Genomic DNA, 72,089 nt, shown 5'->3' with positions numbered 1-72,089 from the left:
CACCATCACAGACCCTATCTTAGTGAAAACTGAGGTCAAACGAGACTGTGCCTTTGCACCAACTCTCATGCCCATTTTCCTCACTGCAATACTGCAACTCACCTCCAGAAAATTACCTAAAGGCACGAAGATATCAACAGAACAGATGAGAAAGTTTTCAACCTACCCCACCTTTAATCCAAAACCAAAACCACTCCAACCCTAGTCTAGAGCTTCAATCTGCAGATGGCCTTTGTATGCGTCCATTCAGAAACTGAGCTCCAGGTCAGTGTCAGCTCCTTCTCTGAGGCATATGAGAAAATGGACCTTTCACTAAACACTCGGAAACTTCCAACCAGCTCCCACAACACAACACTTCCTCTGTCAATTAAGATCAATCACTTTCTATTCTCTGTAACCTTTTATGCATACTGTTCAAATGTCCTCAGGTAGGAAATAATGACTGCCATTGGGAGGTGCCGAAAGTGAAACACTAAATTAGCACATGAAGGAAATAAGGGGCAGAAAACATTCCAACAGAGTTATTCCAAGATTCTTGGAAAATCAACAGCCTGAATTCAGTTTCCACATGGGGACCGGGGTGCGTTTTGCTGTGAAATTGAGAAATCTGAAAGAACAGGCTTTTTAAATGTCTAGCGGCTTTTAAATTCAGGGCTCCTTTAAATTCTTTTGTGTGGAGTTTCTGTTTGCAGGGAGCCTGATTGACAGGCGTCTTGAGCATGAAGACTGCTTCACAAAGCCCAAGCCTACAACAGCAAGTAGCCTTCGAGGGGAAGTCAGAAAGATTGTGGGAGGGGTGGTGGGTACCTACAAATTGTATGAAGGGTCTCAGTTGTGGTTAAGGAGCAGATGGTGGTCAGGTAGGGAGCCCAATAATGTTGAGAATGGTATGATGTTGGTTGAGGGGGAGCAGAGAGAATGTTGAGGGAGGGTTACAGTCTAGTTTCTTGGACCTGGAGGAAAGAGCTCTGCTCCTTTTGGCCCACAAGCAGTGCTGTAAAGATCTTCACCTCATGCTTTCTGCCCTTCTCACCTCCTTCGTGCGGCCAGGTTTCCCAAAGTCCAGAAAACCCAGTCACCTGTGGTTAACAAAAGGGATATTAATGTGAAGACAGGCAGCTTCATTGCAAATTTAAAATGATTAACCCTCTTCCCATGGTTAAACCAGAAGTGGCCAATTCAAGGCAAGTTCAGTTCTTGTTACAGTGGTTCTGCATTTTAACTTCTGGCATGACTTCGACCCACCCGTTTTTGCAGGTTAACATACAGCCTAATGTTTCAGCAGGAACAAAACATTTATCCAAGGCTATTTCAAAATGAAGGGATTCCCAGATGCTATCATATCAAAACAGCTTTCCTGGGACTTTTTCTGCATTCCTGACCTCCTACTTCAGCCTTCCAGGTTACAGGTCAAGAAAAGAAGCAGAACTCAAACCAATAACAAACCGATGCGGTTGGCTGCACTCTCAGCTCTGGATTAGCGTGCATTTAGATCCCATGTCAGAATTTGAGCTCTTACACTTGATACTACAGTCCAGGGCCAATGATTCATGTCTTGGCTATGTGAATATGTTGCTGACTGTGGTGTTTATTTACATAAACAAAAGTCACTGCACTCTAAATAAGCAACTCATTTTGTGACGTGTTGGTACAGTAAGATCCAAACATTACTTCATTTCAAATGCTTATGGCTTTCCTCCCCATGTGCTATCAGCCTTAACCCTGCCCTACCTCTTCTTGCGTGAATGGAGATGCCAAATATGTTAACCAATCTCAGTTCATCTCAAAACCCTATTCACGTAGCAACTAGATGTTTACACTAACAAATTACACGACAGTACCAACAACATTTCATTGCAGATTAGTATCACTGATAATCTAGTCACAAACATTTTATTGCAGTTTCACTAGTGATGATTAGATAAAATGGGTTGGTATTTACTTTTAATTAAGAGATCTCTCTTCTTAATATCTGACTAGAGACTCCATAAACAAAGAACCCAATGATAAATCTTGTATCACAAGCACAAGCAGCTTTCCCAACAAATACTCTGATATTCTGCATGCCTCAGACGAAAACGAGAACAAGGTTGTACAAAATGATGGTCCTGGGTACAGTTCCCTCTCAAGGACATGAATGTTAAAGCCTGGTTTTATTTTGGGCAGTTATTCCCTTAGTTCAGAGTTTCTTTGGCAGCACTTCCAAAGCCTGCAATTTCTACCACCTTGAAGGGAGCTGTGACAAAAGGGAACATCCCCAAGTTCCCCTCTAACTCCCGTACCATCCTGACTTAGAAATATTGTCTGCTACTTATAAAGATATATTCCAGTTGACTTATACAGGTGATATTAAGGGTTTCCCCCCTTATCCCCATGGGCTTTGATTTTACTAAGGATCCTTGGTGCCACATTCAGTCAGATGCTGCCTTGATGTCAGGAGCAGTCACTCTCGCCTCACCTCTGGAATTCAGTTTTGGCCATGTTTGAACTGAGGCTGTAAAGAGGTCTAGAGCCCATTGGTCCTGGTGGAACACAAACTAAGAATCAGCAAGTGGTTATGGGTGAGCAAGTGCCTTTTGATAACATGGTCAACGATATCTTCTATCACTTGGCTGATGATTGAGTAATGGTGACCATGAAATTAATATCGATTGTTGTAAAAATCTATCTGGTTCACTTATCTCCTTTAGTGAATGAAAACTTAGCTTATCTGGTCTAGCCTACACGTGACTCCAGGCCTGCAGAAATGTGGTTGACTCTTAACTGTCCTCTGAAATGACCTAGCAAGCCACTCAGCTCAAGGGCAATTAGAGATGGGCAACAAATGCTGACCTTGCCAGCGATGCCCACATTCCATGAGAAAAAGGAAAAACAAATGGCAGATGTATCCTTCAGGAATCAGCCAGCTCTGACAGTAGTGGTGAAGTGGAGGTCAGTAATGTTCAGACTGGTGCAATAGCGATCGAGGGGAAGCAGACAGGTCATAGGGTTGTAGGGAAGGAGGGCTACTGAGCCACGTCTGGTGATGGATATTGAAGTCTCACACATAGAATACATTCTGTACCCTTGCTACCCTCAGTATTACTTCCAAGTGATGTTCAACATGGAGGAGTACTGCTTCATCCGCTGAGGAGGGCAGTCAGTAGCAATCAGCAATCTAGCCTATATTTGACCTGATGCCATGAAACTTCATGGGCCCTGGAGTCAATATTGAGAACTTCTAGATCCACTCCTAATGTTCTGCCTCCTCTGCTGGGTAAGTTTTGCCGGTGGGATAGAACATATCCAGGAATGGGAATGGGGGATTCTGGGATATTGGCTGTAGGCTGTGATGTGGTGTGGTGAGGCTGTTGGTGACATGCTCATCAGTTCTTCAAATTCTGGTACAAGCGCCAGAAGTTATAAGGAGGGCCTTGCAGAATTATCTAAATTGGGACTTTTTAATCTTTCTTGGGATGTGGGCATTGCTGGCAAGGCCAACATTTGTTGCCCAACCCTAACTGACCCCTGAGAAGATGGTGGCGAGACAACCGAGTGGCTTGTTAGGCCATTTCAGAAGGCTTTTAGGAGTCAACAATATTGCTATGGATCTGGAGTCAGGCCGGTAAGGGTGGCAGATTTCCTTCTCTCAAGGGCATTAGTGAACCAGATGGGATTTTACAACAATTGATGATAGTTGTCATGGTCACCATTACTAAGACTAGCTTTATCCAGATTTATCAATTGATTTTAAATTCCACAAGCCGTCATTGAATTTGAATTCATGTCCCCAGAACATTAGCGTGGGCCTCTAGATTAATAGTCTAGTGACATTACCACTACACCACTGTCTCCCTCTCCACTGCACACGGTGTGCATTTTCTGGGCCCAAATCGGATGCCTAGTTCTTGCCAAACGGTCCATCCAGTTTTATTCCTATTGTACTTTTATGCAGCAGTGATTTGCTAGGCCATTTCAGAGGGCAGTTAAGAATTAACCACATTGTTGTGGGTCAGACTGAGTAAAAATTGAAGGTTTCCTTCCCTAAAGGACATTCATGAATCCTGTTTATATGGCTCAGCTACTCCTTGAATAAACAAGTTTACTCAGCAGATGAACCCTACCCTTATTAAAATATTGACATTTTGCTTAATGTTGGTTACTTCACCACTTTTCTGTTCCTGGGCCTAAAAACAACCCAGCGAGGAACAAATCTTTCCAATGCTGCTCTGCAACTAACTTTGAGAGGTTACATAATTCTGACCTGCCCATTAACTTTCACTTTTCTCCCTGTTGGAAAGCATATTTTCTCCATTCTTCAACTTTATGGCATAATCTTTTTTTAAAATTCTTGGAAAGTCAACTATCTTAGCTGTACTTATTGCTCAACCCGAATTGACCTGACATTATTTGAAGTCGTCACGTAATATAGGGTAGAATATTCCCGCCCCTTGTCAGGGTGTTTGTGTATGGGTGGGCGTGGACCCGATTGGCACCCCCGATCGGGTCTGTGCCGCCATTTTACATAGGCTGGCCAATTAAGGCACATAAGAGTGCAGAAATCTCCCTGAGGCACATGGGAGCCTCAGGGAGATTAGTTTTAAGCTTTAACAGTTCAATAAAGTGTTAAAAAAATTTTTGTGACATGTCCCCTCATATGAAACCGTCACATGAGCTGGGACATGTGCATTAATTTCAAGAAAAATTTTGGGGAAAATTTAAAATCATTCATGAAACCTCATCCTGCCCGTGGATGAGGTACCATGAAAAATGCGAAGTCCGCCTGGGCTCCTCACCTGCCGAGTTGGCTGCCCGCCTGCCGAACTGAAAATCTAAATAATGCGCGGTGAAGTCAGGATGCCTACCTGACGTCACCCCGCGTCACTTTACGCCTTGGCGAGCGGACCCCATCCCTGCTCACCGAGCCAAAGATTCTCCCCATGGATCTAGAGTCACATGTTAGCTACTCCTGGCAGGGCTGGCACCTTCCCTTCACTGAAGGGCATTTGTGAACTGTTGGATTTTTACAACAACTTGAGCTGATTTCCCAGCTATTTTTCTGGTAACATTCCAAAAAGTACCAGCATTTATAACTTTCACAACTTGACAAATTTGAACTCATGACCTCTGGATTGAGAATCCAATGCCATTACCAATAAAACTTAATATTAGTGTCCAACTAATCACAGAAAATGGATAATATAATAAACTCAAAGCCTGTAATCAAATCTCAAAAAACTTATAGAAGTCCGAGATTTTCTCTCATAGATTGTTTGCACCTGAATCCTTCGAACCAATCAGGCATACCCTCAAGTTTTTTCAGTGGAGTTTATCTTCAGGGTAATGTCAGTTTCCCAACCAGTGCGAAAGGTTAAAATTGCTTCAAGTATCTACAAAGTCAAAGGGAACTGACTAATACTTAGCAGAGAAAATGAATAAGGAGTTGAAAGCTAGAGTTGTTTCTTTTTGGTTTCCAGTCCATCTAACCAAAGTTGTGTGTTCATGGGGAAATTGGCAAAGCCAAATTTATTAACCATCCCTAGTTACACAAAGAGTCAACCATTTAGTATGGGGCTGGAATCATACATAGGCCAAGCTAGTTGGGGTTGTAGATTCACATTAGTGAACCATTTGGGTTTTTAATAGCAATCTAGCCACAGCTTTCATGGTTTTTTTTTCCCTGGTACCACCCAACAATTACTAGATTCATTGAACACAATTTAACTTCAATTTGCACTGTGACAAGTTGTGAACTCATGACCTTTGGATTGCTATCTCAGTACTATTGCCCCTTGGTAACCATTTCCTATACAGCAATGGCCCCTTCCAGCATGGTTTATTTCTCTATTCTTGAAGGAAAGGTGTGATAAGGAGAGAGATTTTCTGGAGAAACATTTGCCAGGATCCCAGGATTACAGTAAAATATTCATCTAAACAACAACAACTCAGTGTAATGGCCCTGCTCAAGGACAACAAAATCAGCCATGAGATGTTGTATAACTAGGCTGTCAGCTGCAGTGTGGGCACAAGGCAACTAGTTTTTGACCTTGCAATGCAGAGGTGCCAATCTTGAAAAACTGAACTAAATGTTAAACTACAATATGACATGAAATTTCAGAGGTTGGCAGCATATAATTTCACAACTCCATATTCCTGTCTGTTTACAATACCTAATTACATATAAGTAATACCTAAAACTTTAAAACATGCTGAGGTCAGAGAAACAAAATATGCCTTTTATTTAAGACGATGCTATAATTAATACATTTTCAACATAGCTGTGGTTACATTTGAAAACTGTAGAGAAGCTGCTTTCAACGGGACCCTCCAAGGTAAAGGGTGAACTTTTAAAATGTCAGCATTAGAAATACAATACTATAACCACATTTCAGTGCAAAGTTTCCTTACTTACATCCTTAAATCTTTTAGTCAAGTACGACATGCCTGAGAATGTGCCAGTCATTGAATTACTGATTGCACCTAAGTTAAATATCTCCCCCATTTGGTATTAATCATCATCTCTTTAATTAAAATTGCACTTGTAAACATATATGCATAGCTACATGTACGTGGTTGGATGATGTAATCCTATAATGAGAATGTAAAGCCCAAGATTTTTTTTGTTATTCGTTCTTGGGACTGGAGTGCCATTCGCAAGACCAGCATTTATTGCCCTTGAATTACTACAGCCCATGTGGTGTATATACATCCATAGGGATTTTATTTCTTTAGCTGTTGATAGAACTGAATGATTTCCTACATCATTTCAGAGGGGAGTTAAGAGTCAACCATCTTGTGGTGGATCTGGAGTCACATGTAGACCAGACTGGGTTAGGATGGCAGATTTCCTCTACTAAAGGATATTAGTGAACCAGACAGGCTTTTTTCATGACAATCCAGTAATTTCTTGATCATTATTAATGTGGTTAGCATTTTATTTCAGATTTTATTACATTTAAATTACCCGAGCTGCCGTGGTGGGGTTCGAACTCATGTCTCCAGGCTGTAGGTTGCTAATCCAGCAACAGTACACTATGTTACCATCCCCATATGAAATGATGCTTGCAAGGATGCATCAATCCAAATTAAAACTAAACCTGTATCAATAGCCACTTGCAACAACTGATAGGTTGTGTAACCAAATTATCTCATCTTCCAATCTTCAGTAAAGCTCTCTCTATTAACAATAAAGCTGCTTACAATATCTGGATTATTAAAGGTTAAAAGGAAATTGAATGCTCAGATTTAAATGCACACTTGGAAAACATTCCATAGAGTGAAAAAGGTTAAGCTTATAAAACAAATGCCAATAAACACATCGTCAAGATGAGTGTTAAATCCATTTTAACACCGAGGTGTGAAAATGTCTGGGCAAGGGCTGATATTGTAAAATTATAACACATCTCAGCATGTCCTCCCACTGATGAACAACAGAAGAGGCAGAAAGAAGCCTCACCGTCTTTCAGACAGGATTGTACTCACATTATGGTTCTGTTAGTGAGGAAAGAGAAAAAACACAAACCACTTGCTCACCATAATCACCCAAGAGGCAGGAGAATTTTTGCCAAAATATACAGAATAAGCAAAAAATTCACTAATTATTTGTCTGCACAAAATAGGTGTAACACGAACATTTTTATTTCTACATCTCATAGAACAGCTATACTGTAAATCCTACCACATTAAAAAGTAGCGTTCATGAAAATTCAATAACATAACTTAGAACTGTCCGTTCACACCAATCTTAATCAAAGCCCAAATTACTGAGATTTGTAAATGGCAATATGCTTCACTCTATTTAAATATTGAAACCAATGAAGATATGGGCTGTGTATATGCAATACATTTTGATCCATCATTATTTAACATTATTGTGAATACCCAGTAAATACTGTAACTGTACAAGATCAAAAAGAAAAAAAAGCCAGTCAACTAACTGACAAGTTAACCTGACAACAGTTCTGGACAGTCCTGGAGTGACAAGGACAGCAGACAACTGATGGGATTCTGTTTCAACTGAAGAATGGCCAATTGGGAAGGGTCATTTTTATGCCACAACTGTCAATGAGGGCAGCCCTACAGAGAGTAGTAGAAGCCTTGTCTCACTAACTATTCATATTAACCACTAAGCGATACCTCTTATGAGCTAATTATTCATAACTTAATGGATTTGTCAAAAGTTTACACTTCGCTGTACTGCTTCACTGACTTAAAATAGCCACAGCATGCAGCCTGTCACAGCAACATAAATTTTAACACACAAAAGTCTCACACTGGCCACCTACCCCTACCCAAAGTTTGCTATCTACATAAAAAACTAAAGAAAAAAAAGCTTTTGATCCTAATCAAATCATATTGTTATATCTTTAAAGGCATTCTTTAACATCCAGCTATATCTCCAAGGCACTACAATGCCTAAGTTTATCAAATACTCATTAGAGGTCAACTCCTGAAGATTAAACTTATAAGTATAGTTAACAAAAACCCAAAAAGGCAAATCTATAATCAAATCCATTTATTTCTTCTCCAGCCCTGTTCATTTCCACCTGGATCTAACGGCTCTCTATTGCATACAAAAGACCATGAGTTATACCAAGAAAGAAAGAAGACTTGCATTTATCCAGTGCCTTTCATGCCTTCAATGTCCTAAAGTGCTTCATAGTTAACAACGCTTTCAAAGTGCAGTTACTGTTGTAATGTAGGGAAATGTGGCAGTCAACTTGCACACAGCAATATCCCACAGTCATGAAATAAATGACCAGGTAATCTGTTTTAGGTTGGTTGAGGGATTACTATTGGCCAGTTGGACAGTGGGAAAGCTCCACTCTTCTTTGAAAGGTGCCAAGGGATCTTTTACATTGATTTGAGGAGGAAAACTGAGAAATGCACTGAATTATTAGCCTAGATTTTGTGCTCCACTCCCTGGAGCAGGTCTTCAACCCACAGCTTGCTAACACAGAGACAAGACTGACACCACCGAGCCAAGTTTGACAAATCAAAGTCCTAATAATAACCATGTACAATAGACAATTAAAAACAGTTTTACCAGAATGGGAGAACATCATTTCCCCAAACCCTCCTACATCCTCCCCACCCACCCACAACACAAACACACACACACAGTCACAAAATAGTTGAAAAAGCAATGCACCATTCAGTAACTTCATAGTTTTTTTTTAGTTAATTTGAAATCTAATTCCAAGTAACTTCATTCCCATGTAAATCTGCCATTATCATGTGTGGATATGGTAATGAAATCTGTGCCAATAAAGAACCACCTTCAAATGCAGATTCCCAGAGAATGGCTTGTTTAACCAAATAGGATAATGACCATCCAGTTGTGTGTCCAAGAACCCAGTTTTTGAATAGAACTGCTGAAAATTGAAGAAATAGCATAGACTCTCAAGGTGCACTCTGGTAGAATAGCCCCATTGTAACTTAGTGAGGGTCTGACTCTGCCCTTCACATTGAAAACTTGAAGGTCAGTTTTATTTAAGTAACTTGGGCAAATTTCTGACTGAATGGATTCCTGCCCAAGTCAGGCAGCATGGCTATGAGAGGATGATTGAAGAATCAATGGGTCCAGGAGCAGAAGGTCGGGTTATTGCCTCTGGGACAGCTGACGCCATTGGACTGCAATTGATTGGATTCCTGGGGAGGGGCAGGGGGTTAAATTTTAAATCCCCCTTCACAGCCCATCTACATGATGGGATCACATGGAAATGCATTGCATTTCACATCATTAATGTGTCATTTGAATAGGCTCATTCATATTTGGGCAAACACATTCAACTCCTGCCATTACATCGCACAGAAATCTCCCACAGGCATTTGGAATTTTCCATGGTTGCTCCCTGGAGGTCGTGCCAAGGAAGGAATAGAACTCCTGTGGAAAGTTAGCCCTCTAGAGAGTTGTATTCTCTTCCAAGGCCATCAGCAGGAACATTTGCATTGGCGGTAATCTAAAAAGATGCAAGATGGGTCCATGAACAGATGCAACGTAATAAGAGGAGAATCTCATCAGTCGTGATGTGATGTCCTTGTAAAAAAGGGTGAACCAGGCTTAGACCATTAAATGAGGAGATGTGGAAAAGATTGTGGAATTAAAATGTGCAAAGATTAGCCATCAGGAGGTAGATTTGCTCGAAAAGAGACATGTTTCGCTATGAATTCCACAAGAAGATAACATACATATATTGAACATTCTCAATGGGATTGAAGTACTCAGTGCCAAGAATGGTCATGCTACTTTTCATTTTTGTTTGCTGATTGGAGTAAAGTGAGGTGCGCTGATGTATGATTGCAATATTATCCTATGTTATAAACAGCTCTATGTTTGTATCCTAGGCATTGTGAATTTGACTCACATGGTTCCCCACAAGGAAGTGCTCTTTCTAGTCTGTCTTGGGCTGTGATAAAGTATCTGACACCTTCTGAAGGACCGTACACATTTTGTTTCCATATCCCATATCTGCCAATAAATTGAGGCTGACATCTCATTATAACTGAAACTGAATCCCTGTGTAAGATGATCATGGGATCCTGTGACTGGTTCCAATAACCCGTTCCTTTACAAATATAATTAATTTAACATGTTAGACTGCTCCATAAATAAGAACATTAATCTGCTAAGCAAACATTTGTTCTGCAGTTCATTCAGTTGACCGTCAAATAAATGCATATTAAAAGAATTAGACAATTGGAAATGATGAAATGAACACTTAACCTATCTGTTAGCTTTCAACTGCCACACATCTATGTTACTGCCCAGAAACTGTACCATTAGATATACCAGAAATGAAGAATGCATGAATTTTAAAACAATGTGCATTGTTGGATTGTACATTAAACAACAATAGCATAATGGGAACTCCTATCCCCATTGTAAATGCATCCAATATTAGTACAGAAAAATTAAAGTCTTTAAAACTCTACCACCCAACAAACCAAATTATGGATTTTTGAGACCATTGGGAACATGTTTTCAAGCCAATCTATATTCATCTGAAATGTAGAAATAATGTAACAGTAACAGAAATGAGATACTTGTCTAGTTTTGACTTAGCAGTCATACCCCTATGCTAAGTTTATTTCAATAGCATGTTACAACCTTCCATTAGTTGCAGGCTGGAGGGAGGGATGATTTAAACTTGAACAATGCAGCATCAATAGCTCAGTATGCATGTGTCTGGGAGTACCTTTCTCAGTGAGTGATTTGATATTCCAAATGCAAGTGTTCTGGTAATGATTTCTGTGGCATGAAGTAGTGCTTTGGCCTGAATTGTTTGGGGAGAGGAAGTGTCAGATTCTGTCAACTATCTCTGAGAAGGAAGCATCAGTTTGAAAATCCAAGAAGAAAAAAATTGGTAACTTTTTGCTTGCTGCCTACAAAGAACATTTGAACATAATATGTACAATGTGGCCAGGCTACTATAACATTAACACAAACATGCAACCTAATGCTCTTTCTTAGTCACGTTGGTGAACAGCCGTACATTCAGATTGGCTGTCATCCATCTTTTTAATCTCAGTAGAGGATACCTTGACTCAGCTGGGGAGCCAGGCAGCTGCCATGCATTACATGGCACTGGGGCTGAAATACATGAATGTTAACTAGAAAAAAAGCTTCTCTCTTATGCCAAAAGAATCAGTTTTGTCTAATATTGGGAATGCCTGATTGAATAACAATAATGCCACTAGCCTGCAGATTATAGTGGGAAATTGAAGAAGGCTTATAGGATTTATTCTTAGCCCACGGTCTCTTTCAACCAACCACACTACAATCCATTGTCTGGTACACTTAAAGCTTATATCACCTGCACACTCTCTCAACTCAGTTTGCTGCCTGGCTGGGGAGGCACAGAATGAGGAGGAATAAAAGGATACCTGACATTCGTTGCTACCCACATTAATGGCAGTAACTGTATTTCCAAAGTGATTCATGAGTTAGTGAGCACTGAGCAATGTCCTGATGGTGTCATAAGGCACAATATTAATGCAAGCATTTTCTTTCTTCAATTCAATAGGTATCTTCTGACTCAAGGTATTATCAATTTAGCAGCAGTGACTGCGCTCCACTCCAAATATAATTCATAGTGTGAAATTCATAGTGTGATGTCCTGACAATGTGATAAGGCATGGTTGCCTTTTTCATTCATAGCAATCCTTTAGATTTGACGTCATACCCTTGAAAACCTATCACTTGTTATTTGGTTATTTGTTGATCTTATTTGCTTTTGCTCTGCCTCCATAGCGTTTATGTTAGGAAAGATGTCACCAAAATATTTTCATGTTTTATGAGCTCAAAAACATTAACACATCTGAGTTTTGCAAAGAAGTGATGAAACTACTAACAAGTAGAAAGTAATGAAAGTTTTTCAGAACAAGCATAGTCCCACCTTTGTGAAACTTTTGAGTAATAAATGTAAATTAAGTGATGCACTACTCTTAGCTCAGGGTCTTATGAGTCACAGAATCAGATCCATGATGTTGATGGACTCATCATTACACCCAAGGCTCTGTGTCAGGAATACATCATTCTGCATTTATCCATTAGGCTCAATAGTTTTCCCAAATGCAAAATAATGGCCCAGATTTTAAGTTGATATAATGGCAAAGCTCAGTAATCACTATTATTATGGAGTAAATTGGACAGCAAATCCTGGCATCCACACTTGCACTTAAATGTGCAAATCTGAAGTTGCTATCTGAGATACCCTGCTTCACCATAGGGTGCACTGCAACAGTCATCACTCAGGCCTGGATTTGATGGAGGTGAAGGATGTCTTTCCCATCGCCTGGTGAGCCATGCATCACCTCTTGTAGGGAAGGCCCACCATGTTAAGTGCTGCTTAGGCACTTGATAGGACAGTGGCAGCTTCCCCCTGTAGGTCCAGGGCCCCAGGGTGGATGGTGTGGGGGGTGGAAGGGTGGCAACATACGTGCCAGGCGCTGCTAGCCTCAATTGAATGGCACTATCACCAAAGAGGCGGTGGCTGCTGCCAGTATGACACTGACACAAGGCCTAGGATCATCGCGGTATCCCAGGCGAAAGGTGAGTAATAACCGAAAGGAGGTCGCAGTGCTGTGAAAGGAGTGGGGTAGTAAGGCAAGAGTAAGCTGTCAGCAGATGCTGGGACCTTCAATCAGGCACTGAATGCCTTTCAACAAGGGAACTCCCTGGGAACCCACAAGCAACCCCACACAGGTTTTCTCTTCATGCTCCCCGCATGGCAAGCTCCCCCCCCGGCCGCTGAGTTAATACCAGCAACAAGGGCATGAGACCCATAAGTGGGCATTAATTCAATAATATCATGGCTAATCTGCCCCAGGCCTCAACTCTTCTTTCATGCCAGCTCCTCATAGCCTTCAACTCCCCGATGTTTCAAAAATCTATCTACCTTTTCTTTAAATACTTTCAGTGATCTAGCCTCCACAACTCTCTGGGGTAGAGAATTCCAGACTTTCACTACCCTGTGAGAGAAGCAATTCCTTCGCATTTCAGTTTTAAATGAGTGTCCTCTTATCCTGTAACTATGACCCCTAGTTGGAGATTCTCCCAGTAGTAGAAATATCTTCTCAACGTCTACCCTGTCAAGCCCCTTCAGAATCTTAAACAAAAACAGAAAATGCTGGAAAAACTCAGGAGGTCTAGCAGCAACTGTGGAGAGAGAAACAGAGTTAATATTTCGCATCTGTATGACCCTTCTTCAGAGTGGACTCGTGTCACACCAGCTCAAAATGTTAACTCTGTTTCTCTCTTCACAGATGCTGCTAGACCTGCAGAATTTTTCCAGCATTTTCTGTTTTGGTTTCAGATTTACAGTATCCACAGTATTTTGCTTTTATCCCCTCAGAATTTTGTACGTTTCAATATCATCCCTCAATCTTCTAAACTCTAATGAATAAAGGCCCAACCTGTTTAGCCTTTCTTGATAAGTCAACTGCTTCATCCCAGGAATCAGCCTAGTGAATCTCTTTTGAACTGCCTCCAATGCCAGTATATCCTTTCTTAAATAGGGGGACCAAAACTGTACACAGTACTCCATGTGTGGCCTCATCTGCAGTCACAGTTGTAACAAGACTTTCCTATTTTTAACCTCCAACCCCCTAGCAATACAGGCCAAAATTCCATTTGCCTTCTTAATTACTTGCCGCACCTGCATGTTAACCTTTTGTGTTTCATGCACAAGAACACCCAGATCCCACTGTGCTGTACTTTTTTGGAGTCTCTCTCCGCTTAAATAATAGTCTACCTTTTGATTCTTCCAACCAAAGTGCATGACCACACACTTTGCTACATTAAACTCCATCTGCCAAGTTTTTGCCCACACACTCAACCTATCTATATCCCCTTGCAGATTCCTTATGTCCTCATCAGAACATGCCCTCCCACCTATTTTTGTATTGCCAGCAAATCTGGATACATTACACTCTGCCCCCTCCTCCAAGTCATGAAAAGATAGTAAATAATTGAGGCCCTAGGACTGATCTTTGTAGCACTCCACTAGTTACGTCTTTCCAACCTGAGAAAGATCCATTAATCCCGACTGTCTTCTGTGTGTTAACCAATCCTCAATCCATGCTTATACATTACCCCCATTACCATGAGTTCCTATCTTGTGCAATAACCTTTTATTTGGCAGGTTATCGTATGCCTTCTGGAAATCCAAATACACTATATCTACCGGTTCCCCTTTATCAACTCTGCTTGTTATATACCCAATGAACTCTAGCAAATTTGTCAAACATGATTTCCCGTTCACAAAACCATGTTGACTCTGTTTGATTGTGTTAAACTTTTCTAAATGTCCTGCTATTTCTTCCTTAATAATGGACTCTAGCCATTTCCCAATGGCCTATAGTTTCCTGCTTTTTGTCTCCCTCTCTTCTTGAACAGGGGCGTCACATTAATGGTTTTCCAATCCGTTGGGACCCTCCCAGAATCCAGTGAGTTCTGGGACATTTTGGCCAATGCCTCCACTACCTCTGTAGCCACTTCCTTTTTCCACTTCTACTTTCTCCCCCACCCCCACCCCCCTCCCCCCCACGTTTAAATGCCTCTGCCACCAAACTCTCTCCATGGCTTTGCAAGGATTCTTCAATTTGTTTGATTGAACAGTTTAGCTTTTTCTTGTCCTGCTCATGGAGGCCACAAATGCTGTTTAGGAGGTGGTGTGCTGGATCCGATGCCAAATTAGAGTAAACCTCCACTTTCAATCCTGAGAGAGCGTTGAGCAGCTGTCAGTGAGTTGAGCAATGAGTACTGTTTCTTTGCTGCCGACTGCAAAACCCAAGCCAAAATATATTAATGGGAACACATTATGGAATTATGTTCATTAATGCCATTATATTTGCAAGTGACAAAACAGGTATTTTTCTCTATACTGTAGCATGGGAGGTGAAGGAGTGAGTGGAATTTTTGCATTAAATTCTTGTCTTCATTTTAGTAATGCAGACATTAACCTATTTAAACTGATAAAAGGTGCACCAAGCAAATTGAAGCTGTTTGAGAGTTAAGATAATTTGATATGCAAGATAATATTGATGAATTGAGCTAATTTATACAAGCAGAATCTGTTAAATTACAAAACAGACTTGCTCCCTCATTCACTCATTCAAAATTGTAATTACATTTATCACACTTGGATGCTATAGGTAAGGCTACCACTAATCAAGCTTTATAGAATAGTTTATTGTTATATTTTTCAAAAGCAGATTGTTAGTGCTCAATAAATCCATTTTACCAAATTAAGAAACAAATTTCAAATATTGCTTTATGCACCGTTGGGAGCTGCTTCAAATTCAGCATAGATTGAAGGGATGAAAGGCTCCCTTGTCTATTGACTATGAAGGTCCCCTTTCAAATGAGTTTGAACAGTCTCAATCCAGCTCCACAGTAAGCTTAGGCCAACAGCAGAAAACTGTCCCTAATTTGCTTTCATTGACAATAAATCAGCAATCTCATTCACATGGCTAGTGTACAAAATGCAATGTGCAATAGAGGGTGCTGTTTTGAAGTTGGAGCTAGAACAAGTTACTTAGTCTTGTGCCAAGCCGAGATATCTAGGCAGATTGCCATCACTGGGTGTCCAAAATAGGGGGGGCGGCGGGGGGTAATTTTTTGAGCACTGCTGTCTCCTGCAGAAGTAAGAACAAAAGATCACCAAGTTCCAATATTATTGTCTATATAATCCCACTGGTACTTTGTCTTCAAAAGGTACCCAAACTGGAGCCTGAATATGGCCAATATTCCAGCTGATTTAAATTGCAGGTTAGTTCTGATTGAAGCCATTTAAAAAGATAATAAAGTATTGTCAATGAAGAATTTATTTACTAAATAATATGAAGCAGAGAAACTAAAAACCTTTTCGAAAAATTATGTTGCAGTTAATGCACAATTCCAAACTTAACTCATTATTACTCAGTGAAAAATTATAACATTAGCAGAAAATCATTTTAGCTGTAATTTTGACTAATGATGACTTTGAACAATGCAGGTTGTCCTGGCGCAAATCCCTGAAGATATTTTTCAGAATTTACAATTTCTGACTTAAGCATTCAGGATGTAAAAATTCCAAATTGAGAATGACTGTGAAGTACAGATTTCATAGCTCATTCTTAAAGATCAACTCTTTGGGAGGTGCCATTGACTTGGCTGGTTGGCAGTGAGTTTGAGGCACGTTGCTGGAACCTATACTGGAAAATCACTGTGACAGAGGGATTAATATTGCTGCACATATCCCCATTTTGAAGGTAACTTGTACCTGACAGCATGAATGCATAGTTGGGGTCAAATACTCAGGATTTGAACAAAAGACTTTCATGATCTCAGCATGTCCCAACATGTGTGCAGTAGAATAGTATCAAGATGATTCAGAGATATAGGCCAGAATTTTAAGCTTCCCCTGGCAAGTCCTGAGACAGTAGGGGGGTGACAGGAGTGGAGTGTGAAATTGCATGGAGGGGATTCCCTCCAGATTCCTGCCCACCCCGACCAGGTAGCAATTTAAAAGGCAGGGCAGGGAGGGCCTCGGACAGAAGCTCGCCCTTGCCCCAATTAAGACAATCAAGTGGCCACTTATTGACCTTTTCCTGCCCAACTTCAAATTTCAGGCTGGTGGGCAAATGACAGCTCGGTGGGGAGAAAGGCCAGAAATACAGTGAGTTCCATCTTGGGTGAGGGGGAAGGGGCGCCTCCATCAGAAGGCCCCTTCTGACTGGGGGCACCCTTCCCTTAGTGCCCGCTGACCTCCGGCCCTCTCCGCTCCCTGGCTTATCCCCCAAGGTGCCAATGGCCCCATCGGGACCCCTCAAACGTTGCCCGTTACCCTCCCCGCCCTCGGACACCTGCCACTTACCTGCCCTCCAGGTCCTGGGGCTTAGTTCCAGGCAGCTCCCTGCAATGTCTCTTTCAGCCACAGCAGCGCTATGCCTGGAGGGACTGGAGAGCTGCCTGCCAATCAGATTGGCTGGCAGCTCTACAAGGTGGGAATTCCTCTCAGGTAGGGTGGAAGTCCCACCTTATGCCAATCAATGCTTGTTAGGGCGTAAAATGGCATCAGGGTTGCTGGAGTCGGCGGGGATGTGAGCCCCGCTATCCTGAAAACTCAAATCCCACCTCAAAAGCTGGGGAACTCAGTTAATAAAAGTAATTTGTAATAAAAAAGTTAGTAACAGTGACCATAAAACTACCAGATTGCAGTGGGAACCCAGCTGGTTCACTAATGCCCTTTAGAGAAGGAAATCTGTCACCTTTACCTGGTCTGGCCCAGTTGTGACACTGAACCCACTGCAATGGGGAAGGGTTGCTGTCTAAGACCTTTCTGCCATAGGGCACCAAGGGGCTGGAAATTGTATAGACCCCTCAGGCTGTATGGCTCACAATGAATGTATGCTTTGAATACTAATTGTATTATAATTGTATTAAAGCACCTCAGAGTGCAATTTGATATATGTTGATAACTCCAATACCATTGCACTGTCTGACTGTCTGTAATGACCATATTGAAATGATTGTAATATTTATTGATTGCATCGAAGCACCTCATGATCCATGTGTAAAAGTTGAATCTGATTGCACTTTTTGTGGTGGTGATTTAAAAATGTTTTGTAATGTTCTTCCAGATATTTTATGATTAAAGTATTTTTTCAAAAAAAAATTTGTAACACTGAACCCACTGCAATATAACTGACCCTTAACTGCCCTTTTAAATGGCCATGCAAGCCACTCAGTTATACTCAATGAGCTAACTGACAGCCACATTCTCAAAGGCAATTAGGGATGGGCAATAAATGTATGCCTTTGCTAGTGATGCCCACATTCCATAAACAAATACAAAAATAAACAAAAAGTGGTTTACAGCCATTGAAGTACTTTGGAAGTGTAGTAACTGTTGCAACACAGGAAATATTTTGAAGGAAAAGGAAACACAATCTAGATGGTCAGCAGCCCTCCTTTACCCTAACATTCAAAACCAACTTTGTGAAAGTGACAGCTCTGTTTGGTACCTCCCTTTTATTGAGCTACTCGGATTCACTCAGTTTCATCTTCATTAAGCATCAATTATTACCAAAATAAGAATCTTGCAACAGCCTGTGACAAGACACATTTATGCTTAAAGAGATGGGATGATATAACATCTCTGAGGTGAGGAGAATCTTTTTTCACACAGTGAGTTAATATGATCTGCAATGTGCTTCCAGAAAGGATGGTGGAAGCAGATTCAATAAGGTAATTGGATAAATACTTGAAAGAAAGAGAGAAAGTTTCAAGATTAGCAAGCGTTAAGCATTTCCACTCTGGGGTCAGGGACAGGACCATAAAACATTATTTCTGTTGTCATAGAATCATAGAATTATGCAGCATAAGAGAAGGCCAAATGGTCCATCATGTCCATGCTGGATCCTTTGAAAGAACTATCCAATTAATCCAATTCCTCTGCTCCTTTTCCATAGCCTCTGCAATTTTTTCAACTTTTAAGTGTTTAAAGAATACCTTTCAAATGGGAGTTTGATAATCAGCTTCTACCATTCTTTCAGATAATAAATAACAACTCACTGAGCAATTTTTCCTTTTCCTCATGTTGCCTTTGATTCTTTTGCCAATTAACTTCAACCTGTGTTCTTGGTTACTGACACTTCTGCCACTGAAAACAGTTTCCTCTTATTTACCCTCTAACTAAACTCTGTATCTTTTCACATTTTTATCAACCCCCCTGCTTAAACCTTTTTCCTCGAAGGAGACCAACCCCAGTTTCTCCAGTCTCTCTATGTAACTGAAGTCTTTAATCTCTAGTACCATTCCAGGAAATCTGCTCGGAACCCCACTCCAAAGTCCTTGACCTTTTTCCTAGTGTGATGCCCAAACTTGGTCACAATATTCCATCTGGGGTGTAACCAGTGTTTCATACATATTGAGCAAAGCTTTACCAAGGGTGACAAAAGCAAGAAAGTTAAGACATATGCCTTTTTAATAACCTTGGCAATTTGTCCTTCCACCAAAGATTTGTAAATGTTTACCTCCAAGCCTCTCTGCTCTCACAACCTTTTCAAAATTATACCATTTGTATGTTTTAAGGTTTGTGAAGTGCAGATTACCCAAAATAGGCAGTGGAGAACTTAAGTGGTTTTTAAATAGATTATTAAGAAGTGACAACTCAGATAAGAGGAAAAGGCAGGTAGCATAGTGGTATTGTCACTAGACCAGGAACCCCCAAGTAATTCTCTGGGGAACCTGGGTTCAAATCCCACCACAGCAAATGGTGATATTTGAATTCAATAAAAGCCTGGAATTAAAAGTCTAATGAAAACCAATGCCAATTGTGGCTTTTTAAAAACCCAAGTGGCTCACTAATGCCCTTTAGGGAAGGAAATCTGCTGTCCTTACCTGATTCCAGACCCACAGCAATGTTGACTTTAAAAAAAACATACGACCCGTGACAGTTTACTGATCCCTGGAGGACAAACGGATGGATGCCACAGAGTATGTTGATCTTTGTAGCTTGTGGCAGCAGCATTCTGCTCAGTGGTTGATGTGTTAGAAAACTCTGTCCCCAGTTCTTATTCCATCTTGCTTGGTCTTCCTCCATCTAATGAAGACAGCTGCCTGACAAGGACTGCCCTCCTGCCACTCAGCACCCACTAATATACTGCATTCCCAGGGCCTGGTGGTTTAGCCTATGCCAATGACATGTTCAAACCTTTCTAACCAATTCATACAGGACAGGTAACCAAGATATCAGGGCGGACACCTCCCCCCTTGTCCATCACTTCAGCTCTACGTCACTTTTTTAGTTTACATCATACTGAGAGTCATTTGTTAGCTCTTACCAGACACTTGTTTAGATAAGAGAGTACAGGACGCCTTCCTATCGACTTTAGGAATGATAACATGGAAGCCTCCAAGAGACTTCAACATTTCTATGTTTATGTATTTTTCCAGAGAAAGAAAATACTTTCTCTGCCAAGGTGGCGTTACGCTATGCCTACCAATTCCCTAAGAATTCTATACTTATTCTGAGAAGTACTTATTAAAGGTCCCATTTCTTACACATTCAGTTTATATTGCCTCTCTGCATTCCTCCTACTGAAATGAATCACTTCATACTTCACTGCACTACATTAAATTGCATCCATCATGTGTCTGCTCACTTCACTAATCTGTCTGTGTCCTCCTGAACACTTAATATCCTCCTCATTGGTTGCTGGCACTTTTCAGAGTTTATGTCACTATTTGAAATTATAAAAAAAAGACTTTTCCATTTATATAACACCTGTCAGAGCCTCAGGATCTCGCAAAAAACTTTACAGTTAATGGACAGAGCTTTTGTCTTTTCTTATTGTCTGTGATCAGTGTTTTTGCACGTGAAGTTAAGTGTGTGTTCTTACCCTCAGGGTGGTTTGTGCCAATTTAAATAATTTCCAGCAGCAAGGTTTTATTAATTTTAAAAAGATTTATTAGCACACACTTGCTGCAGAGATGTAAACGTAACATCTTACACACTATCACACACAAAAAGATTAGATACGGATAAAGAAAAACAATAAAATTACAATCTGGATTTTTTTCACAGTCTCTTTCACAGCAGGTCTGTAGTTTCTTAGATAAATTAATGCATCAGCTAGACTGGAGGTCTTATAAAGCAGGAGATTCTCAATACATTTTGAGGCTTTTTGCAGTTGAATTGCCAGGAGGCCAGCTTTCGGGTGATCTTGAAGATGGAGCATGGTGGGGGAGAATCTTTCTCCTACTTTCAAGTTATATTTGTTTTGCCTTGGCTGCAAGGTTGTCTTGCTGTTGTTCTGAGGGCATCTGGTCATGGTGCTCCTGATCAGAACAGCTTGTGCTGTTATTTTTAAAATGGACAGATAACAAACATGGCTGTCTTCATCGTGTGACAAGTCTACAGTCCTTCTCCCAAAAAAGGTGGTGGGTTGGGCTGATATACATCCTGTGTTGTAGTCTTTCACACTAAGAGTTTTGAGACAGTCAGGCTTTTTCTAATTGAATGGCCTATTCCATTTAAATTACAAAATTTGAATACCACACAAAATGGCTATTGAGTTTTGATGTCTCTACGGCCAGGGTGAAGTAGAAAGGTGAGTCAACTAATGTGATGGCCTTCTACATCGGAGTGACCAAACGCAGACTGGGTGACTGCTTTGCGGAACACCTTCAGTCAGTCTACAAGCACGACCCAGACCTCCCTGTCGCTTGCAATTTCAACACACCACCCGATTCTCATGCCCACATATCTATCCTTGGCCTGCTGCATTGCTCCAGTGAAGCTCAATGCAAACTGAAGGTACAGCACCTCATCTTCCGATTAGGCACTTTACAGCCTTCCAGACTTAACATTGAGTTCAAGAACTTCATATCATGAACTCTCTTCTTCATCCCCACCCCCTTTCCGATCCTCTTTTTTCTAATAATTATTATATAGTTTTAAATATATTTTTCTTTTCCCATCTACTTCTATTATTATTTTTAAATGTATTTCCATCCATTGTTTTATCTCCACCTTCTAGTCCATTTCGATCCCTTCTCCCCACCCCACCTCCACTCGGGCCATCTGTCACTTGCTCATCCTGCTTCCTACCCTTAATGTCACTATTAGCATATCCTTTAGCTAATATCACCACCTTCAACACCCCTTTGTCCTTTTGTCTATGACATCTTTGCCAATCTCTCCTTTGCCACCATCTATCACTGGTCCTCTATCCAGCTCCACCTGAACCACCCCCCTTAAACAGCTTATTTTTCACCTCATTTCTATTTCTCTTCAGTTCTGATAAAGAGTCATACGGACTCGAAATGTTAACTGTCTTCATCTCCACAGATGCTGTCAAACCTGCTAAGTTTTTCTAGCTATTTTTGTTTTTGAATGCAATAGTCTTGTTCTGTTGACAGTTCAGCCTTAACAAAGAAACTTGTGAATTTCACAAGTGGCTGTAATCAGGTATTTGCTCAGGTTTCAGATGTGTCTGGAGTCAATATTGCCAAAGCCATATGATATGTTGCCAGCCATCTTAAAAGCTGCTGTGTCCATTTTAAAATACAGTTTTCAAATTTGTAATATCTTCAAAAGTACTTTGCCATGTCCAATAAAGGCATGAAGTGTTTTTACTCCTTTATTCCCTCATGGGTTATGGGCATCGCTGGCAAGGCTGGCATCTGTTGCCCATTCCTAATTGCCCTTGAACTGAGTGGTTTGGTAGGCCATTCCAGAGGGCAATTAAGAGTCAACCACATTTCTGTGGCTCTAGAGTCACATATAGGCCAACGTAAGGATGGCAAAGGATGGTAAAGAGTTAAGCAAAATACTGCGGATGCTGGAAATCTGAAACAAAAACAGAAAATGCTCAGCAGATCTAGCAGCATCTAGGAGATAGAAATAGAGTTAACGTTTCAAGTCCATATGACCCTTCTTCAGGGCGGTAAAGATTTACTTCCCTAAAAGGACATTAGTGAACCAGATGAGTTTTTACAACAATCAATGATAGTTGTCAAGGTCACCATTACTAAGACTAGCTTTACACTCCACACTTATTAATTGAATTCAAATTTCACCAACTGCCATGATGGGGTTTGAACCCATGTCCCCAGGCCATTAACTTGGGCTTCTAGATTACCGGCCCAATGACATTACAGCAAAAAAAAGTAGCCACTGTTGTAATGTAGTAAACAATTTGCGCAAAGTCCCACCAACAGCAAAGTGATATTGACCATTTTCATGATGTTGACTGAGGGATAAACATTGGATAGGGCACCAGGGTTAACTCCTTAGGAGTCATAACTACCTTCGTTCCTCCAGTCTGGTGTGAAAAACAACGCTTCACCACAACAGTGCTTCCTGTCTCTTAGTCAATTTGCATCCTTGAAGCCAACTGCCCTTTAAATCCCATTGCTTTCAATTTTATAACCAAGTCTATTGGTTGAAACTTTTACCAAAAGCCTTCTGAAAGTTCATATTCACAGAGTCAACCATAATAACCTCATCAACCTCTCTGATGTTTCATCAAGGAGTTCATCAAGTTAGTCCAACTCTATTTGCCTTCAACAGATTCATGCTGGCTTTTATTTATTAACCAATATTTTTCAAAATGCCAATTAATTTTGTCCTGGATTGTTGTTCCAAAAATTTCATTACCACTAACATTATATTAAATCAGTTATAGTTGCCTGGTTTATCCCTCTCCCATATTTTAAACAGGTTTGTAATATTATTGATTATTGCATACCAATAATTCTGCAACAAACAAGCTACAATTTACAGTTGACAGCCTTTACATATTTACACTTTCAAACGTGCAAGACAGCCTAGCTATATTATGTATCGTCACCTACTGCTGACTGATCCGTTTGTGGGTTAGATGCATGTCTATCACTCTGTATGCACTTTTCCAGCCTACAACATATGAAGAATATTTCTATACTTGCATGGTAAGATGCCACAGAATACATGAGAATGTACCTGAACTGGAGGGGAAGGGAGGGGGGGGGGGCTGGAAAATACAAGCCCAGGATTCCCTTGGAGGAGGCCACCATGGATATTCTTCTGTACAAGGTGGGGGTTAAAGAGATGAAGCGACTTTTGCCGTACAGCTCCTATGTCAGGTCCCCCTTTCACTCTCACCTCATACAAGCATTTGTTTCCTTTTCTGTTATTGTGGATCTGAGCTATGGCACACCAACACAATCACACAGCCAGGATAACGTTGCCAGTCGGCTTGAGGAGAGACCACTGGGTGAATCAGAGTGCAAAGGTTGAAACAAATAAATAGCAACAGCAGGGGAGAAATAACCAACTGTTCAAGGTGGACACATAGATGCTATCAATGACTCCCAATGTCTTGCTGGGGAAAGACACAACTGAGGGACTTTGAAAGCAAACCCTAACTCCTGCCATTGATAAGTCACCAGGACCAGATAAGGTGCATCCAAGCATACTGAGAGAAGGAAGGATATAAATTGTGGAGGCACAGGCCGCAATCAGCCAATCTGCCTTTGATACAGGAGTGGTGCAAGATCATTGCCAATGTTACAACATTGTTCAAAAAAGGTATGAGCTACTACATGCCAGTCAGTTTCATCTTGGTGGTGGGAAAACATTTAGAAGCAATAGTCCTGGCCAAATTTAGCAGTCGCTTGGACAAATGTGGATTAATTAAGGATTTATTAAGGACAAATAGTGTTTAACTAATTTGATTGAGATTTTTGATGAAAGACAAATGCGATTGATGTGGATTGATTCAAAAAACAAGATCCTGGAGGCCATCAGCAATGATGGTCAATATAACTGGACCGTTTTAAGAAGTGCCACATAACAGGCTTGTGGGTAATGTTGAACTCCATGAAATAGAAGAGACATTAGCAGCATGGATTTGAAATTGATCAATTGGCAGGAAACAGAGAAAAGGGGTGGACACTCGTTTCTTGAACTGGAGGAAGGTACATAGTGGGGTCCCCCAGTTTTGAGGTTAGGACACCTGCTTTTCTTGATCTATATTAATAGCCTAGACTTGAGTGTGCACGGCAGAATTCCAAAAATTGCAGATGCCACAAAGTTTGGAACTATTGTGAAATGTGAGGAGAAAAGTGATAGACATCAAAAGGACATAGACAAGCTAGTGGAATGGATGGACACATGGCAGATGAAATTTAATACAGAGAAGTGTGCGGTGATTCATTTTAGTAGGAAGAATGAGTAGAGGCAATACAAAATAAATAATACAATTCTAAAGAGGATGCAGGAGCAGAGATACCTGGGAGTATATGTGTACAAATAGCTTGAAGCGCCAGGGCAGATTGAGAAAGCAGCTAATAAGGCTTACTGGATCCTGGGCTTTATACAAAAGACATAGAATACAAAAGCAAGAATGGTGAACCTTTATAAAACACTGGTTCAGCCTCAGCTAGAGTGCTGTGTCCAATTCTAGGCACCAAACCTTAGGAATGATGTGAAGGCATAAAGCGGGTGCAGAAAAGATTTATGAGAATGGGACTTCAGTTACGGAGGTCGATTGGCAAAGCGGGTACTGCTCTGATGGAGATGCTCAAAATCATGACAGGTCTGGACAGAGTAGAGAGGGAGAAACTGATCCCATTGGTGGAAGGGTCAAGAACCAAAAAGACACCAAGTTTCAGTGATTCGCAAAAGAACCCAGAGGCAACATGTGGAAAAATGTTTTTACACAGTGAGCGCCCAGGCTCTGGAATACACTGCCCGAGACTGTGGAGGAGACAGGTTCAATCTTGACTTTCAAAAGGGAATTGGATAATTATCTGAAGAAAAAAAAATTGCAGGGCTCTGGAGAAACGACAGGGAGTGGGGCTAGCTGGGTTGGGCTTAGAGAAAGCCAGCATCGACATGACAGGCCGAATAGCCTCCTCTATGCTGCAACCATTCTACGATTCTATATGATTTGTTAGCTTGTCAAGTGGCACGCAGTATGCTGTTAAATGATGTCTAACTCTCTAAACTGGGTTAAATGCTTGTATTATATTTCCCCTTTTTGCATTCATTCTTTTTATTACTTTCCTGTTCTGCTGAACTTTTGGCAATAGAGATTTTTCAGAAAATATTTCTGTTTTTAATTCTACATAAATATTTCCACTTGTTCTGATGCCAAATCAGAAAATAAAAGCAAGAAAAAAACCAAGAAAAATAACGTTTCAGAAATCATTGAAAAATAGTAGTATAAAACACCATTGGCTAGTTTTCTTAGAATTCACTTTGACTCTTTACTCATGGAGCTTGCCCTTTGACCAACTCCAAGAAGACAGGCTGAACACAGTGTCATCCCACCACAAACTAGAAATCACATACAGTCTGCTGTCCGCCCATTAAGTCTTTATTTAGGTATTGAAACATTGTTGGTGCCATTAATCTCAGGCTACATAAAATTACACACAATGGGATTCCAAAGGAAATGGACTAGTATTGCACAGCACCAAGTTTTCGGTTCCCCACCTGCCTCAATGATGACAGCAGCAATTATCACCCTGCTGCAAAATCTTGCCTACTGTATGATGAATGGGTTGAACGCTGGCACACCATTCCTCAAAGTGGGGGTTCCCTGTCTTAGCCAATCTCCAGCAATCAAGGTGCTGAACACCATATTCGCATTTGTAATTTTCATAGTTTATCTGGTTCATGGAAATAAATCTGACCATAATCAGGCAGTGTCTTCAGGCAGAGAACAGAAACATCATAACCCCAAGGATTCCAATGGGACGTGCCAGGATAAAATACACAAGAGGTAGTAAATATGCTGTAATCTGCTTAGAAAGGGAAGTTGGCAATGCTACAGCTCCTGTCACATCATCCAACATACCTACAGATCACACAACAGAGGAATGGTAATGTTCTTTGTCATATGTCACATGACATTACTTTCAAATTTAACAACATCCGAAAATCCACAAATCAAAGAAATGGATCTCAGTAGCGCAAAAATATATTTTATAAGAAAATATGAAAATACACAACCTGGCATAGATAATAACTAATAACAGATGTAAGGGAATTTACAGCAACATAAACTCAGTGATCATATAATGAACATGCACTGCTTGAACTTCACTCTCATGGCTTATGTTCTTCCTGTAAATCCTTTGATTAAATTATTTCTTTACTACTAACTTCCAGGGATTCATAGCTATTCGTTGTATATTTCCTAGTGCTGTTGAACAACAGCTAGATTTTCCCTTGTAATCTCATTGTAACATCCCTGATCTCAAGGCAATTTTCAGAAATATATCTTAATGGAATGTAACTGCCATCGTTGTACATAATGGATGTCTACTTCCACAGATTGCAATTGGCTTAAATGATGCAGTGTGTCAGAATTAGAGTATGTTTGCTGGGAAATTTTCCTTAAGTAATAAATGTAATATGTATTTTTCAAAATGTTCGTCAACAAAATTAAAAAGAGTATGAAAAAGCTTTACATGTAAATAGCTTCTTGCACAATCACAGGACATCCCAAAGTGAGCAAATCGGCAGCTAGAAGCGTCGTCACTGTTGTGATGCAGGGAAATGCAGCAGCCAACTTGTGAACAAACAACAATGAATAGTCTGTTTGAGTGACTCTGTGGTTGAGGGATAAATATCGTCAGGACACTGGGATGAACTCCGCTGCTCTTCAAAGTCGAGTGCTGTGGATCAAAGAGCTACAATAGTATCTGAAGCATGAGGAAGGCCTTCATGACCATAAATGACAAATATGTGATATAGATACAATCCGAATAGAATTTAACAGTTCATTTCCAATGCCTGCAGCAGTGTTAAGGTTAAATGTAGATCCTGCTGCAGAGTCGGTTTGAAAGTATGTCTATTTTTTATCTATGATGGATTTTATTTGGCCACTTTTTTCAGATAATGAGCAAACACTATTGTTGCTAGCACCTAATTTATAGCAGTGACTCTTGACTTTCTTTTTTAAATTAAAGAGCATTGAAAGGAAGACATGTGGTTTTCATGAATAACAAAGTCAGTCCACCAAAATTCCAGTACGTAAACAGTGACTAGTCCAAAAACCACAGATGCTGACAGAGATGCAGGTCTGCTGCCATTGTTCTATTAAAATATATCCTTTTATAGGAAGATTACACCCTTGAAACCGGACTGCAGAGGAGACCTTTGAAAATGATTATGGTGAACTTACATTTCCACCAACACCTTTGAGCTGTGCAGCTGTGTATTTAGGAATTTCTAGCTTACAAGCCAGCAGAAAAGCACCTTTAAGTCATTACAGTTAGCAGGAGCTGTTCAGTATATATTTGTAGGTTCTGTTTGAGGTGCTCCTGCTGGTTCCAATCAGTTGTCACTAAAGCACACAAGCCACAATCCTTCTATTCGTACAGTCAAAAGAAAGATTTTCTTTCCTTAAAGCTGTATCACTCCCTAAGCTTTCATTTTAGTTTCATATTCTCCCCCATCTTTTAGTTGTCTAACATTCCAGAGCTGACAGGGTTGCAAGTGTCCCTTTATTATTGGTGTGCAAGAGCATGCTGGAGTCTGAAATTATTCCAATCTGAGAGGAAAACCTTGCCACATGGACCATTGCAGATACAAACTGGTCAACCAGAGAATCTAAACACAATGCCCCTTGAAACCAGCAGCAACTTATTGAACATTCTTCCCTAGTGACCTGTAGGGTCACCTTCATTTTATTTCAGATAGCAGACGTGCTTGTTTTGATGCAATGATCTAGTTCTCGAACCGGATGAATTCATATAGAGTATACATTCTACGCATGAATAAAGGAGATAGATTAGTGTCCATCACCTTAACACATCTTAACATTTTCTCCTCTGTTCAAATCCAACTGAGAGTCTTGACTTTTCACCTTAGACAACGCAGCTTCATGTAGTCTTCTGAAAAGGAAATAACATCACATCTTATATTTCCAATGACACCATTTTTAAAATATATAGAATACATACATTATGGGAGAAAAGGAGCAAAGTTAACATGCTCCAAAAAAATGGAAGCTTCAGCTGACAAGCCACCCACTCACATCTGCCCCCTGCTTCCCCTGCCAAAATCAGCCCAGGCGTGCTCAGATATCAGGCTGCCATTAAACTCTAAGCCTTAAGAAAGTACAATGGATACCATCTGGTACTCCACCAGTAGGGTCAAATAATGTTCTCACCATTTAATGTAATTAACTCCAACAGTCTGTCTACAGTTAGTCAGAACTGAGCCAACACAAGCAAAATCCCTCCAAGTCGAACTTCTGGTCATTATTATACTCAATATAAGCACATGGCTGTCTGTACAAACACAGCAAGGAGAAAAACTGAAACCAATATACAAAGTATGAAATTTCAATAAATCTCACTGAACTTCCAAACTATTATGATTATAAAATTGTTCTGGCCAACATCAGTCTAATACTTTGCAATATAGTGATTGCTCATCTGGGCAACCAGTGCTGCAGTGTTCTTCCAGGGAGAAGTAAAGTGCCACAGTGGTACAATATCTAAAGCTGATCTTCCACTGCCTACTTGCCATTTGTAATTGATGATAGTATGGCTACTTAAAATCAGGAGCAAACCAATACCAAATACATGGTGTTTGATGTCTGCTAACTTAGGAGGGTATAAGATATTGTAGCAAATATGGCAGATACTGCACCTATCCTAACTGCTAAAATTAACAATTCTGATTGGGTGCATTTGGATTGTTCAAATAAAGCTTCAGAAACCCAGTTCAAAATCAAAAACGTGGGAACAAATACCATGGCGAGCATAGTACTTTTGAGAGTTGGAGAAACAATCAGCACTGCATCAGCAGTTCCAGCACCATAACAATACTGGAACCTGTAGCTACTGTACTTTACCGGAGTTAAGCTACTGGTGAATCTCACTTTCTGAAATATCAACTCATATCACTGGAGCGTCCACAATGATTGGGTGAAATCAAAACCTTCCTCATCAGATGTTCTGTTGTTGGACTGACATTCACTAGAATCAGTTTACAAAACCTCCCTAATGTCCTAGATCATTAGTTTTCTATAATTTGCAAAGCATTTACTTAGATTGGAGAACACCCATCAGTGAGAATGTACTTATTTTTATTGCATGTTCAGTCTTTTGCTTGCTTTAGGTCTAGAATTGAGATATTCAGAACTGCATTAAGCTGAACGCCTAACCCTATGTGAATTTTAAAATCACTGAATAAATAATGATTTTTTTATGAAGGCAAAACACTGCAGATGCTGAATATCTGAGATAAAAATGTTGAAAATGCTCAGCAGGTCTGGCAGCATCTGTGAAGAAACAAAGTTCATGTTTCAGATCAATGATTTTTCAGCAGAACTGTATTTCCATTTATGTTTAATTTTGCAGATGGGGGGAGATGGCAACATTGTGGTAATGTCACGGGAGTAGTAATCCAGAGCACCAGGGCTAATGCTCTGGGTACATGGATTCAAATCCCACCACAGCAGCTGGTGGAATTTAAAATTCACTAAAAAAATCTGGAATATAAAAGCTAATCTCAATAACGGTGACCATGAAACTATCATCTTGTCAGCAAAACCCATCTGGTTCACTAATGTCCATTAAGGAAGGAAATCTGCCATCCTTATCTGGTCTGGCCTACTTGTGACTCCAGATCCCCAGTAATGTGCCTTGCTCTTAACTGCCCTCTGAAATGGCCTAACAAGCCACTCAGTTCAAGGGCAATTAGGGATGGGCAAAAAATGATAGCCATGCCAGCTTCATTGCATGAAACAACAAAAAAGAGACTGGTTTCATAAATACCCAAGTAATTTGCTCTCCTCTTTTTATACCTCTCTTACTTTTGTTTTCTTTCCATCTACTTTACTCTTGGTTTTGATTTCTCATTGTGTTGTGGTATTTATTTTCTTTCCTTAAATCCCTTTGTTCTTTCTCTGTTGCTTGTTCTTGCCTTAACTTTTGCTGCTGCTTTGACCCTATCTCTCATACTTCTTTTCTTCAGAATGTAGATAGTAATAACCAACACAGCCATCAGAATCCCAGAGATTTTGGGAGGATCTTTGCAATCATCTCCAAAATAAAACAGCAAATCAAAGGCTTATTGTTTGGCAGCAGTTTGTTGCTGCCTACATCTGAGGAGACTTGGAATCCTTTCAAATGTAGGTATGAGGAATCCTAGAAGTGTGTAAACTATTCAATCAGATATACTGGTCCTGCCAACTATCAACTACTCTTTATTAAGTAGACATGAGTTGATACAGGAATTAATTACCATAATATCAATCAGGTTTGATAATATTGCATTTTCCGAATCCCTATTCTTTTGGAAGGATAATGCCATGAGACATAAAACACAGGGCTAGCTTTGTAAACCTACCAATATGCAAGGCATTACAAACTATTGTCTCAAAAATAAGTTAGAATCTTGACTGTATCAAATTCTAGTGTCGGATAGAAGCAAGGTGACTTGAAATAAAATGACATTTTCAAGGTTTAAAATGTGAAATTAGGTAAAACCCTTTAGGCTCTTTTGTAAAGCAACTAACTGAGCACACTCCAAAGTGGCAGAACAAGAATCCTTCAGTACAGTACTGCAAAACACTCTTAAATATCATCCACACTCTAGGGAATACACAGCTACACTACAATATTTTATGACAGCCATGAATAATCTTGCATTATTGTAATTAGTGTTAGGTGTTCAGTTCAATGAAAAAAAAACCTTCCATTTTTTTATTCAGGAAAAATGTGAAGTCCAAATAAAGCAGAATACTAAAAAAAAAGAACTTGTTTTCTTTTAAAGAAATTTCATACAAAAATGTCTGGTATATTCTGGGCAGAAATAATGTACATGACATGTTTAGAGTCACTACCATTAAGCATTTAATTTCTCTGAAGGTCACTTTTTGTTCCAAAAATCTATATGGTGGAGATCTTACAGGACCTTGAAATGGATAACCTGGGTAGTATATTATTTCAGTAAGGGAAGATCAATAAATTCTATAGTATCACCTTACTGCATTTCAATATATTCTCTTCTACCTTTGGGCCTAACAATTTTATGCTTAATGATGATTGACAATGCCTGGGTTATTGCTTTACGAAAACAATATCCAGTATTTACTCAAATCTATTACTGTGCTACCATAACCACTAAGATGCTGAAATACTAGGGATGGGTTTTCCTGGCATTCCTCTCTTCAACATGTTAAAACAGGCGAATCCCTCCACAAAGTTAGGAATAAGTGGAGTCACCAAGCATGTTCAACATTCACCCACTACCAACACTCAGATCGTTGTGTCTATTGCTGAGCTGGTATGATAATGATTTTTAAAAAAATACTTCCATCATCTTGCCCTCAAAAATTACCACCCCTACTACTGTGGTGCCACACTACACCATTTTCCTTGGCAAAAATAAATCCTACCCTTGCACAGAGTGCCATCAATCCATGAGGAAATGTGTTCCAGTGAAGTGGAAGATTGTATACCCTTTCACAATGATGAAGTTAATGCTCAGATTTGCTGGCATTTTAGTGTTCCCCGTTATCAATGGTCTGCCGCACAGCAGCTGTCAGAGAGAGACAAGTGGAGGTTATAAAGGTGAAGACACTTTGCAATTCACTATCAGTCCTGGTCATCAACCTACCCCAAAGAATGGGTTTGAAAATGTCATAGGCAGAAAATAGCAATGGGAGAGCACTGACCCTTTTCCATGAATGGAGAATGATACAGGCCATGGAGAAGCTAAAAGACTGAGGGCAAAATTTTACAAATGGCTTACATTTTTCTTGTGATCCTATAATGTTGAATTCTGCTTCCGCCAAAATTAAAAGATGTCAAGTACATTTAAATCCTGACTTTATTAGCTAGATACCACTGTTATCCATAGGTAGTTTGTACTCCCATGCAACCACTGCCATCTGTACATGTTCTCCATTTTTAGTTAGCCAGGCAGCAATTCGCAGTAATGGACAATAAAAGCTGTAATGTTTAAAAGCAGTTTCATAACAAAAAACTTGCATTCATATCGTGCCTTTGCCATAATAAAGCATCCAAAGCACCTCATACAAAGACATTGTAAAGCAAAAATGACACAGATCCACAAAAGGAGATATTTAGCGCAGATGACCATAAACTTGGTCAAAGGGGTAGGTTTTAAACAGTGTCTTGAAGGAAGAGAGGGGTAAGGTGGTTTCGAGTGGTAATTCTAGAGCTTAGTTCAAGGTCCAGCTGCCAATGATAGAGTGATTAAGAATCAGGGATGCTCAAGGAGGTCAGAAATGGAGGAGCGTAGATATCTTGGAGGGTTGTGGAGCTACAGAGATAGGGAAAGTTGAGGCGATGGAAGAATTTGAACCAACTTTCCGATCTCAGAAAAAAACGGCATCAAGTTCAAATAGTTGTAAAAGACAAAAAGCATCAATAGTCTTAACAATAATTTAGCTCACCAGGAACATGCCAATTTTCAAGATGCTTTAAAAACAAATACCAAGCATGTGACTCAGCAGATTCTTCAGTCTTAAAGCGACTGAAAATCGAACAGTTCATTCACACCTTTCTTCAGTGTGTTAAAACAAGCTACTCCCTCCACAAAGATAGATGAAAGCGGAGCATGTTAAACATTCACCCTCAGACTATGTCTACTGCTGAGTTGAATCATGTTCAAAGTGTCCAACAATTGTTAATTTTTAACATTTCAATAAAACCATACAAAGGAATGCGGTTTTAATATGTTCCTAACAGCCCACTACATTACCTAATTCTTTTCTATTGCTCTTGTCTATGGAACGTTTGAAATGTTTTGTGATAGCAGGAGCTTAATATATTGTGTGGCACAAGGGAAAACACAGATGTCTGATTATTATTGTAATGTCTGTCTGGATGACAGCAAGAATGTAAAAAAGACTAATGGCACTTCCGAGAAACCTGTGACAAACTTACTAAATGCACTCCGTGGCATAGTGACCTTAGAAAGATGGAGGTCACTGACTGCGTCCCAGACTTCATGCCAGTGTCCTGTGGCTGAAGTTACAGGTCAGTTGTGCTGTACCTATCACTCCCTAATGATCCCAATAATGGTCTTGGACCAGCCAGTCATGGATGGGAAAGGAAACATTTGGGAGGTGCAAGGGAGTGACTTTTTGGGTTGCTGTTCTACATGTGACAGAGAGTTGAAAGTTCCTGGGTCCCGGGTCTCAAAAGCCAAAGCTGACAAATTCACCCCATTGTAGCCTGCTCCATTTCCTGCTTGAATCCAAACTCACTAAACAAATGTTTACTGTATGTCAGCAGGTCACAGCCAAAGCAAGGACTGTCTTGTGCAAACTAAACACTCTAGAACTCCTAACTGTAAAAGCTGTATGACCCCATCATATTGTCATTTGGTGCCCATAACTCTTCCCCAAGGCCCGAGAATGAAAAACAAATTGTTGAATTGGAGCCAAATCACAACAAAGCCCATCTCAGTGGATCCCAATACTCCTCGCTTTCACTCCAATTTTATCTCTCAGTTACTTCACTTAAAACTAAAGGTCTTAGGGTTAATTCAACAACGCAGGCATGGGTACAATGGTGCTTCAACAGCTGCTAATGCCGCCACTTTTGCCACTGCGTTATTTTTAGAGATTTTAAACCTTACTCTTTATTTTAGTTATTTACGAATAACTTAGAGCTGCCAAGATCAATACCAAAATTGTTCTTTGTATTATTCTGGCTGAATAATGGTCCAAGGACACAGATGAACAAGGCGATGTCATGCTGAGCCCAATCCAAGTGGGCATGGAAAATTCAGTCCAATGTAAACAGGCTTGTTTCCCTGAAATCATCCCCTGAAGCTGTGGCCCAGTTAAGTGGGGGGAAGCGGGGGTGAATGAGAAGTCTCAGATGCGAGTTTGAGTTTTAACACATTCTCACTTATTTCAGTTCTGCCTGGCTTACGATTGGTAAACCTAAAATATTCTGTGAAAAGAAATGTTAGTCATATCGACGCAAAGTCAATTTTTTGATTCGTTCGTGTGATGTAAGCATCGCTGGCGAGGCCAGAATTTATTACTCGTCCCTAATTGTCCTTGATCAGGTGGTAGCAAGTTTCAATCATGAACCCAAGTCTGTATGATGTAGGTATTCCCACAGTGCTGTTAGTTAAGCAAACCTGCTGCTTAAAATGTGTCAAAAGGTTTCGTTTTAATGCAGGCAATAGGTCAAAGAAAGTGAAAGCGACAACTTGGTAAGAAAATGCAGCAAAAGGTACACTCATCACAGATCATTCAAATGAAAATACAAGCCTACGAATTATCATTGATTATACCAGCAGGTGAAGTTTACCTGCTCATATTCTGTCCTTTTAACAGAGAGATTAACAGTTTACTTCAACAAGCATTGCAAACAAGTTAAGCAGTCATTCACTAAAATCCCCAACGCTGATTTCAAGCTCTAATGTAGTTCTGGAAAAAAATGCTTTGGGTGCTATTTTACCAGCTTTCAATCAAGTGTGATAGAGATTCTATGGGCAAGACAGGCTTACTAAGTGTCTTATGCCACCTTGAGCAGCTTGTCTGTATTGAAGTAGGGACAGTAATGTGATTTACAACAGGCAATGGGTGCGCTTGCTTAAGGAGAACATGAAGCCAAGGCTGCAAAACAGTGATTTCTTTCACTGATAATTTGGGCAGATGGGAGTGTTAATACCTACATCTTTAGCTGTAAAACAAAGTAGCTTAATAAAGCTAGAAAAAGCAACATGATCCGTGCGTTGCTAACAGGTCTTGAACTACACCACATGTGCCAGTCCATCAGCAATTGACTCAGGTTTACTTGCTCAAGCAGCTGGTTTAAATTTTTCTTCTGTAATCTGGCTGCCACTCAGGGCATACTTTCTACCAAAGGTCTAAGTACTTCTAATGCCTCAGTGATGTACATGGTAGGACATGAAGGGGGACTCTGACACGCTTCCATTATGGCCTATTTATTTGAAGCCAGCACTTGTGTTAACTGCAAAATATTTCTATGCTGCCACAAACATTGTTCACATTTTTACCCAGACAGCTGTGGACCAGTTTATCGTGCTGTAGCTCAGCAGGCGAGCTGCTCCTCTAAACGTTCCATTTATACAAGCGGCTTCAAAACAAGATTGCTCATCTGGTGTCTGTTCACCAAGAGGCCTGTGCACTTGTTAACTCGCTGGATTCGGCTCTTTACTGATGCTTGGTGCTACGGCAGAACAATTAGTAATGTGAGCAATTATTCCATGTTACTCAATGTGAATTTATTTTCTAGTCCAATGTATTAAGAAAAAACAACTTGTATTTCATGACCTCAGGATTCACAAAGCATTTTACAACCTTCAAACTTTAGAAGTGTTGCCAACGTTGTAACGCAGGGAGTTGCAGCAGTCAATTGCCGTGCAGCAAGGTCCCACAAACAGCAATAAGATAAATAACCCAGATCACTTGTTTTAGTGGGGCTGGTTGAGCAACATATAGTTGGTTAGGATCCTTGCTCTACTTGTCATAGGATCTTTTCCATGCACCCAAGAGGGAGCAGGCAGAGCCTTGGCATGAGTCTAATCTAAAAGGCTAATTAAAGTAAACGTGCAGTCTGCGGCAGTTCAATCAAGTGGTTTACCACCACCTTCTACAGGCAAATAGAGATAGGCAACAGAGGCCGCACTCTGTGAACAAATGAAAAGAAAAGCCCAGAGATCTGCCGCCATTATGGTGATTTCTACTGGACGGGCTCTGCAAAATGGTGGCAGTGTGCTTCTCGAAGGAAAGTTTTTAGCAATGACTGCAAGATTTTAGCAATGCAATGTCTCTGCTCAACACCACACTAACCTTAAGTCTGGGTCATGTGCCTTCTTACATCACTGTGTAAGCGGTACAGTACTCAGCCCCATATTCATCCTGTATGTGCCAGACCCTTATACTACAATTTCCACTGTAATTTCAATGGGATTTCATAAGAACCGTCTTTGACCTGTCCAGTTCCTAGTTTTGTACTAGAGTACCAGCACAAGTGGCATCATGCGAGGGAATGGTTGGGTAGTGGGAACTCCCTTGATTAGGATTTTCTATCCCCCATTTCTTAGTCAATGCTTGGTATGGTGTCACTGAAAAATGTTGGAAATGTTGCTTAACTGGGGGTCCAAGGGAGAACTAAATGTTGGTGGAATGCAGTTATTAGTGTGTTATGCTGATGCAACTAAAGCAGAAGCAGATCAGGGCCAAGGCCCTGGTAAATGCAGAGTGAAACATAAATATTGCAACCAGCCCTTTAACATATATCAGTGTGTTAAAACCACTGTTAATAGACAGAATGACAGGTATTCTTTATAGCTATGCCACATACTGATCGGTGTTCTGATTTTGTGTGTGTTATTGTTGCTATCTCTTCAATTGTTTGACTTGATTTTGTGGATGGAGGGGGTGCGGGGGGAAAAGAGGTGAGGGTCAAACTCCCCCTTATGTCAGCAACGTAAGGCTCAAGTGATTTTAACCTCCGGGCCTCAGATGCAGCTGACCAGCAAGTAGGAGCATGATTTTGAGTAGCAGGGGCCCACCAGCTGGGACTGAAGGAACGGCACTTGGGAAAATCGAGAGAGAGGTCGTCGAGAGGGTCTTACATTTTGGAAAGGGATGGAGCCTAGGGAAAGAAAGGCCTAAATTGTTGTGATACGATGACATGCACCTTTAAGGACAGAGGGGTATAATGTTTAAACATTTATTCTTTCATGAGATGCAAGTGTCACTGGCAAGGCCAGCATTTATTGCCCATCCCTGATTGCCCTTGAGCGGGCTGGCTTGCTAAACCATTTCGGAAGGCAGTTAAGAGTCAACACGTTACTGCATGGTCTGGAGTCACACGTAGGCCAGACCAGGTAAAGGTGGCAGATTTCCTCCCCTAAAGGGCATGAATGAACCCAGATGTGTTGTTATCATAATCAGTAATAGTTTCATGATTACTACTCCTGGGACTAGCTTTCTATTCCAGATTTTATTAACTGAATTTAAATTCCACCAGCTGCCGTGGTGGGATTTGAACCCATGTCCCCAGAGCTTTAGCCCACGTCCCCAGAGCTTTAGCCCGGGCCTCTGGATTACTAATTCAGTGACATTACCACTGTGTCTCCATTGCCCCATAAACTGCTGTCAATCATTACAATCTCAACAGGTTGTGATGTATTAGTCCCATGACTTGTTGTCAGTCTGCAAGCAGCCGGAGCGGATATCAGATGCACAGACGTTTAGCCTCCCAGTTAACTCTCTGTATGTAGTCTTACCTTCACGGTTTTTGAAGATTTGACTGAGCAGAATACATGCCTCAATTCCTTCACATCCAACAAAAGAAAAGAACTGGTACGAAAATGAAACAACTATCAAGCCAAACTGTGTATAAGGATTCTGTGACGTTACAGGGATTCTTTACCCCATACCTCCATTCTGGGATCACAATTCGTACCAGTCAGCAGGCATCAGGTCCCTGTAAAATTGTTCGAGTTTGGGAGAGCTTAAATGGTAACAGTCTACCTGCTGCAAATATTTAAGCAGGAGCAGAAATAACAGAGTCTGGAGGGTCTCATTTTCAGCAAAGCTCCTAGACAGGAGACAGTCCTTATTGCCGCTTCTGGGGAAGTTAAAATGCTGCAGACTGGGCCAGGGAGAACAATACAATCTAGTAACAGCCAGAAGAAGACTGTGTAAAAGCTTTGTTTGCTTTCACTTTTGAAGTCTGCAGGCATTTTCCCACTTAAATCACTGCTCTGTGGGCGGAGCTTAGAACTAAACAAGGGAAAAATAAAGAGCCTTAACAGCGCCACCATTGAAGTCAAGCAGTAACCTTTGACCAGCTAAGGCAGTGACCACAAAAGGTACTGCAACTCAGATCTAATTTAACTCCAAAAGCTGGAAGAAGCCCGATAGCTGTCAAAAGCTCCAGAGAGCATTAAAAATCCTGCAAAAAAACTAAAAGACGACAACAAAATTCCTAACACTCAATTGGAAGGCAACGGATCTCCTAACTGAGTTGACTTCACTCACAACATGTCGAGGTGGGTTTTCAGGACCTGAGTTTCCAAAAGGAGATAAACAAGTCATTAAGATTAAAATTGCAATCGGCAATGAAGGCCTCCACAAACTGAAGAAGTCAGATCTGCCAGATGACCATCTGAAAAATCTAGCTAAAATATGGTCAACACTTGAAGGTCAATTATGAGTGAAACTCGACTTCAGAATAGAGTGTCTAGAATTGTCTTTTATGCAACAACTAACAGAGATCATTGACCATTGACAAATACATGCTGCATTCAAGACATGTGGCACTAGAGGACACTGGAAGCACCAATGTAGAAAACAAAGGCTAAAACAAGTGAGTTGACATCGTGAGAGGCCACAACTACACAGGTACAGCATTCCAAACAACCAAGAACAAACATACCAAAACTATCAAGACAAGATCCAAAAAAATTGTCTAGTCAAGCTATACAGTCAGATGATGAGAATGATCAGACCATAGATAAACAAACTGAGCAAACTTTCAGCATGGTGAATATCAAAGAATGTATTCGCACACTGGTACCAGTAGAAGCCTTTGCCACTGTTTGGATTATATGCCAGCAGAATCAGGGTCAGCATAAGTTCTATACAAAATCTGATACTGGTACAGGTGCACACATCCTTCCACTTCAGACACTGAAATGTATGTGCCCACAGAAGTGACAGTTGATGATTCAGCCAACCAATGCCAAACTACTCGCATACCACGGCTCAAAGAATCCATCCCTGGAATCCATTGTACTCACGTTGCTACAAAAACTCACCCTGGTCACCCCCGATATTTTATATTGTGGGCACCACACCTCCAGTAATCGCAGGCCTACCAGCATGCAAGGATTTGTCCTTAGCCACCAGCTACAATATCAACTAGACAACAACAAGGATCAGTGACCACAAGGAGCACCATAGGAAAACCTGCACTTACACTGGGAGATCATCTAATGCTGCAATGCAGATCATCAGTCAACAAGCTGTGCAACACTATCTGAACTAAATATGGATACCTATTCCGAACATGCACACTTCATCGTTCTGTGGAACCAACACAGAATTGCTATTCAGTGGACAAACCTCCTCAGTCATCACTCATTGGTGTTCCCAAAAAACTAGGAAAAGATGCCCATGGCCAACATGTGGGTAATGAATTTCCCAGCTGAACATCAGACAGAAAGTTTGAGTACACCATCTGACTTATGGCATCTGGAATTCAGCAGAAATCCTCAGCATAGGTCCAGAACCAAGATATATCAAGTCTGAACATCAAATGGCATGACAGAGTGTGAGGAAAGAAGATACCAGATCAGAAGAAACCCACATCCAGAAACACTCAGTAACTCTATTGTGACTCAACACAACCTAAGATACAACACAAACAAAACAACCCCAACCAGCAATCTGAAAACATACAGCAGTACAGCAGCCTCCAGTAAAGATCACCATAATTAAAGCTGGACAAATACGCAAACCACCGATACATTTCAGAGACTTGTAAATTTATTGCTCCATGTTAAAATTTATTCAGACACAAGGTTATCTTATTTTGCTGTCATATAAATAGTTTGATTTGTTAAAGCTAAACATTTGGTTAGAAAAAAAGATGTTGTGATATGATGACATGCAACTTAAAAGGGATGTATCTTAAACTGCTATTAATCACTATTACTTAAGACAGAATGTGACTTATAAGACCCATGCCTTGTAGTGAGTCTGAAATCAGCCATAGACGACATCAGATATACTCCTGGAAGTAAAAGACAAGTAAAAACTGGGAAATAAGAGTACTGGTCCAAACTGATTTTTCCTTCTGGGCTGTAGGTAGTCTCCCAATTAACAGTACCTGTAAAGAATCCACATTGTTGGCGTTGGTTGGTTGGTTGAATTATCAATCACCACTTCTATGGGTACATACATTTCAGTGTTTGAAAATGGAAGAATGTTTGCACCTTGTGGATGGCTGGCACTTTTACATCGAATGGAAAAATAATGCAACATTAACCTTCCTTATGGTAGCCAGGAAATGCATTTGGGCTCCTCCATGCCTATAGGAAAGTAAATTTAAAAAAAAAACTTACCTGTTTGGGTACTTTCTGATCCTCTTCACACTGTGTTATCTACCGGGAAAGGAACAGCAGTATCCCTGTTCAAACCATCAGTTAAAATTGGCATTTGGGCTAGAAGTCATTGGTTGGACTCCAAGCTGCCTCTTTCAAGCAGGACCCCTTTGGAAATTCAGCTCATCCATATGTTGTTAACATGCTTTCTGTTCGGACATTTAGCTCAAAGGTTCCGCACAGCATAAGAGTTATTCTTTGGTGATAGGATCATCCTAATGAGGACCTATTCATTGGTAGCAAGCATGTATTCCTTCTGATGTGTTGGTGGATATGATATGATCCTTCAATAAAACAGGGAAAATAGAACTAAAAGCTTAGTATAATTTTAGTGATAATAAATGAGTGCAGCATAATGAAATGGAGTTTTACAAACGCACTTCTGGAGTATTATGTCCAATTTTTCTCACTGTATCACAAATGACAGAATGCAAACATACACTCAAAATTATTGCGAGTGGAAGATGATCAAAGATTTATATAGCACCTTTCATGTCCTTAGGGTCCGCCGAAAGTATTTTCTACATTTCAGTTGTAATGTAGAAAAAGTGACTGTAAAGCACTTTGGGACATGAAAGTCATGAAAGGTGCTATATAAATGCAAGCCTTCTGTTCTTTTCAGCCAATGAAGTGTGGTAACTGTTGTAATGTAAAATGCAGGAAAGGTAAAGGAAATTCAAGGTGTTCTATCTGGTAGGAAGGTGGTTAAGGGGGAACTTTGCAGAGGTAACATTAAACCCAGCATATTACTTCAAATTAAACCAAAGGAAAAGAGCAGGGAACAGAAAGTTAATAGTAAATTTAGAACAGATTTTAGGAAGAGGTTCTTTACTGAAAGAATGTTGAGTGTTTGAAATAATTTGCCAGGTCAGGCAATGGAGACAAAATACCATGGATGTTCAAAAATGTGCTTGGATGCTATAATGGGAAAGTTAATGCATCATTGGGATGAATTTCAAAGGGGCCAATAGAATTTTCTCATCTTTGATTTCTCTTTGTAGCCTAGACATTATTGCTGGGAATATTACTACACAAATGCTTCATGCACTCATATCCAGTTCCTCTCTCAATTGCTGTAATTGAAGTATTAACTCGTTTAAAATGAACAGGCTAATACCACTATTAAAATATCGGAGTAAAGAATCTGAAATGTGCACCCCACATTAACACAGGCAACAATAATCCCCAGCCTTCTGATAATCTTAGAAGCGATTCAATTCCTCTTTATTGCACCATCTTTTTCATAATGTGATTCATGTTGACTTCTCTTGTTTTTGATTTGAAGCTGCCCACATGCAGTCTGCACTTGAATGATTAAAACAAACACACAAAAGAAAGAATTTAACAGGCCTCTTCTAAATCAGCGAGATTAATATACTTTTAATGGGATTTGTAAAAAATGAGCTAAAGTATACTGTCATTTTTCTGAATTTCTCCAATGGTTTTAAACTCCCATTTTTCTTTCCTGTGAGCCATTTGCTGATCTCTAACTTTTAAATAAGACGACAATATCATTAATTTCTTCCCTTTGAGTTTATGAAATTGATCTGGAATAAGATTGGGGTCACTGAATGTCACCAAAAAATTAAGTGAAACAGGGCACTGGGCATTAGAAAAGTAATGTCAAGGAATAGCACCTCATCTTTTGATTAAGCACTTTACAGCTTCCCGGACTCAACACTGAGTTCAATAATTTCAGACTATAATCGCGACACTCAATTCTTCGCATATTTTGGTTTTTCTATTAATTTTTGCTTTCAGTCAGCAGCACACCTACTCTAGGCACATATTCTGTTTCTTTCCTTGCCCCATTGCCACTTCCTTTGGACCTGGAAGACTAAATCTCCTATGTCAGGCCCGATGAAGGCATGTCTTATTTAGCACTTCAAACATGGACTATCGCTTATTTAAAATGGACACTGATGAACTGTTAAGATGGCCTTCAAGGGTCAGGTGACCTTTGCAGCTTCAACATCGACTATCTGAAGCTTCCACTGCGTTCCTAATTGCATCGCCCTGGGTGGGGGCCTCCCTGTCGAATGGACATACCAAAGACGAATACTATCCATGGAATTCATACTTGCTATTATTTGGGCTCCCATGGGCTGGATTTTCACCTTTGTGGGTAGAAGGCATCAGGAAGTTTCCATCAATGATAAGCCATTCCCCTCCACCCAGTCCCCCCTTGGCCTCTCATAATCCCCATCCAAAGCGGTGCCCGCTACCCATGCCAAGGCAAGCACTTCCATGCCCATTCACCCACTATACAATCTGTGTAGAACAATGACAATAGGGTGTGTTAAAAATTCATTCATAAAAATTCATTTACCACAAGCCTATAAAATATCAATCATCCAGACCCTTTAATGTATCAATAGCAGAAACTGCAAGCACTTGAAACCTCTACTTTGTGTAGATAAACATTATGAAATTGACAGAAGAGATATGAGAGCCAGAGCTCTGAATCAAGCAAAGTTTTTCCTGGGGCTCAGCTGTTTTAATAGTATAATGACTGTCTGGGCTCTCAGCCAAGGCTTGGCGACTGTCTTTCTACCACAAACCCAACACGTGAATTGTTAACTATTTTTTTGGTTCAACACTTGAAGGGTGTGCACTCTCTTCTTTAAAGTGTTTCTTTCTTGAGTGTGAGGTGTGTGAATAATATAGTGTTTAGATTTTAGGGGTGAGTGTGAGAATGAGAGCTTGCTGATATGATTTCTATATTGACCACACACTCTAGGGGCTAAGAGCCACACTTTCCTTCCTTTCCAAAACCACATTGATTATGGGCAGTAAATTAAGGGAATTGGGTGTTTCAGTTTCTCTGTCCTCCCCTGTCTGTGACACCTGCCTTTCACCCTATCACAGACCTTCCTTTTGTCCTTGCGTCACCCACCCCTTGTACAAAACCTATTACATTTCTAACTTTTCCCAAGTCTGAGGAAAGGTCACAGAACTGAAACGTTAACTGTTTCTCTCACCACAAATGCTGCCATAACACTGGAAGTACTCAGCAGGTTTTCTGTTTTTATTTCCAATTTCCAGCATGCTCAATGTTTTGCTTTTTGACCTGTAATGTGCCAAACTGTGATTGCTTAAATCTTTTCAGAAACACATACATTTTCTTTCCTTTTTTTTAAAATCCTGGTCACCACACACAATTACTGAAAGCTACAAGGGCAGTGATCTTGCCATGAGCTCCTCCTGTATTACCTGTCAGTGTTATTCCACATTACCGCAACATCAAGGCACGATCTAACTGAAGAAGGTGAGAATGTCAATTGTCTCCTCTTTCCAAACAAAATGCTTCATGAATGTGGAGCTTGCAGTCAAGAGACCTGGCAGATTTACATGCAAGGTGGATAGTTCTGACCCTCATATTTGTGGCTCTTTCTGGTCTAATAGTGCTCTGGGATGAATTCCCTAATTTCTAAACTATTATGTTTAACTATTGGTACTGCTGATAACCTATTAGAGACTGATTAATACTCACATAGACGCAGATGTGGTTGAACAAGGTGCTTCATTTATTGTCTGCAGTAATTGAACTAACAAAACAACATGGACTCTGCAGCCCCACAAGGCACTAGCTTGCAAAGTACGGCAAGCTCAACAAGACATTGAATACATAACATAAACGATTGCCAAATTGTTCACTCCAGCAGTTGGCCAATCCCAAAAAGCAATAAACTATTGAAAAAGTCAAGCATACTGCTGTAAGAATTTCCAAAATGACATTTCCAAAACAGTTTTCCTGACTCTGGCTTTCGAAAAGAAACGAATTGGAAAGATGCAGTTGATGAGTGCTCACAATGGCACAGTACAGGCATTGGAAAATTGTTTTTCTAATTGTTGTGGTGCTGATTTGTAGGTACAAATTTGACTCTCTGCTACTCCAAACATTATTCTTGAAATTAGGTCTTGACTAAAAGAACAAATAAACTGAAAGGTTATCTTTTAATCGCTAATGAGTCGAGTCACAAGCAGCCCTATCAGTCTCTAAGCTTTCCTTCTGCCCTGGCCCTTCTGTCAGGTTTTGTTTGGAGAATACCAGTCTACAACAAATCAAACATCTGAACGTAGACAAAATTCTAAAATCCCAGAGTAGAGATCAGGGCAATTCAATTGACATTGAGTGTGTTTAAGTGCTTTTTCTGTTTATTTGGCTAAAAGATGTCTATTTTTTCTGCATTTACTTAATGGAGTTTTCAAAACACAAGTGGAAATTTTATGGCAATATCAGTGTTAGTTACTAAAGGATTCATGTGATGGTCAGGCAGAGATATGGACACAAATAATCACCCTTAACCAACCGTCATGGCAAATGAGAACTGCACTTCAACCCCAACAATTCTCATTTTGGAACCAGTTCATAGTTTAAAGATAGACTAACCTGTAATGTTGCTTTCCATCTCTCTCTATGTTTCTGGTTCTTATTTGTAAATGTATAACAAGAAATCGGGAGAGTACCATTTAATCCTACAGTCGCTTCAAAATTGATGTCATGTGTCTGTGGTTGAAAATTTCTATTGGCTGTTCCTGTGATTCTCTTTTTGGTGATCCATTTATAGGCTTTTTGGACAGATTCTTGACAGCAGCTTTAGATGATATCAGTTATATTTGATTTTAATGTTAGAGTATTTGTACTCCTCAACGGGTAAAGCAAAAAGTTGTTTCAGTTGTATCCAGGTCAGCATTAAGCATTTCCACATCAACCATATAGGGTCAACTGAAGTTCAAAGCTCTTTCTGGATTACACAATAATTGAGCGGCTGCACTGAATTAACTTCAATTTCAAGACAGTCGATGGATGTATGACAACACATATAGGACACTGTAGTAATTATGGTTTTATTTAGTCTGAAATGTACCTTTAAGAATAATATGTTTTAGGAAGATCACATGATCTGTAGCAACCAATAGGAGAGTAGCACGGGCTAACTCAGCAGTCAGTGTAGAGATAGAGTTGGAGTTGAAAGCACACGTGTAGTTGCTGCTGAGTACATGGTAAACAAACTTTATGATTCCACCCAAGAAGTGTCTACAGATTAACTATCATTAACAGTAGCAACTCAGCCATCCTTACAACAGGCACTCAGAATAATGATTCCTGTAAAAGTTACGAACACAAATTGCAGTCATACCACATATTTTTACAGTCCTTTTCTTAAGAATACATAAGTATTCAGTGCTGCCCCCTCCCCTATTCTCCAAGAGTTCCTAATGCAAAATGTGCCCAATATCAGTCACAGGTGGGTTGCTCCATTTGGCTAGAGCAGCTCTGTATTTTTAGAACGAGAAACCCATGACTATCGAGAACCTCCAGGATGCAGAGGGTTGAGACAAGAGGAAGGAGTGTGGTCATGATACTTCTCATGCCGAGTACCTCACTGTCCACCAAATACAATGTGTTGTGGCCACTTGCACAAGGTAACAGAGGGTTAGGACCACCCCTGAAGTGGTCTGGGCCAATTTCCAGACAATTTTTGAATTGGTTTATTTATAACTACTCAAAAAAGTGCAATTGAATAATGAGCTCAATCACCAGAAAGACCTGGATGTGAACTCTCCATCCTTCTGAAAATATTTGCATTTCAGTTCCCCTTTCAGCACGTTAATCAAAATCAAAATAGAAATCTGCATTCAATTTTTCAAAAGCATTTGGCAATAAAATGGTTTTCAAACTTTGAATTAAGTGTGTGACAGGTGGATGAGTTAGTAGCGGTAGCTAGGGGCATATCATTGGGATGAGTAGACGACTGAAGTTGGGAAAGTACAAATGACTTGCAGTTGAACCAATTAGCTTTATTTCTTGCATTTGCTTTATGTCATTCAAAGGTGGTTCAAACAAATTCAGCATACCTCAAACTGACTTTCACTAAACAGCTGGCTGGAGTAAGTACACGCTGCCCTGAAGTTCCTTCCATGGCCACAATCAGGGGTAGCAGTGCTCAAAATTGAGCCCACTTAGCTGATGTGAAATTATGCCCAGGCATCCTTGTAAAATAACCATCACATGTGCTGATTTTTGCATTCATTCTCTGAGCAGAGTTAAAACAGTTAAATATTTTGCAGCACTTGGGATTTCCAGGTTGCCAGGATGGGGGTGCCATTAAATTGGAGAGGAGAAGAACTTTCCTTTAGAGTGAGTGTGTAAGGTAAGGTGCACACGACTATCTCCTTCACTTAAGCTGCACTTTGGAGGGATTGAACTGCCCCCCAATCTTCCATTGCCACCAGACAGGAGCCTCTGGCATGTGAGACAAGGCTGTCCAAAAGACTGAGTACTGTCTGGAACCGTCTGGATCAGGTGGTGATGCGGCGCCATATAGCAGCCCTGAAGTGGTGAGGAAGAGGGCGTGGGCTGATGCAGCAGAGGCACTGAGCTGTTCAGTGTGTGGAAGTAGTTGCTGTGACAGGTGAGAAAGGGTCTCTGACCAAGTTTGACCTCTCAGGTGACAAAGTAACAAGTAAAATGATGGTAACTCCCATTGGTTGAGTTAGTTATCATATTACATGCCTGGGTAAAAATGGCTCAGGTCTCCTCAAAAATGAGACTTTCTATACAGAATTTCCACATTTAGGCAGCAAGGTGACAACGCTGTTTGGCGTAGATGGATAGGAGACTTGTTGCAGAGTGCTACGCGGTGATAATTCACATCTTCAACTATTATTTGTGGCAGTTTTTCCAATCAGTTCTACAGCACAGAAAATAAGCTGAACTGGCTGGCTTGCAATTGCTAGCCGCCTGCTTCTCGCCCGCAATAAGGGCAGGCAGCAGCTGCCAGTCAGGGAGGCTGGCACCTTGCTCAAACCATTGACACCCATTGCCCAGCTGGCGCCATTTTCAAGTGACACCGTGAATGAGCGGGCAGCCCACCAACCTGTTTTGGGCATTTGGCTGTTCATATTTGCACATTGGAACCCTGCACTAGTTGCAGGAGCAATTGGCAAATAGTCTGTGCATTTGTACCAGCTAGTGAGCATACTAACCATTGACCCTTAAGATGATTGCTGATTACCACTAAAGAAAGGGCAAGGATTTCTTGTTTTCCAGAATGCTTTTGGGAGTGCTTCTCTTAGCTACACAAAAATAACTGATGAATCTGCAAACACACTGTCCCTCATTCAATTATAAAAAGCATTGAACAGTGGGCTATAGTCATTCAATTATGGAGCAGCTTATTTTAGTCAACTATGTCCTCATTAATGTCTGCACACACAAATTTATTACGGTGGGTGCTAGAAAGTGATCTGGAACTGGAACAAGGGTACTTTCTTCCCATACCTGACTCAAGACCCTTAAAGCCAACTATAAATTCCCTGCTTCCATTTCAGTTCAAATCAAGAGCATTGGCACAGACTAGGAATCAAATGGAGTCATAGGGTTGAAATTTACCATGGAGGTCAGATCCCCAATGTCACAGCAAAAAGCAGGTTCCCAAGTCTGCGCCTGCTAGCAGTTTGGCAATTTTACCACACAAGGTCTCCTCATTAGCCACCTGTGGGCCTGTGTCCAATTCAAGATGGTGGGCAGGCTCCTGATGCCACCAGCCCAGGGGGCTGACAGCTCTGAAACCTCAGCTAAGCCACTGGGAGATGTGGTGGATAATGGGGCAGACAGGAGATCGAGACTTGGCAGTGGGGTGGGGTAGGGGAGGGAGGGAGGGAGAAAAGAAGAAAGATTCAGGAGGCTGAGGGTCAGAGGGCAACCCCTTCAGCAGCTTAGTTGAGACCCTGGGGTCTACCTTATCCATGGTCTCGGCCCCTCTTTCAACTTTTTAAGCTGATGGCCTCCCCGCGTGGCAGGGTTTGGCCCCCGCCTTCAGCAAAAAGCTCAGAGCTTCCCAAAATGACCTCTAATAGGGTCTTAAATTATGTAAATCGGCTACCCACCTCCTTAGATCAGGCAGCCAATTTATGTTGCAGTCCTCACTGGAAAAAATGCCCCACCCAAGGCTGCTAAAATTCTGCCCATAGTGTCATTACTGTGTGGAAGGAGGCCATTCAGCCCATTGAGGTTTAGCTCTGTCTGAATTTCCAATTCCTAAAATTAACAAAAGGTACACGTGATTGTGATGGAATCGTCCAAAATGTTGTAGAGAGATACCAATTTTCAGTCATCAATTCACAATGAAGTTCTTTTCGAACAGACTTCAAAAGATATAAAAAAGAGCCATGTGTCCATCTCTGCATTTAGATGTCATTTAGAATGGGTGCAATGAAAAAAATAGAAGCAGCATTGTAACCAAAATTGAAAGAGTTAACCTTGTTCAGGCTTTCACTGTCAAGTTCAGGAGAGTTTGGTACTCTCACTATCCACCCCCACCAATGTCACCTGCCCCCTGCCCCATTCGCACTCCAGGTTAAGTTTGGGACTGGAAAGTGCAGTAGGGGTAAAAATTTTCACTGTGGCTTGATCTCAGTTTTATTAAAACCTACTGTGTTACTTATTTCTCAGCTCCAAAACACTTTTTCGAACTAAAATAATGAATTGTTGGTAAGGACTTTCAGATTTTGATTAGCATTAATCACATTCTACTGTTAAATGGATCACTGTGCCACGTGTCATATTACCTGAGTTTGTAGCAGTCTTATCTCTAGGCTGAAGCCACATTTCAGCATGAGCTCATCATTCAGCTTGATACAGCCACTTAATACTGAGGAAAAATTTAATTTTCACAGAGATATGCTCCTTTTCATTTGTTGAGATGGATGCTAATAATCCCATTGCACTTTTTAAAGAGCAGGGTATTCTCTCTGTTTCCTGGCCACCATCCCTCCCTAAATCATTTGCTACCAAAAGAAAAACAGAATTTTAGGTTACTGGTTGTTGATGTTCCTTAGACATCTGAAAATGGCACCACGTTTTGCTACATATCACAATTATTACACTTCGGATATTTTTGGACAAGATGTGATAAGGCATAGTACAAATGCAAGAGTTTGATGTTCTGCTGCTTCATTTAACCGAGAATGACCTCACAGGTTACTCCATTAGTCGTGGCATCTCTAGTTCACAATTGTTGGTAGGTGTCTTTAAAAAAAAAGGGATCACAGAAGGCGCCGATTAGAGGGAGAAGAATTAGCCCCAAATCTAGTGGCAACTTAGAGAAAGGATAAAAACGTGTGAGTGACGTAATGAAGGGAATGTCTTTTTCCAATTGTTGACTAATTCTGCTCCTTTAAATAGAAAATTGGACTCAAAACAGAAGAACAGAAAACGTCAGTGGAAACTGGGGTGCTGAGTTGAGGCCAAGTACTAAATGTTCCGTGCATGCCTTGACAGAATGCCGAGGTGCTCTGCGCAAACTTTTGGCTGAGGGAATACAGGAACTCACCAGCTCTGGCATTGGAAAGGTCACCACAACACCAGCGGAAAGTCTTGCACAGCAGATTCGAATGCCTCATTGTGGACTCTGGCTAGGGGTGGAGAAGTGCCAAATATTGTCAGTCTACACCTCTGGGCCTCGCATAATTAAAAAAGGTTTTCAGCTTTTAATACTTCTGTTTTTAAGTAAGCAAGCAAGCTCGACTGAAGCAATGCAAATGATAAAAGTTTCAAATTCTCTCAGAGGGATAATTTTACTGTCATCCTGAGTCACAAGTTGGTGTGCTTTCCAATCAAGCCATCTCGTTTCACAATGCACATCTTAGTCATATCCCGGGTACTAACTATCCCATACAAATCCACATCACTGGTGAGATGCTAATTTTCCATTTAAAATTCCTGATTTTAAAACCAAAGTTCAAGTGATCAAATCCTTGTAGATTCAAAATTCCTTCTTTTAACCCATTTAGGGAGAGAGCTCATCCTCCCCAGAGCGTCTCTGCTTCTGGATAAGGTTCTGCAAAATCCTTGTTGATTTTTCTTGCTTCCACGGTTCATTTTTGTTGCAACAAGAATAAGACAGGCCACTCTCCAGCTCGAGCTTCACCTGACCAAACCCAGCTATGAAAGAAGTATATTCTTGAATGAGAATGTAAGAGGTGGATTTGGTTGGAATTGGGGAAGCCATTCTACAATTATTTCACTTGCAGACAGACAGGACCACCCTTGTGCCAAGGGAATAAGTGAAACAAGAGTAGCCATTTTTGATGCTGACCTTAAACGACCAGTCACAGGTCAAGCCTGTTACCTACTAGCTGTATTCAGTTAATGGGCACTACATAGATTTATTAAATTAACCTTGAATGTTCTGAGTTATTATGAAATGTGTCCAAAAACAATATTCCTGCAAAAGGGTGAATAAGGATCTAACTTTCACCCTGTGGCCACATTATTTATCCACATTTTAGAAGGAATGTAATAGTGTTTTATAGAATGGAATGTTTTACTGTACATCTCTTAAATCCCATTCAGTTGAATGCACCCAATCAGAAAGGCATTGTTGTAATGATCTTTTTTTAGGTAGCTTTCATACCTAAACTTATGATGTCTTTCATCATTTAAGTAATGTTCCTAAATTTAGATTTAGGCAGAGTTATTTTGTAATAAACTGGTCTACAGAACACAAAACCATGACTGAAAGATGCTTTACCACAATCTAGGTGGATACATCAGTGCGGTATTGAGGGAATACTGCCTTTTGAATGAGATGCTAAGTTGAGGCCCATTCTGCCTGGTAAAGGGGAGTTCTCCCGGTGCCCTACTCAGCAGTTACCCCTCAACTAAAACAACTTAACTGGTCACCTAATCAATATTGTTATTTTTGGGAGCTTGCTGTGCACCACTTTGCTGATCTGTTACCTATGTAACGGCAGCGAGTTTGCTTTAAAACTAAATTGATTGGTCATGGAGCGCTTTGGGGGCAACCTGGGGAGTTTTCCACAATCAATTTGTGCCAGTATTTCTTGCATCAATTAACATGAGACGCAGAAGTGTGACCGATGTTTCTTTCCCCCTTTTCTCCTAAGATAGAACATCTCACTAGTGCTTCTGGTCTTGCCAGGAACTGACAGAACCATTCATAACAAAAACAGAATTACCTGGAAAAACTCAGCAGGTCTGGCAGCATCGACGGAGAAGAAAAGAGTTGACGTTTCGAGTCCTCATGACCCTTCGACAGAACTTGAGTTCGAGTCCAAGAAAGAGTTGAAATATAAGCTGGTTTAAGGTGTGTGTGTGTGGGGGGGCGGAGAGATAGAGGGAGAGAGAGGTGGAGGGGGGTGGTGTGGTTGTAGGGACAAACAAGCTGTGGTAGAAGCAGATCATCAAAAGATGTCAACGACAATAGTACAATAGAACACATAGGTGTTAAAGTTAAAGTTGGTGATATTATCTAAACGAATGTGCTAATTAAGAATGGATGGTAGGGCACTCAAGGTATAGCTCTAGTGGGTTTTTTTTAAATAATGGAAATAGGTGGGAAAAGGAAAATCTTTATAATTTATTGGAAAAAAAAGGAAGGGGGAAACAGAAAGGGGGTGGGGATGGGGGAGGGAGCTCACGACCTAAAGTTGTTGAATTCATTATTCAGTCCGGAAGGCTGTAAAGTCCCTAGTCGAAAGATGAGGTCATCTTCCGACTAGGGACTTTACAGCCTTCTGGACTGAATATTGAATTCAACAACTTTAGGTCGTGAGCTCCCTCCCCCATCCCCACCCCCTTTCTGTTTCCCCCTTCCTTTTTTTTCCAATAAATTATAAAGATTTTCCTTTTCCCACCTATTTCCATTATTTAAAAAAACCCACTAGAGCTATACCTTGAGTGCCCTACCATCCATTCTTAATTAGCACATTCGTTTAGATAATATCACCAACTTTAACTTTAACACCTATGTGTTCTATTGTACTATTGTCGTTGACATCTTTTGATGATCTGCTTCTATCACAGCTTGTTTGTCCCTACAACCACACCCCCCCTCCACCTCTCTCTCTCTCTATCTCTCCGCCCCTCACACACACACCTTAAACCAGCTTATATTTCAACTCTTTCTTGGACTCGAACTCAAGTTCTGTCGAAGGGTCATGAAGACTCGAAACGTCAACTCTTTTCTTCTCCGCCAATGCTGCCAGACCTGCTGAGTTTTTCCAGGTAATTCTGTTTTTGTTTGGGATTTCCAGCATCCGCAGTTTTTTTGTTTTTAGAACCATTCATAAGTTAGACAAAGTATTTCAAGTGACGGTTTTGCTTGAGAGTCAAATCTGCCACCATTTAGCTGGAAAGAGAACCCTCTTAACTCATTTAATTGACATCAAGATGCTTAAGCCATACACAGAGCACTGCCCTCTCAGTTGTGAAGTACTGCCTGAAGCGTTCAGTCCTAAAGGAAACAGATTATCAAAAAAGATATAGCATCAAACTTCATAAACAAAACAAATCAGCCAACATCTAGGATGTGGCTATTCAGATTGCTTCAATGAAAATTCCACACAGAAAGGGAAAAGTACCTTCATTTTGTCTGAGAAAATTCATATCCCCATAACTCATTATAAGTTCAGCACCACAAGGTTCAAAACATTTTATTTCCTGCTAGTAGCAAGTCTGACTCCCAAGAAAGACCATCTAAAACATTTTGTGTCACCATGAGTGGTTCTGTCAGTTCTTGGCAAGGGCAGAAATACTAGTGAGGCCTTCCATCTTAGAAGAAAATAAAACATTGGTCACCCTCTGGGGCTTCAAGTTAACCAGTGAGAAATATTGGCGGTGAAAGTGGAAAACTGTCCTCAGTACATCCCAAAGTGCTTCAGAACCAATCAATTATGTTTGAAGCATACTCACTGTTGTTATATAGGAAAATACAGCAGTCAGTTGCACACAATAAGGACACATAAATGACAACAGAATAAGAGTTAATCTATTTTAGTGGTAGCATTCGAGGGCCAAATGTGTAAATATTGATCAGGATATTGGGAGGTCTCTGCTCTGTCTTAATATTTCCATGGAATGTTTTTATATTCACCATGGGCAGAAGTGGCTTTGGTTTAATGTCTTTTTTGGAAGACAACACCTCCGACAATGTAGCACTCCTGGAATAATGTGTCAACTTAGATTATGGTGAAACATGGTTCAGTTCAAGTCCAAAGACTTAAAAGTGATAAGGAAAACCTATGGTTGACTATCTTTCTTTCAAAGATGTGGCAAAGTAGAGATACTTATAGCTATAATTTTATAACTTCAAGAGCTTTTTGATCAAAGGTTTTACTGGATTGAGATAGTTTTACTGAAGTGATGGATTCAAGCAATCTATTCTTCCCTTTCCAGAGGTGGGCTAAAATATTCTAAGTTTGCCTTTCCAGATGGCTTCACGAGCAGTGGTATGCTAAAGTCATATGTAGTCATTAAAAAGTGGTTTCATGAACTGCCTCCAACTGAGTGGCCATTCCAGAGGGCAGTTAAGAGTCAACCACGTAGCAGGGAGTCTGGAGTGACACATAGGCCAGATTCACTCCCTGAAGGGCAATCGTGAATCAGATGGAATTTTCCTGACAATCCAGTAGTTTCACAATCACTATTAATGAATCTAGCTTTTTTTTTTATACACCAGATTTAATTAATTAAGAGTAAATTCCCCTAGTTGCCATGATGGAATGTGAACTTATGTCCCTGGAGCATTCATCCAGGACCTCTGGAATACTACCCCAATAACATTACCACTTTGATACCAATCCCCATAAGTTTACATAGTTTGTAAACTTAAGGAATGATTCATGACACAGACGAGGATCTTTTTGGTGATTTCTTCCTCAATTTTCTTTTAGCCAAAGATATTTTTTCCACTTACTTTGTGGATCTTAGAAATGACAGTCTACCTTGGTCTTCCACCAGTTTCAGTGAGAAAACAAGATTTTAGACAATTTTGTTCCCAACCTAGACCCTTTCACCAATCCTAGCCAATAGATCACTTTAGTTTGGGTCTTCTATTGCTATAATAGGAAAAGTACTCTTTGCAAATGACCTTTGTAGTCTGGATGGAATCAGACTTTCAGGGATTGGAGCACGGCATGCTATGGCAAAAGAAGTATAGATGACAGTAAAGCAGGTTTTAACCAAATTAAGGAACAAACAAATGTCAATCCAAAAAAAAAATTGCACAGCCATTTATCTCTCAGCACTATCATCCATTCTTCTCCATTGTGTTTCTTTTTGATCATCCACGTCACAAATTCTTACTCTGTGGGTTGATAAGATTTTGATACTAATGCTGTTTCAGGAATAGTCTTTGTTGCAAGGTCATAACATAAAGTTACCAAATAGCTGGAAGTTTAAAAGAAAAATGGGGCTAATTGAAAAGGAGGGAACACATTTTGATGAAGAATGAACTACTAGTTTAAAAACACGCAGTTATGACAGCTCACCGTTTGGTTATGGCAGAGTTCAATTCTCAATCTTCGCTGTCATTCATTAAAATAGTCTCAAAGGATGAGTTACACAAATTCTTGACCAGACTGAAAGTTATCCAGTTTGTAGTACAAGAGCACTCAATCCAACACAAGAGGGAGGAAGAATTAATGAAGTTGTCCCACTCCTGAGAAATGCAGAAGTCCAACAAACCCGACTCAACTGCAGAGGCCAAAAAGAGAAATTGAGGAAAGATTAATAGAATAGTTACAGCATAGAAGGTGGCTATTTGGCCCATTGTGTTTCCGCTGGTGCTTCTTCTACAAGATGAACTGAGCTGGTCTTAATTCCTGGTTCTTCCCCGGAGCTCCGTAAAAATTCTCTCTTCAGATAATTCTCCAATTCCCTTGTGTAAGCCATGATCGACTCTGCCTCCACCACATTCTCAGGCAGTGCATTCTGGATCCTAACCACAAGATGTATTAAAAATGTTTTTCCTCATATCGTCTAACTATTTACCTTAAATCAATGTCCCTGGTTCTCAACTCTTCTGCTAATAGGACCAGATTCTCCCTAACTATTCTGTCCACATCCCTCATGCTCATGACTTTTAGCACCACTATCAAATCTCCTCTCAATTTTCTCTTCTCGAAGGAGAAGAATCCCAGCTTTTCCAATCTATCCACGTAAATGGTCCCTTATCACTGGAACTATTTTCATCAATCTTTTCTGCACCCTTTCTAATGCCTTCACATCCTTCATGAAGTGCAATGCCCAGAATTGGGTACAATATCACAATTGAGGCCAAACTAGTGTTTTATAACGATTCACCATAACTTCCTTGCCCTTTTAACCACTTCCTCAACCTGCCCCATCACCTTCAATGATTCGTGCACATATATCTCCAGGTCACTTCAGTTCCTGCAATGCCTATTAGAATTGTATCTGTTATCTCATATAGCATCTCCTCATTCTTCCTACCAAAATGTATCACTTCGCATTTCTCTGTCTCAGATTTCAGGAGGACAAGCTGGCTGAATAGGAGGACACATGTCAGATGAAATTTATCACTATCCTCCTCACAATTTGCAACACTTTCAAGTTAAGTGTCATCTGCAAGTGTTGAAATTGCACCCTGCACATCCAAGTCTAGGTCCTTAATATAGATCAATAAATACAGTGATCCAATAGCAGATCCCATGGAACTTCATGGTATACCTTCCTTCAGAATGAAAAACAACCTTTCACCACGACTTTGTTTCCTGTCATTCAGCCAAATTTGTGACCATGTTGCCACTGTCCCCTTCATTTTCTAGGCTTGAACTTTATTGACAAGCTGTGGCACTTGCTCAAATGCCTTTTGGAAGTCTACATACACCACAACAATTTAATTACCCTCATCAACATTCTAATTTTTCTGTTGACATAACAAGATAACTTTATTATACAAACTGCAGAAGCAATTCGAGGAGACAAAGAGGTATTCCTGGAAAGAATTCTTTACAATCCACAGAACAGATCATTGATTTCAGGATGAATTATTCTTTCTCAAAAAAGAGTGTTCAACTTCTTGGCGAAATTACACGGATGAATTAGGTTATTAATTGCAATCATCAGTAAGACTCTGTTACGGCTCAGTTGCAGTAAAAATAAATTATTTAGAAGTGGGTGCATAAAGATTGTGAAAATCACATGCTTTAATGGCATTCAAAAAAATATATAATTTACATTGATTTGCAATTGACCAACCATTTAAAACATCCCTTAAAAACATCTTCAAATTCTGTGAAACACATTTATATCTCTTCTCACACTGCTGAGGCAGCCTGAGCATTACCAAGCAATGTGTGAGCATTTGTCATCACAACCTCTTTTCAAACAGTGTGCCTACAGATTTCAAAAACCTTTGAAACTGAGGAATTTTGACTGCGAGGGACCAGCATTTCCACTGCTGATTTTTTTCTTAAGTTCATGCTGATCTGATCTGGCACAAAGTAATAATCCATTACTAAAATGTATATTTGAATCCTTTCCTTCTGGTGAATTTAAATAGTTTCCATTGAACTGACTGGTTGACTATGAGAAACGGTTATAATGAGATAGACTATAGAGTGAGACTATAGAGCGAGACTGGAGTGAGTGAGAGAAATTATAACTAAATCAATAGCAAACTACCTAGGAAGAAAAGGTTCCAACTGACTGCCTGTATGCAGACAGGAGTTATAACTGAATGAATCACACATTACACAAGGAAAAATAATTGGTTAGACAGAAAGATTTATAATTTGCTAACTAACTGAACATTAGAGGGTTATGACTGACTAATTACACAGTGAAGTGGGGTATAACTAACTGAGCGATTTAAGCAAGAAAGGAATTTAACTGACTAACTACACAGAGAAGGGATTCATAATTGCTGAACAAAAGTGCTGCTGACAGTCAGTAAACAGCTTGGAAAAATACCTCACAAGGGACACGCTGAAGTTGCCATGGGAGAGAAGGAAGAATGACAGAGAAAGTGCCCAGGTCCCCAATGGAATTCTATGAACGGGCCCCCATCCTCTGCTGAATTAATCTTTTTCCCTCCCTTCCAGAATAAGCAATCATTGTTCCATTCGATTCTTGTCAAATATCCACATGGCATGCAAAGCATAACGAGTTAATCCACTTGGATCAGTGAGTCTGTTTCTGAAGCACCTGAAACACATCCTGCTCTATAACGGAATAATACTGAGGAAATGATCGCCATGCTAATAGTTTTGTTGTTTGAATATAGAACATATCTGGAATCTGATAAGCAAATGCATACATAGTACCTTTTTGTTTTTCAAAAATGTCTTGCGTTCCTTCTGCATGCAGTCGTTTGTCACATGAACCCACAGCTGTGATTGACCCTAATAACTTTTGTTGCATGGTTTTAAAGCGTCTCTCGAAAACAACACATGCTAAGCATGTTGGGGTAGCTGAGGTCATCTGGAGTGTGGGTGTTTATTTTATAGCTTGGCTGCAAATGGTTAACAAGCTTGTAAATAATAAATGGGAAATGGAAGGGTTGAAAAGAGGATGCAGATTAATCCATCATTTTTGAATCATGGCCATTCACCTCAGGCTGAGAAATTTACCGGTAAAATTAGCAAACTGGAAAAATCATGCGCACAATTAGTCTATTCACAGACCCATTGTACTTAATGAAAAGCATGATTATTTTCATAGCCCCTACTAACTGCCTGATTGTGGCCTGGGACCAACTGGAGCCAGTCTGAGTGCATTCAAGCTACCACTAAAGCAAGCCAAAAGGGTCTTGGGTTCATTTGTGTATGATCTGTATCTCTGTTGGAAGTGGCATTGCCAAGGACATACTTTATAAGAAATCTCCAAAGTGAAACAGTAGCATCAATTCAAAATCAATCTGATGAGTGGAGATGATTTAAAAATAAAAACACCTTTTTCTCTTTTTTAAAACAAACAGTGTTCATTGGAAGCAAGACAAGTTGGGTTTAAGATGATGTTCCAAAATATTGATAGATCAGCCAGACAGTGTTTAAAACCAGATCAAAGAATCCCAACTACTTTTGGGCAATCAATGCTGGAAGCGATGTTGCAAGAATATGTACAAGTCTGTCTCATCACAGAGTACCACAGCAGCGGTTCTTAATTCCCAAAGCACGCTGTCCAATTCTCACGGTCTTACAATCTTAACCTGTAGGAGCCCATTATTTTATAGCGGAGTTAATTTTAACTCAGTCATAACCCATGAGGCAATCAAAAAATGCATCTGAATGTTTTCCGCTTCCTGGTTTCCTCTTATGGTTGGATGCTACTATGTGACATCTCTCATTTTGGTAACATCCTGATTGAGCTACTTCCGTGCCTGAAATTCAGTCACACGGATAAAGACAAAATGGATTCCAGTGCAGAGAGAAGAAAATGGCTGTCTCAAAAACTGATTTATATCCATCCCCAAGCCATTTCATTCAAGGAGAAATTATTTGTTGAAAAGCTATGGAGTAATTTAATTGTTAGAACTTTTTAAAAAAAAGGCAGAAAATAGAATAGGGCATGCAAAACAAGAAAAAAAGCGCGATGGACAAAGAATAGTAAGGTGAAGGGGAAGACCATTTCGCTTTATAAAAGGGCTGAGGTAAATCATGATCAATGAATGTACAGAGGACAAAATCTCTATTTTGCAGAACACTGCATATCAATATGTTTTACACCTATGTAAATTAGTTATTTTTTCAAAGAATAAACAATAATAGGCCACAGTTTAAGCGGAATTAACTTTTTGTACATGCATCAATTAACTTTCCTCCATTAGTTTTCCTTTCCCTTTCTTTCAGGGGCTGCTGTTCACAGGCATCTACGTTCATAGTGCCAACAGGTTAGCAGTGGTGAATGAAGTGAAGGGGTTATTAGCAGAACAATATGACAAGTAAATTATGAAACTTGGCATCATGGCCTCCTCTAGATGCAGATTGGTGCATTGGCTGTTGTTATACTATTGTTATAGTCTGGCTGAAACAAGTGTTAATTCCTTTGCCTATGCAAAAAGGGGTGCTTTGAGACCCTGTTTCAAGATTGGTTTGCCCTGTGGCAGCCAGAGCCCTGTTGGGTGCATTAGGGTGAAAGAACTAAGTAGATAAGATTTTTCACAGATATTGAGCCAAGTTTGGAGCCAGAACCTTAATTTAAAGAAAGCAGGCCACCATTTTCCCTGATTCAATGTCTGATCCCACCCCCTCCCCAAACTATCCTCCAACGTCCGATCCCACCCCCCTCCCCAAACTACCCTCCCTAACCCCCATCCTCCAACATGGTCTCCTAACTCTACAAAACTGTTCAAGTTGCTTCACAGGAACCAATTTGGTTGAAGTGCAGTGACCACTTTCAAACTATCTGTGGTCAGAGCACCATACAACATCATATCTTGCAAAAGCCACAACTTAATCTCAGGAAGTCCAAAACCATCATTTCTGGCCCCAGCATGAACTCACCTGTCATGCCACTGATTCTACTCCTTTCGCCGTTCACTCATTGCTCCTCCCCAGTCACTCACTCAAACTGTACCAAATATTGGCATCTTGCTTGACCCAGGTGTAAGATTCAAGCCTCAACTTCCAATCATTGCCAAGGCAGCCTATATCCACTTGCTCCACATTGCCCACCCCTGTCTCTACCACTGGCCTACTGCCACTGAAACCTTATCTTTGCTTTTCTCACCTCCAGCCTTTATTGTTCAAGAGCCTTAATTATGTCCTCCTCCATAACCTCAAACACATTGAGTATCAATCTGCAAACCCTCCAAACACACACCAGTGGCACGTGGTAAGAGCAAGAGAGATTCCTAGGCATTTTTCACTTGTCAGGCGTGCGCGTTTGGCAGGTCTGGGAGCAGACGGGAAACGGGCCGCTGGCTGCGATTTTACGCTGGCTGGCCAATTAATGGCCAACCAGCATGAAACACATGCTGAGTAAGGCTCAGCACTGTCGCTGGGGGCAGGAAGAGGGCAGGTGCCAACATCACTGTGGGTGCTGGTGAGCACTTCCATTGAGCACCCTGAAGGCAGATACCTCGGGGGGCTGCAGATCTGCACAGAATAAACAAAACAACAAAAATGCTGCAGAATATGTCCATGAAGTACAATCAAGCACCTGAAAGCATACCTCATAAAAAACCAGGCCCCAGTTATTTCTTTTGATATTATTTCCCCACAGAGATTTCATCCCTCTCTAGATCGAGGTTTGAGCAAAAATGTAAAAGCCACTTGGCCAGTTGGCTCGTCTGCCAACCATAAAAGTGGACAGGCCACAAAAAATTGCTTTCAACTGCCCCCTTAAAGGACTTAATTGCCCACTTAATAGTCGGTGGGCACGCTTCTGACCGGTGCGTGTGCTCACCGGAGTGAGATACGCACAAGTGTGCGATGACATCGGGACACTCGCCCAATGTCATCTCATGCTATTTCGCAGCTGGAAGGAAGGGTCAGGCACGCACCTGTCTGCGGGACCTAGGATTCTGGCCCTGGTCTTCCATATTATGCAATGAAAGTTGGAGCCTCTCCCATCACTATCCATCGCTCCAAACTACAGCATGCATGTAAAAGTGTATCTTAACACAGCAACTCAGGCTTCCTGAGTGAACTGAAGCAGACCAAGATCTTAAACCTCCACTTGTCCAAAAGCAGCCGCCAGTATTCTGTTCTACACTCGGTCCCACTCACCCATCAATCCTATCCTCACTCACCCTGTTCCCCAATATACTAAAACTAAACACATTATCCCCATTTTCAAACCTTTCCATGGTCTTAGGACCATAGGAACAGGAGTAGACCATTCAGCCCACCGAACCTGCTCTAGCATTCAATATGATCATGACTGATCATCCACTTCAATGCTTTTTCCCCCATACTATCCTTTATATCATTGACAGATTTCTAAATACCAATTTCTACTTTAAACATACTCAGTGACTGAGCCTCCATGCCCCCCGGGGGGGGTCGAGAATTCCAAAGATTCACAAGACTCCGAGTTAAAAAAATTCTCCTCACCTCAGTCCTAAGTGGCTTCCCCCTTACATTGAAATTGTGTCCCCTGGTTCTAGACTCCCCAGCCAGAGGAACATCTTGCCTGCATCTCCCTGTTTGTCTCTTTAAGTATTTTGCAGGTTTCAATGAGATCACCTCATTCATCGAAACTCGAGAGAATACAGGCCCAGTTTCCCCATTCCCTCTTTGTAGGACAGTCCCGTGTCCCACCCTATTCCTAAAACTTCCTGAAGTCTGATATCCTCCCTCTGGTCTTCGGTAATCAACTACCCTCTTCAGCTCCTTTCCTAACCCCCTTCAAAAGCCTTCTCCACACCCATTAGCGCTAAATATTTTGGGGGAGTGGATGACTTGTGCCCCTGTCAGAATCAAAGTCGGTGTTGAGCTGAGCCGCTCCACGCTCGCCGGCCTGAAGCCATAATGTGCGACAGGCAGGCTAAACAAGGGCCGAGTGGGACTTACACCCCTCACTAGGGAGGAAGCCTGCCTTTGGGAGCTGCATCGGTCCCGGCAGCACCAAGAGCGTGTTAGTGCAGGGGCACTGCAAGAGGAGGAGGAAGAAGGTGGCCCATGTGTCCCTGGAAACAGGTAAGTCCAGGGTCTTGAGCAGGGTGAGTTTGGGCAGGTCAGGGAGGGGTTCTATCTTAGTGAGGGCCGCCCCTTGATCGGCAAAGGACAGCGCCCCCTTCCTTCCCACACTTTGAAGAGATTTAAAAATTCAGGCTGCCCACACCAAACATATTACGGCATGGGTTGCATATTATCAGGATCAACTGGCTTGGTAAGGAGCCTAATTGACCTTGATTATCTATTTAAATATGGCAGGCAGGCTGCAGATTTTGGCACTTGCCCATATCATGACCCCAACCCCACCACTACCATATTGAGCTCGGGGGTGGGTGGGAAGGTTTTGGGGTGGGCAACCCCCCTATTCTATATGCCCCCCACCCCCTGCAAATAAGACACCTGGCAGGGGCACATAAAATACAGCCCATTGTCTTAGCTAGGCTTTCAATCCTACTCTCTCCCTCCATGATGCACCTTCAGTTCCCTATTTCCTTTTGACATTGAGTGCTGTGGCTCTTTATTGCATCAAAAGCATACATTAAATGTTTTAATTGTTGCTACATATCAAAGCTAGCTGGCATCCATTCTGCACTAATGTCACAGAAACAGCAAAGCGATAGCCAGTTAAACACCCAGTAAACTGCTTTCTGATGAGAGTGGTTGTGAGACGAATATTGCCTTAAACACCAGGAGGACTTCTTCCTGTCCTTTGAATAGTGCTATGACATTTTAATATCCACCTAAACAATTAGATCAGGCAGATTTTGGTTTAACATTTTATCAAACAGGGTGAACCCGCCTCCATTGTGGGCTCTCCTTCAGTACTGCACTGGACTATCAACCAAAATGGCGTGACCAAGTTCTGCTGTGACCTTAAAACCACAACCTTCTAATCCAGAAGTGAGAATGCAGAGGGGAAAAAAGAACCACATTGTACCAGAATCACATCCGGCATAGGCTAAAGGTCACTTGGTGGAACTACATGACCCCAAGCCGGTCACTGTCTGCACACCACCTGTTAGATTCTTTTTCAAAGTGTGTTTTATTCTTTTTGTGTGTTGGACACCATGCCAAAGATGAATCCTCCAGCTGATATGAACAATCACTGACACGCCATCCCAAAAACCAATGTAACCAATATACTTAATCTTATCATTTGCGCTATTTAGATGATGGGTCTTAAATGACCATAAATCTAAGCAGCTCCCTATTCAGAAGCTAAAAGGTTAAAGCAGAAACAGCCCTTCCAGGTTTCTTGCTAAATTAATGCTGCTGAAATTAAAAGTGATTCACCACCAGTAAAACGAACACTGAGCTTTAAGCCAAACTGGCGCAAGACTCTGCGAGGTAGAGCTAAATTGAGCACAACATGATTTCAAACCTCAACCCGTCAGTTTGATAAACAGATGCCCGGCTTGTCTCTGCTGAGCTGTGACAGAAATCCTGGCGCTTGTTTGTTGAGGTAGTTTCTGCTGTCAGCAACGTGTTAGGATTAGCAGTGGAATGGATGTGCTTAATGAATAGTGAAAAGGGATTAGTAAAGCACTATCACCTTTCACAGTCTCATTTAACAAGGCGGATTGACAACAGCTTATTTTTGTTTATGTTCCTGAATAAACACAAGTAACTGCTGGGATTTACAGTCCGTTAACCACACCAAGAGGAATGCTGTGCCCAAAATAAAACACTTTTCCCAAAAAAAGGTTCTTTTTATTATATAAAATGCCATAAAAAATTAGAACTCACTTTGCCTTTATAATGTGTCACCTGAGCTGCAATTCGGTTATATTTAAATGTAGCCCCTAAAATACACTGTAAGGGCAGTAACATAACAGCTACAAATCATGCTAACCTTAGCCTGTCATATCAATGTCAATATTGCTCACTACAATTACCAACTCTGATGAAAGGTCAACATTAGCATACACCTCTACGTATAACTGTTGGCCTGGACCGAGAGGTAGTGTTCTTGCCTCAGAGTCAGAAAGTTATCGAAAGTGCATGATTGAGGGAGCGCTGCTTTGTCAGAGGTGCTGTCTTTTGAATGCAACTTCAAATCAAGGCACCATCTTCTGGCACCAGTTTGAAGAGGCACAAGGGAGTGTTCTCCCATGTCCGAGCCAATGTTTATCCCTCAAATAAACCAACTTCTAATACCAACCCATGCAAAACACTGCAAGCAAAGCAAACTTAAAACAAAACGCACACAGTGACATGAAACCAATGTGTGTGCTGACTCGACTCTATTGCTAAGGAAAACCAAAAAGGTGTACAAGGAAAACTGTTCTGTCATTGCATTGCCCAAGTGGCAAAATTCAAGGGCAAAACCTATTGCCTGACCACTGGATTTCAGGCTGGCTCCATTGTCCAAACTCCATTTTAGAATAACATCTCGTTCTGATTTACTTAAGCAATAAAACGTATTGTGCCTTAAAACAAAATCCATTACTTTGGGGATTCAAGTACACTGTTCACACATCAGAGCTTGCACTAACAAAATTCTTATGGGATTCAAGTAGCCAAAAATATGTTGTAAATACACTGAAGAAAGCAGAGCATTGTGGAGTGTAAAAAACGTGATGATTTTGTGACTCCTCGGGAATGTTATTAAAACGCCAAGATGATGAAATAAAATATAATCACATCTGTTATCACATAAGAACAGAATTAGGAAATGACATAATGATTGTCACATTATTCTGAATTTCAAATATTACAGAGGACATCAAACCCTATTTTTCTGAGAAGAAAAGTTGACCTTGACAGCTCTGTCTAGGTTTTTGATAAAATAATAGAGGTGAGGACAACATTTTCTACCACTAGATGTGCTGGTGCACATATTAATATTACACTGTAGCTATGTTTCAATGTGCTAAAGACATCTGGTAGCAGTTAAAAGGGAAAGTCCAGGAAAGCAACCTACTAAAGCATATTACTGAAAGCAAATTAAAAGTCTACCAAAGTCTCAAATAGGAATCTAATATTTTACATCCCCCTCATCAATTGCTTCCTACATGATGAAAATGGCCACTTAAATAAATAATCAGCACTCGATTCCATTGACAATGGCTGCATTCGCCTATGCCAGATTGAGCAGATAATTCTCTCACCAATACACATCTTAACAATAAGAATGGTTAGCGACCCTGACAATGGGCTCAATATCCTCTAACCACCAGCACACCCCAATCTTAAAGTCTGAATGGCCGCCAATAAACGCCGGGCCCAGGCTTCTGCTAGAAACAGGCGGGAATCGCATGAAGCTATTCAAGCAGTGCTCCTATGAACTCAATGGGACTGCAACGTGATCATGAAGTGCTTATAGCTGGAATACATTCCGCACATTAAAAAGGGACCATCCTGGCAGCTCAAAAAAGGACAAGAAGTAATAAAACCTAGACAGAAAGAGATTTTAAAATGATTTTTGTAAAGTTATTAACACGCCCAGTGGCCTCACAGTAATCTCCCCCCAGTGTATGATCTTCCATGGCCCCTCCCAAACTAAAAGGGCCCCAGGGAGAAGCCTCCAAAAATTCTCCATTCGGTGAGCAGCTGCAAAAAGCACAAACAGTTTTTAAAAAAAACGCCAGGATTGACATGCGGCTCGAGCCGGAGAAAGGCTCCAGCCTCCAGCCACTTCCACTAGGTGGCTGGCAGGTTGACTTTGCCCAATGGAAGTAGTTACATCAAAAAATTATAAAAAAATGTTTTTTTTTAAATCGATCCCTAGGATCTTTAGGGCACAAGGAGGAAAAGGCTGGCTGATGTTCACAGTTACTTTGGAATAAAGAGAAGAAGCTGTGCCAGGGCAGCTGGCTTTTGCATCTGCCTTGGTATTCACACTCGAGATCAAATGTGGAAAATGGCTGACGTCAGCTGTACTATCAGAAATCAACTTTCTTTCCAGATTCCTTCACTGGCTGATGATTGATCAGGTAATTATAACTTCTATTAAACAGGTGGCCTGAATACACTGAGGCCTCAATTACCGCTTCGTATTTGAGCTTTGGAAATGGTCAACATCGTGAACACGCTTAACCCCCCTCAAGCTATGAAGCCCTGACATTTATTAAAGGCTGCCAGCAACATATCGTTGGTCAGAGTTCAATCCTTGTTATGCCTGCAACTTCGCAGTCATTACTTGGTTTGATTTGCTGACTCAGATTGCCTCAATGAAGAATAATGCCCCTGCCCCCACCCCCCGCACTACAAATCAGGGCCTATTTATAAGCATTGTTTAAGGGGAGGCAATGGCATTCTGGCATTGTTGCTGGACTAGTAATCCAGAGACTCAGGGTAATGCTCTGGGTTTCAAATCCTGCCATGGGAGATGGTGGAATTTGAATTTTAAAAAATGATCTTGAATTAAAAGTCTACTGATGACCATGAAACCATTTGTTGATTGTTGTAAAAACCCATTCGGTTCACTAATATCCTTTAAGGAAGGAAATCTGCTGCTTTTACCTGGTCTGGCCTAAATGTGACTCCAGACCCACAGCAATGTGGTTGACACGTAATGCCCTCCGGACAAGGGCAATTAGGAGTTATTGCTGGCCTAGCCAGCGATGTCCACATCTCATGAATAAATTTTTTAAAAACTCCTGGACAATCATCAACTGGGATGGCATAAAACAGTCTCCCTGAAGACAGAGTAAGAGAGAACAGAGCCTGTGAGAGTTTATTTTCTATTTCCTATTTTTCAAATGTTAAAAAAAAAGGAGAACAAAAATTATGTAGGGGAAGACCAGGAGTGAAATATAGTTTTAAAAAAGCGAAAGCTCTCAGTTCTCTCGGAGAGATTTAATAGTGTCAGAAGGAAGCTGAGGCTCTATTCTAATACTGAGGAAAGGACAGAGCTTTACTTGATGGATCTGCTTCACCTGCTTCCCATCCCTACATCCTCCCAGCACCCTATTGTATTACTTTCCATGTAAATACAATATTTCTTGTGGTTGTCAGGTCTGTTGAATCTCTCATCTGTTGGGCCAATTTCCATCTTCGTCATTGGTCGAGGGTTTCTGGGTTTTTTTTTCTATTTTTGAATTAGATATTTCTATTTTAGTCACCAATTGTGTTACATAATCAAACTGCATCCAAAAACCACATTGCAGGAAAAGGGAATCTCTACGATACAGCTCCCATCCCATTAAACATTTCTAAAAATAAAAACAACACAATCGAGACAGAAGGCGGTTGCACAATTCTAAACAAAGCAGTGCATAAACATACCAATCACTTCAAAAGTCTCTCCCAACCCTATCCGAATGAAATCCAGCATGTGGTCTCATGATCATCCACAACCTTGGGATCACCGCCTTGTAACATATCATGCCCAGTATGCTGAGGCTTGGCATTCTCAACCAGGCAGCTGTATTACAGTCCAAAAGAACGACCATGCAGCCCAATGTAATATCAAAATATATTTAAAAAGGGTACAATAGTATTGTGAGGCAAGCAACCACATTATAAAGAATCCCAAGCTCCAGGTATGCCTGCTCACTCCTTTCATTGCCCCCACTCCCTTACCCCGAGCAGACCCACACAATACATATCCCATCAACTGCCACCTAAATTGAATGCCACTGTTGGGGACTAAAATAACCATATTTACCAAACGACTCCCAAAGAAACAATTACTGACAGGATTTCACTTTGTGTAACTTTTCCATGAATCAGAATCAACGTAAATCAAACAGGAACGAAAACAGAAAATGCAACAAAAAATCAGCAGGCCTAACAGCATCCCTAGAGATAAAAACAGTTAAGGTTTCGAGTCCATATGACTCTTCTTCAGAGCGTCTTCTTTAACTCTGAAGAAGAGTCACACGGACTCGAAACATTAACTTTTTTTTTTCTCTCCACAGATGCTGTTAGCCCTGCTGAGTTTTTTCAGCATTTTCTGTTTTTGTTTCAGATTTCCAGCGTCCGGAGTAATTTGTTTTTAATCTTAACTCAAATAGGAGTTCAAAGGCAAAATGATCAGATAAAAGAAGCAAACTTCATTTAAATAATCAATACAACAATATGTTTTACACAACCACAGGCATTCCCCTGCACCACGTTTGGCATTATGTAGTTGCACAGTCCCATCTTCGTCACTAGTTGAGGGTTTATGCTGTTCTTAATTCATGCGGGGTGCATCAGGAGTCTCATCTGCCAACAACTTTTACCTTCAAGTTTCATGAGTATGATTATCATCAGTAAGGCACAATTGTATGAACCCTCTCTCCCTTGGGTCATGACAGTCCTGATGATGTAGCTTTCAGAGATCCTTTTTAACTGACTAACCAATAACACCCTGATTCACCATTTGACCACTTCTGGGGGGAAAAAAACAGCTTTTTAGCATCTCCTAGCTATTCACAAATTTTTCCAGGCTTTACACCTTTATTTTAACCAACTCGCACAGTGCCTCCAAGAGCTCCTGTCTCCTTTTCTGCCAAACAGAAAAACTGACCTCTTCCTGAGAGCAATTTTGCTTCTTCTCCTTCGGATTCTCCATATTCCTATTTCTGTCACTGTCTGCTTTCTCTTTGTCTGCATCTGGGTCTTCATCCACCAGCTGCTCTATTTGTAGCTCTCTTTTGCATCTGGCTGCATGGCTTCTGTCTTCTCTTCCTTCCTGTTAGTTCTGCTTCCAGGTCAAAGGTCACCAGGTTATGTGGACCAGTATTTTTTATTATCCAAGAAAATTACAATTGATCCCTTTAAAATTGTTGTTAACTCTTAAAAGTCCTTTCCAAACAAGCAACCTTTCTTCAAATAATTATAGATTCTGCAGACATTTTTTAAAAAGTTACAAACAGCCCTTACTGTGCTGCTTCCGGGTCAAAGGTTGTCACACCACCTACTCTGAAGTTTGCTTTCCCAATGTAAAGGGCCTGCTTAATTCACTCTCATTCCGCACATAAACCACCTCCAACATTCTCCGATTGTCAACTTCAGGCCTTGCATTATCTCTGCCTGGGTGTTTCTCCCATGCCTTGGACTTGGCTGCTTTCTCCCTCTTCTCTTTGATTACTTTAATTAACAAAGAAATGAAGTTTCACTAAAGTGTAAGTCATCAGTTTAAAAATATCATTTTGCACAAGTCAACATAATTTAAATCAACAGAAGCACTTGTAAAAGGGATTATACCAATCCTGAGAAGCAGCTTGCCTGTGGGCGAGAGGACATGAAGCCCTGTTGCAAAGGACAAAGAAGATGACTTTGATGGCCCAGACTACAGAAGAATGATAGAAGTACACCAGGAACTTCTAGCTACACTGGGTTGCAGTGAATGAGCCTCTAGTAAAGAGTATGGAGACACTCACCTCCAACCTGTGTGGGGTCTGCTCATGGGCCATTACATTGGCAGCCAACCACGGAGTGGTCAATTCTGTTAACAAAGGGGCCAGTGGGGGAGGGCTGGGGGTGGGGGTGGGGGGGGGGTGGGGGGGTGGGGGAGAGGGGGGGGGTGGGGGGGGGGAGGGGGTGGGGTGGGTGCTCTAGTGCCAGCTCCAATAGCTTGCTGGGAACTCAGACTGCTGCCATTTCATCTAGTTATAACACCACAATGGACACAATGGGAGGGTTGTTTGAGAGCCTCATCTAATTCCTGCATTCTGTCCTCACTCAGAGGAACAATGAGGCTGAGCCCCATGACAGCCATCTCTCAGTTTGGCTTCTTTCCTGCTACCCTCACAAACCAGTGCCCAGGTTGGTGCCAGGCAGCCAGAATGTCCTAGTGCCCACTGAGATCTGCAGTCTGCATCCAGGCTCTCTGTTTTCCCCAAATGGGCCCTAAATCACTGCAAGAATCCCCTTTATATTGGTTCCATGCCTAAATTTGAGAAGGCACTTAGGACACCCATACCAATATGGTGACCTGAACACTTTTGGTGCATTTCAATTGAGTGCAATCTGCACTACAAATGGGTATGTTGTGGACCCATTTTGCACCCAAGAAAAGTAAAGATCTATATCCAATTTCATCCTGCACCTCCAAGAAACCAATATGTAGCATGGGCTCCAAGGCATGTGCAAAGGAATGTACTAAGGAGTATACCCCTTTTCTTGTGTAACAAAAACTCTTACACAGGCCTGCACAGGAGTCTATCAATGGGAAAACTCCAAATTTTCTTTATTCCAGTGACATTGTTGCCTAGGGAGATATAGTTGCAGTATTAACCACCACTCCCATTCTCGAGCCAGAACTGCCTACCCCCTATATGCTAGGTACAGATAGACTTGAAGTGATACTTTTGGCAAAGTGACTCCACTTGATTACAATCCTGTCTTCCTCTCTCCCTGATCTAACAAATTGTCAAAAAATGTTTTTCTTCCTTTTCAAGGGTCATCTGTCTATGTCTCTTTCTTCCCCCACCTTCCTTCACAACATGAGCCCGTATAAACAGCCTATCTTCTGACACAGCAAGACTAACACATGGAAAGATCCACTAGTGCACAAGCACAATGAAATTACAGAGACCATTTGTATTGTGAAAATCATGGCAAAAATACACTTTTAATGTGGCATTACAATCATGAGATTCCTTCTAAGTTATGATTCCACAGAATGTGCCCTATCAGAATGTTTTTGTGGGAGGGCTGACTAATTTTGCAGCAGGAAATTCCACAAAAGAGTTTTAGAACAGTTTTAATCACCATATTATGTATTGTAGATATTCTTCTGTTACCCAATATTCACCTAGTTGAAGCAAACCTGAACAACTTTTGGAAGGATCAGGTCCAATTTCCAAAATTCTCAATTGCAGGCAATGGTGTAGTGGTATTGTTGCTGCTCTAGTAATCCAAAGACCCAGGGGACCTGGGTTCATAATCCCACCATAGCAGATGATGGAATTTGAATCCAATAAAAATCTGAATTAAAAGACTGTTGTAAAAACCCATCTAGTTCACTAAGGGAAGGATATCTGCTATCCTTAGCTAGTCTGGGACTACATGTGTCTCCAGACCCACAGGAATGTGGTTGACTCTGAAGTGCCCTCTGAACATGGGCAATAAACGCCCAGTTGACACCCACATCCCATGAATGAATAAAAAAAAATGATATATAACTAGTCTGGTTTGTGAACTGAAAGAAAAATCATTGACAGTCAAAACAAAAGTTGTTACAAATCATTTGCACATTTATCTTGGTACAAAGCACACAATACATGAAATGTAGTTTCCCATTTTAATTTGTAAGAACAGAGAAACCAACTAATTCAAGCTGCTGATTTGCCATGGTAATAATAAGGGTGTATTGTTGGAACAGAAAACTATATTCCATGCTGAGTCACAATGCAGCCCCACCAATGCTGTAATTAATCTGAGTAATGCCTCCATCACAGGTCGAAGTGTCTAGAACGTTATGTGTGGCAATGCCAATATGGTAATTCCATCATTTTAGGGCACTACAGTTAAGTTGACATTAGCTTTAACATCCATGTCATGTGAGCTGCAAACTTACTGTTGATAAGCAAGTTTACAAGAAAGGCATTAAAATTGAAGGATGGGGTGGGATAGAATTTATTTTCTTTAGGCATATTGTACACCTTCAATGATCACTGCAATAATGCTCTCCTTTTGTTCTGA

General features: G+C 40.8%; 1 long non-coding RNA gene across 1 annotated transcript; it reads right to left on the bottom strand.

Moving 5' to 3' along the window:
* Positions 1-26,326: 26,326 nt before the first annotated feature.
* On the bottom strand, positions 26,327-69,118 carry LOC121293898. The gene is made up of 3 exons (XR_005946637.1): positions 68,968-69,118; positions 28,773-28,861; positions 26,327-27,640 (listed from the first exon to the last, which is right to left on the bottom strand). It is a non-coding gene; the product is annotated as an uncharacterized LOC121293898 (long non-coding RNA).
* Between the last annotated feature and the right edge of the window lie 2,971 nt (positions 69,119-72,089).

Source organism: Carcharodon carcharias, chromosome 22 (assembly GCF_017639515.1).
Source record: "Carcharodon carcharias isolate sCarCar2 chromosome 22, sCarCar2.pri, whole genome shotgun sequence".
Classification (NCBI taxonomy): Eukaryota; Metazoa; Chordata; class Chondrichthyes; order Lamniformes; family Lamnidae; genus Carcharodon; species Carcharodon carcharias.
This window is presented reverse-complemented; position numbering and strand designations above follow the sequence as displayed.